Source organism: Stegostoma tigrinum, unplaced genomic scaffold, assembly GCF_030684315.1.
Source record: "Stegostoma tigrinum isolate sSteTig4 unplaced genomic scaffold, sSteTig4.hap1 scaffold_158, whole genome shotgun sequence".
Classification (NCBI taxonomy): Eukaryota; Metazoa; Chordata; class Chondrichthyes; order Orectolobiformes; family Stegostomatidae; genus Stegostoma; species Stegostoma tigrinum.
Window position 1 is genome coordinate 464,101 of NW_026728099.1, and position 72,089 is coordinate 536,189.

Here is a 72,089-nt window from a genome sequence, read left to right on the forward strand (position 1 = left end):
CTGAAAATGACAGGTTTACAATAGGCCCTTTAAACTTGAATTATAACGACCAGTTGCCTCCTATTCCACTCCCCTGGACACTGTATCTCAGGGATTACCCCCTTGTTCCCAGGTTCTCCCTGCAATTTGTTCCTTATCCCTGTGATTTGTTCCTTATCTCTTCCTGTTCCAGTATGAACCCAGTCACATTTCTGAGCGAACCCCCACATGACTGCCTGCTGAGGAACCAATTTCTAACCTTTTCAAACCTGACCCTTACTGATGTCCCACTCCCTTCTCCGAACCCAGTGTGGATTTTTAACGTCCTCAGGTACACCCATCCAGGATTCGCTCTCTGTTGAAAACCTCCAGGCAATCCTCCTCCGTAAACAGTTTCACACTTAAAACTAAACAATTGGCTATTATCAAATGCGCTGCCCATGCCTCTGTTTCTATAGATACTCGGGGCAGCGCTCGGGCTGATCCGGCTGCTAAACAGGCTGCTGCAGACCAAATTTTTTATTATACCCTCTACGAACATGCAGGCAGTAAATCGCATGCCTTCAGACAAGATGGGCATGCCAGATATGGTCACTGTTCGGCACTTACAGGGGGACGCCCCTGCTTCTGAAAAGAATATTTGGAAGGCGCATGGATGTTTGCATTCTGCGTCCTCAGGCCTTTGGGTTACACCAATCGGCCAAGTGTGTGTATCTGAAACTCTATTACCTATGCTTGTTGACTGACTGCATTCTGACACCCACCTTGGCAAAGAGGGAATGAGTGGTATTGTGCTCCGTACCTGGTGGCAGCCCAGTCTCATGTAGCATCTGGTCTCACATGCGAGCAAAACAATGTGGGTCAGGGGGTGAGATGCTCACCAGGAAAAACACCCTTGCCAGGTGGACCGTTTGAATGCATTCAGCTAGATTTTATTGAACTGCCACGCGTAAGCTGTTACGAATATTGTCTTGTCATTGTAGATGTTTTCAGTAGGTGGATAGAGGCTTTCCCAACGACAAACAACAAAGCCTCAACAGCAGTAAAACTGTCATTAACCGAAATAATACCAAGGTTTTGATTACCGCAACAAATTAGTTTCGACTACGGCTCTCACTTTGTAGGGAAAATTAACAAGGAACTGTGTGATACATTACACATCCAACAACAATTCCACTGTGCCTACCACCCTCGGGCAGCAGGGACAGGAGAGAGAGCTAATGGAACACTTAAAACCAAAAATACCAAGTTGACATCAGAAACTGGCCTGAATTGGTTAAAGGTTTTGCCACTAGCCTTGTATCACATGTGAATAACACCCCACTCTACTACTGGGCTCTCAGCAGTGGAAATAGTCTATGGCTGACGCAGCAGAACAACATGGGATGCCAATACCAGCCCACCCAAAAAAACTGACCTAAATGTGATGGGAGAAGAAATGTAAAGTTACTTCTGACAACTAACATAATCTTCAAGGTTTCTCCATTCGCAGGTGAAGTGCGCCTTCGGACCACCTCCGCAGACACTGGAACAAGACCTTGAGATTCAGGATCGATCCTCGTGCCCGCAGATTGGAGATTTTGTACTTGTCTGGGACTGGGATCGCCCCAAGCTTGGACCAAGGTGGAAAGGACTGTACCAAGTGTTTCTTCAGACTCCGACAGCTCTTAAGTTTAAAGGACGGAATTGCTGGATCCACTTAAGTGACTGTAAACGATGGATTTCCTCATCGGCGTGCAGTTAACCATTGGACTGAGTGTTATTCTGCCCACGCATGGCCAGCAGGACAATCTGTTTTATAAAACACACATATGGCTGCACGGGAATCGGACAGCATGTTACCCAGTAGCACGATCCGTAGAAGCATTATTTGCGGCAACACCTGCCTGGAACCCTAGTCAGCTTTATGAAATAGAGTATTCCGGTAAGCCTTGCTGAGGGGAGAGGGGAACTTGGACAGGGGTGTGCAGGATACATGCATGAAACTGGTAGTTAGTGATGTCTCTGGTTGTGTGGACACTAGACCTGGGCATGGGAAGGAAGGGGCTAGCTGTACAAATCCCAACATCTATCCGTTTTGCTTTAATGGAACTGGGACTTGTTGTGTGCCTGCTCTCGTCACTAATCACCCCCAAAATGTTTCCTGGCCCCATCGGTGCGTAAAGAGAAATTGCACCACTCTGGAGGGATGGTTGAACTACCCCTGCTTAGACTCTAAGCCCATAACTGTGACCCAGGGCATACAGTAGAGTTGTGGGGATTGCAACAGCACCCATGTACAAAACGGACGACGGGTCATGTCCATTTAACTCTGCAAACTTCCATATAAGAGTCAGTCCTCCTGGCATAGCTATCAAGAAATACGTGAGTCTGTTATCTGCTAATGGGCTAAAAAAGGGATTAGTTTTCTTCCTTAATGGGACCTTCACCACTGCCACTCCAACCCTGTCGGTGCTGTTTGCTGTTGGGACCAATGGCCCCCTCACATTCCCTTGTCCCCAAAAAGCACAAATTCAATGGCAAATTGTCACACGCTACCTGAGCCGGGAGTTTTGCGCTGCATCGCAGAACCCAGTTGCCCTGGGCTCTTCCTTGGGATACGGCTTCATGGGAACTGTCGGCTTGGGAGGCTCCCCTGGGTTGGTGGCCACGAAAGAAAATTCGAAATTACCTTATATGTGGACTCACCGCCCTGGGAAATAGCACAATGACGGCATTGGAGGCAGTCAACCAAGAATTGGCTGAACTTCGGCTCTATGCTCAGCAAACCCGGTATGCAGTGGACTATCAGCTGGCTCACTAAGGACGAGTATGCACTATTATCGGGGACAAGTGCATTACCCACGTCACCAACGAGTCCTATAACATTACCCAGGCTATCCAAGCCATACAGGGGCAGTGAGGGACCCCGGCCTGGTCAGGGTTTGTTGGGATGGCTTTTGGGCTGTTCTTGGGGCTCATATTTGCTGCTTGGGTTAGTTGTTCTAGTGGTTGCCATAGCTGCCTGCTGTACATTTATGGCATGCCTGAGCCCTTGCTGCAGATTTGTGTTTGACAGGCTGACAGCTCCCCTCTCGGCCCCGTTATCGGCCATCACGAAATGAGAAAAGAAGGGAATGAGCTGTTAATGTGATAACATCCTGTTGATTTCTATGCCTTTGTAAATTAAAGTCTTTCATCTGCATTTGATTCCTGTGCACAGACTTTAATTTATGGAATTAAACTCTTATCTACCTACGCCTCGGTATGCAGGCACTGCCCTGAAGCTTCCTGCCCAGCTAGGAATTCAGTGTAACGCTTTTGTACCTCCTTTTCTTCTCACACATAGGTATGCAGACACTGTCTTAAGCTTCCTGACTGAATTAAAATCCGAATCAAACTGTTTCAAATAGGGGTAGGTGGGGAATATTTGTAAAGGTGTGAAACCTCTGAAGCATGTAACTTCTGTCGCTGACAAAGGGGTCAGGGCAATGACTTTGTTCCAGCCCGACAAACTGACCAGTAGAAATCACAATCTGTCCCAGACAACAACTCGAATTCGCCTCCTACCATTAACAGCCAATTCACTAGCAATCGATACTATATCCTGGTCTTTTATGTTGTTGCTGTAATAATTGTTTGGTGTCCTGTTTTTGTCTGTTGTACTAATTGTTTTATGCATCATGTCATTGTAAGTTGTGAAATCGTTTTATGTATCATGTCTTTTGTAAAGTATCAAAAGCAGGGACTGTCCGCTGCTCGGGGAGAATTACTTGTGAGGCTGTGCACTCTGTGCTGGGTTGAGTACAGTGATTCTCCACAGCTTGTACTTGCTTGGTTATAAAAGGATTTGTGTTTTTCTAAACAGGTCAGGGTCTTGTTATTGCAGCAAGTCGGTGAGGGTCTCCGAAAACGAACTTGACAACGTCACGGCTCCGGAACTCAATCCCTCTACCAATAAAACCTAACACACCGTAAGCCTTCTGAACAGCACTATCAACCTGGGTGGCAACTTTCAGGGATCTATGCAGATGGACACCAAGATCCCTCTGCACATCCACGCTACCAATATTTTTTTTTCCATTGACTCAGTCTTCTGCCTTCCTATTATTCCTCCCAAAGTGAATCACCTCACATTTATCCGAATTAAACTCCATTTGCCACCTTTCAGCCCAATTCTGCAGTTTATCCAAAACTCCCTGCAACCTGCAACATTCTTCCACACTGTCCACTGTCCACCGCTCCACCGACTTTAGTGTCATCTGCAAACTTATTCACCCATCCACCTATGCTGGCGGCCAAGTCATTTATCAAAATGATAAACAGCAGTGGTCCCAAAACAGATCCTTGAGGCACACCACTCGTGACCTGACTCCAGGCTGAATATGGTTGGGGGGAGGTCTGTGCTATGATGGAAGGATAAAATAACAGTAAAGTACATGAACGGAAAGCGATTGCAGAACATGGTGATGCAGATGTATTTGTGAGTCCTGGCACATGAATCCTATAATTTTAGTCTGCGCATGTAGCCAGTGATTAAGAAAGTATATGGAATTGTGCTGTTTTATGCAAAAGCTATCTGTGTAATCATTGGATTGTTGTACTACATCTGTACTGGGCTTTACTGAGACCACTCCCGATATATTCCGTGCAGTTACAATTCCCTAAACTGAAAACAAAATGCAATTGCTTCAGACGCTTACCAAATTTATTTCACGTTACTCATCCCTGGAAGGAAAGCCTTGTCGAACCACAGAGTCATACAGTTCAGGAACAGACCCTTTGGTCCAACCCGTCCATGCTGACCAGAATTTCCAAACTGATGTATTTCCATTTGCTAGCATTAGGCCCATAACCCTCTAAACCCTTCCTATACATGTATCGATCGTGGTGCCTTTTAAATGTTGTGGCTGTACCAGTCTCAACCACTTCCTCTGGCAGCTTATTGCTTACACACAACACCCTCTGCATGCAACAGTTACCCTTCAGGTCTCTTTAAAATCTCCTCCATCTCTCAATAACTCTATGCGCTCATTTTTGCACACCCTCACCTGAGAAAAAATGACCTTGGCTGTTCACTGTATCACAAAATATTAAGAGAAAAATTGCCATCTCTCAGCCCACGAAGCAGTCTGTGTACATGTGTGGGATGACAACAGTCAAGCTTATGCTGTTGAAGTGTCGGTAATATTCATGTAACAGTACATAGCTATACGCTGCTCATGTCCACGGTAATAATGGAGCAGTTTATCCAGCTCTTCAAGCTGGTTTCAAAGGAAGTGGATGAAGCCATTCAGCTCATTAAAACTATTGGGAAATAAGAGGCACAGCCCATTCACACTCTCCTGCCTATTACACAGGAAGACAAGGAGTCTCGTCAGCACATCGAGCAGTTAAACAGGTACCAGGGATCGTCCAATCAGGTCCATGAACCTTTTCCCTGGGACCAGGAGGCGGCCATTCCGACGCACAAGCCACATAAACAGAAACAGAAGGATGTCATTGATGCTCCAACATGACAACCCAATGAAGCAGAGAATGCACAGACAGACTGCTCCGTGTGGTTTCTCCTGGTGCCATTGCTATTGGTACATACTTGTGACTTTAACATCAGAACAAAAACAAAGTCACTGGAAAAACTCAGCAGCTCTGGCAGCATCTGTGAAGGAGAAAACATAGTTATTGTTTCGGGTCTGGTGACCCTCCCTCCGAAAGGTTACTTTAATGTCACTTGCTGATGGTTAGGAGGGACAGTGGATGATAGGGGAATAGTGTAAGTTAGATGGGCTTCAGTTTGGTTTCACAGGTCGGTGCAACATCGAGGGCTGAAGGCTCTGTACTGCACTGTAATGTTCTATGAATCATATCAGATCACATGGATCAGTTACAGCAGTAGCTGGAGGCAAAGAGGAATTTACAGAAGCGAGGGAATGTGATAAATATCTGTTCCAGGGGGTAGAAATACTGCAGATACAGTGAGGTTGATGGGTTACTTGTAGGAAATGTAGGATGGGTAGGCAGGCAATGCAGGAGGCTCCTGTGGCCTACTCCATCTCAAACGATTATGCTGTTTTGGGGAATTCGGGCGTGACAGACTCTCGGAGAAATATAGCACTCAGAGCCAAGTTTCTGGTAGCCATACTGTCTCTACTGTAATGAGGGTTACGTCAGGTTCCAAGTGATTGATTTCAGGGAACTGTCAAGGCAGAAACACAGACAGACATTTCTGCAGCCAACTGCAAGACTGCAGGATAGTGTGTTGCCTACAGAGTGCGAGGGTTAAGGATGCCTTGGATAGGGTATATAATATTCTCAATTGCTCGACAGACGAACAGGAGATTGTTGTACACTTTGGAACTAACAACATAGGACGAGAAAATGGATGAGATTTTGACGGTAGTACATGGGAAATTCGGGAAGGACGTCTGAAAGTTGGTTGGTGATTACAGTAATACCTGGATTACTTCTGGTGCCACGAACTGGTGAGGTTTGGAATAGAGAGGATCGAGCAGATGGACGGGGGACTGAGGAGCTGATGTGGGGGAAAGGATACACATTTCTGGATATTTGGAATCTCTTCCGGGTTGAAGTGAACTTTACCAGGAGGATGGATTGCAGTTGAATGGGAAGTGGCCTAATATTCTAGCAGTGAGAATTGTTATAGCCATCCAGGAGGATTTAAACTGGTAAGATGATGAGGGTGGGATGCGGGGTTGGTGCAGATGGATATGCTGGAGGGACCAAGCGACATTGTGAGGAAAGGGAGCAGTCTGGTGCAGTAGTTCTTAAAAAAAAACAAGTCAAAGAGGCAAGGCAGGCAGGAGCAAAGCAGAGAATGAGGTAGGTCTGATAAGTTAAACTGCATTTATATCAATGCACGTGGTCTGACAGTATTGCAGATTAACTCAGGGCACGGTTAGTGACATGAGACTGGGATAACATAGCTATCAGAAATGTGGCTCCTGGATGGACAGTCATGGCAGCTTAACGTTCAAACAGATAGCTGCTATCAGACAGGTAGGAAAGGTTGCAAAGGAGGTGGGGAAGAAGGGCGATGGCATTTTTGATTTGGGATAACATTCTGGCTGTACTTAAGAGGATATTCCTATGAGTGTGATCAATGAAGTTATTTGGGTGCAATTGAGAAATAAGAAAGCGTTGACCACCTTGTTGGAATTGTACTCCCCACCACAAAAATAAACAGTCAGTGGTTCAACTGAGAAGCAAATTTGTAAGGATATGGAAGTTATCTGTAAAAATAATAAGGTGGCCATGATAGGGGATTTTAACTTTCCAAAAATAGACTGAGCCTGCCATAGTGTGAAAGAATCGGATAGAAAGAGGGTTTTTTGTGTATGTTCATGAATTTTTTTTTGTTCAGCATATGGATTTACCTCCAAGAGAAGGTTAAAGAAAAAAATAGATGTAGTCTTGGGGAAGAAGGCAGGGAAAGTGACTGAGTTGTCAGTGGGGTAGCATTCCGTGGCAAAAAAAAATCCATAATTTTAGTCATTTTAAAATAAGTAAGAAAAAGAATTGACCTGATCTAAAAGCTAAAGTTCCAAACGTCAGCAAGGTCATTTTGAATGATATTAGCCGTGAACTTTCAAAAGCTGATATGAGTGATATTCGCAAGTAAAGGGAAGGCTTGCAATGGGAAATCGTCACAAATTTATGACAAAATTCCAGAGACAGTACACTTGCTTAGGATGAAAGGCAAGGCTGATAGCTGTAGGGAATGCTGGATGACTCGAGAAATTGAGGTTCGGATCAAGAAAAAGAAGGAGGCATGTATCAGGTATCGACAGCGGGGATTGCATGAATCCCTACAGGAGGCGATGGACAGTTGGAGTACACTTAAGAAGGGAACCATGAGGGCAAAAAGTGGTCATGAGAGAGTTTCAGTAAATAGGGTTAAGTTGAAGTCAAAGGATTTATGCAAATACATTTTGGAGAAAAGAGTACATAAGGAGAGAATGGGGCCTCTTAAGGAAGGGGCCTCCTGCCTATGTGTGGAACCGCAAGAGAGGAGTGAGTTACTAAAATGAACAATTTGTATCTGTGCTTTCTGTTCAAAGTATATAAACCTGAGGGAACTCGGGGAAATAAACAGTACGAAGTGTCCACGTTACGGAAGTAGTGGGACTGCCCCCTTAAAATGCATAAAGATGAATAAATCATCAAGATCTGATCAAGTATATCCTCGGCATTTATGGGAACCTAGGGAACTGACTAATGGGCCCCTTGCTGAGATATTTGTATCATCGATAGCCACCGATGAGGTGATGGAAGGCTGAAGGTTGGCTGACATGTTCCCACTATTTAAGAAAGGTGATCAGGGAAAGCTAGGGAACTGTAGACTGGTGAGGATGACATCAGTGATGGGCACATTGTTGGAGGGGATTTTCAGGACAGGATTTACATGTATTTGGAAAGGGAAGGGCTGATTGAGGACAGTCAACATGGCTTTGCGCCTGGGAAATTGTGTCTCAATAACTTGATTAAATTTGAAGAAATGACGAGAAGGATTGATGGAGGCAGAGTGTTAGATGTTGTCTGTATAGATTTCAGTCAAGCATTCAACAAGGTTCCACATGGTGGACTGGTTAGCAATGTCACATCACATGGAATACAGAGAGAACGAACAATTTGAATAAAAATTGGCTCAAATGAAGAAGACTTAGCACACTGACAGAGTGCTTTTCGAAATGCAAACCTGTGACCAATGGTGTGCTACAAGGACCACTACTAGGCATTGTTTTTGTCATTTTATAATGATTTCACTTTTAAAACAGGAGGTATTTTTGGTAAATTTGCAGGTGACACTAAAATTGGTGATGTAATCAACAGTGAAGCAAGTTATCTCAGAGTAAAATTTGATTTGAATTTCCCACAGTTCCTCATTTTCACTATTCACCATGTTCCCTGCTATTTCTGGAAGAGTTTCTGTTCCTCCCTTCATGGAAACAGAACATCACATTCACTACACCAGGCAGGGCTGACGTGTGTCATGTCGTGAATATATTGGAGGTCGGCACTCTGGCACAAGATGGATAAGTCACCCACTGCTGCACAGAAAGTTCTGAAATGAGATAACAATGTGAAGAGCTGGATGAAGCGACCAGACCAGAAACATCAGCTTTCCTGCTTCTCTGATGCTGCCTGGCCTACTATGTTCATCCAGCTCTATTTCTAATCTCATATTCCAGCATCGGCAGTTCCTACTATCTATGAGTAAGTTCTAGAATGAAACCAGTTCATTTGATGCCCTTTGTCAGTACTGCCCTCTCCCTGATACATACATCGTGTACTCTCTCAGTGTTGGAAATGCCTTCCTCTCCTTAGTTTATTTTCCTGGCTGATAAACAGTCATATCTCTACACAGTCGCAGTGGTCTGAAATATTAATGAGTCTGCTCTTAATAGCAGCAGTTGACAATGTAATTGCGCAATTTTCTGTACCACAGTCGCGATAGCAGCAACACCACTATTGCTGCTGGAGGTGACTGGGGATGTTGGGGATGAGATGACCTTGTGGTATTATTTCTAGTCTATTATTCCAAGGATCCAGGTAATGACCACACCCTGATTCAAATCCCGCCACGGCAAATTGTGGAATTTGAATTCAATGAACTACATGGAATGATGAAACCATTAAGCCATCATTGATCAATGGGAAAAACCCACCTGGCTCACAAATGGCCTTCAAGGGAGGAAATCTGCCACCCTCACCTGGTCTGGCCTACATGTGACTCAAAAAACAGCAATGTGGTTACCTCTCAACCATCTTCTGGAATGGCCAAGCCAGCCACTCACTTGTATCAATCACCACAAACTCTCAAAGAAATGACACAGGACAGACCTATATACCAGCAATGTACAGCACGTGGTCTGTAGTGATTCAAGAAAGCAGCTCACAGATATCTTGTCAAGGGCAACGAGGAAAGGGAAATAAATGCTGGCCCAGCCAGTCACACCCACATCCCATTAATGAATAAGTGAAAATGACCACACTCAGGGAAGACAGACTGAGGGGACATTACTTATTTCAGACAGGGACTTAGAAGTATATCTACATGGGCACGACATTCAGGAATATGGGAAAAGGTGAAAAATAAATGTAATTAATTTCACATTTTATTTCCATCCGACCTGATCATGAACAATCCCTTTCTTTGTTTCTTTTTTTTCCTCTGGTTCTATCTTTCAGCATTTATTCAACTCATTCCTTCTCCCCTGCAAAACAAACATCCCTGTCACCAGAATAAATGACAATAGTTACCAGCTGATTTCAGTTCTGATGTCTGTTCAGTGAAATTGAAATGCTAACTGTTTAAATTTCATCAAAGCCTGTCAAACCTGTTCATTTCCCTCCGCACTTTGGTTCTTTTTGTTTCAGATCTCTGACATCTTTCTTTCTTTGATTTCAACGTTTTTTTCCATGGGATGTCAGAATCATTGGCAAGAGCAGCATTTCTTAACCATCGTTAATTACCTTTAACTGTGACCATTCCACAAGGCAGTTTGGAGCCAAACACATTGTTGTGGGTTTGAATTCACACTTAATCCAGACCAAAATTTCTTTATCAGAGGAGATCAGTGGAATGAGATCAGTTTTTTTAGTCAAAATGCTGCTGGTTTTATGGTTGTTATTACTGAAATTCACTTTCGTTACAATTCTTATCATTAGAATTTCAATCCTACCACCAACTGTGGTGTGATTTGAAACAGTATCTTTTGTGTAATAACTTGTGTCTCTGGAATTACCTGCTGAGTGACTTAATTGCTCTGACATGATGTTCCTATTGTTAATTACTTCAGAAACAAGAACAAGGTTGTGATCAAATTATTTAGAGCTTGGAAGACTGGTGAGAAAAGAGCTGGAAGTATAAAGTATGAATTTTACCACGTCAGAGATAATGGTTTATTCAGTAACAGGACAGAGGCAGAGGGGGAGAGTGGGGACCTTATGGAGCTGGTGTTGGACAGGATTGGCGATGGAGACAATAGCAAAACATAAATCAATAAAGGCCTTCAATGATGTGAACAAGTCTTGTTCTCAGATGCTTGTGAAGGATGAGTCTGAAATTCATGGACAATGAAGTGAGGTTGTAATTCAACTGAAGATAATAGATTCCATCTTTTCCAAATGTAGGCAACAGAAACAGCAATGAAGTTGAATATACTTTATGGAAGTAATGACTGGACAGAGATAGAGAGACGTACCAGGAATACCAACAATAGCGAGAATGGGATAGTAACCAACTTGAATAACCCACAGTACTCCTAGTATCCGATATGGTATTGCCAACCAATAGTTGGTAAGTAAGTAAAGAGCCGAGGATAAACCCCTGCACGTTGTTGTAACATCCCAGTCTATTGATCTCAGATTCTGATCCATTGTTGTAACATTCCAGTCTATTGTTCTCAGATTCTTATCCATTGTTGTAACATTCCAGTCTATTGTTCTCAGATTCTGATCCATTGTTGTAACATTCCAGTCTATTGTTCTCAGATTCTGATCCATTGTTGTAACATTCCTGTCTATTGTTCTCAGATTCTGATCCATTGTTGCAACATTCCAGTCTATTGTTCTCAGATTCTAATCTCTCCGCCCCCTTTCTCTGCAGCTGCTGATCCCTGTTAGTGCTGTCGCTGATGTCTCACTTATACTATCGGATAACACACTGAATGGAGCCCCTTAGTAATAGGAAAGGGAAAGCCTCCTGTGACACAGTTCGAATCCATGGAGACTGACATCAATCACAGTCACCGAACAAACAGGTCCAGTTAACCCCTTTCAATACACCTTCAGTGAACCTTCAGTTCACGATTAAAACTGGACTGGATTGCATGTTAACATCGTTGGCTATAGGTCTTATATACCATTAGCAATTGCTCTAAGGACGTCTGTCGAGAGGGAGAATGATAGATGTTTTCATTTTTCAGGATAAATGGCTCTGCCCTGTTGTCCATGTGCAATGCTGCAAGCACCTGCACCAACACCCTCCCCCTCCAAAAAAAACACAATCAAAATGTTATTCCTGTGCTGATTACTATGACACAACCAACAATAACAACAAAAAAAGTCGCTGACCTTGCGGTGTAAGTGTGGTTTTCTCGCGGCTGTAATGAAACAACAATGAATCTTCAACATGCAAAGTTCCTCATTGCAGGTTATGGGCTTTAAAGCAGTAACACTTACATTTCTTGATTCAATTGACCAAAACTAAAATCAAATGCAGCGTGTACAATGATGTTGTTCATTAAAGAGCATGGACTAAATAGTCAGGGACAGAATGAATGTGACATTGGTTCAGAGACAGACTGGAATGGCGGCAGTGGCTGTAGAGACTGGAGAGGAGGACAGTGATATCCCAATGTCACCAGTATTTAACTAGCGCTTATTCTGACAGACAGAATGAAATGCAAAGCAGAGCAAGTCAATACGTCATACGTGGGAGATGGAGTGCCAAACAACAATATGATCATAGTATGATAACTTTAAATGTGATGGAGGAAATTATGTATTATGTATACACTTTTTAATCATGGCAAATGCCCAGGATATTCAAAATTAAAAGCAGATCAAGATTTCAAAATGTCAGGTATTTCGCGAGATGACAGAATAATAATAGTAGGAATATAGTTCATCCCCAGCCGGTACAGAGATGATGGGCTGAGTGACCACAGCTTTGCTCTAAATATTCTGAGATTTGTATGAAAAGTTTTCAGAGCCTGAGGGGAGATGCTTTCAGTGAAGGGCACGGATTGTGACGTCATGAGTAATCTATTTCTGTTGTCTCATGAAGTGCAGCTGCCTCTAAAATTACTTTTAATCAAAACTGATTTCCAGATATTCATGCATTTAGGATGATATTCGCCTTTTTTTGGAACTTAAAAGAAGAAACAGACACTGGGGCATGATGAGTGTAATCGGCACAATAACACTAATGGACACAGGAATGGATGATATTGTCAAAATCTCACCAAGCTGGGCCAGTCCAGAAAAGCAAAACGCTGGAGATTATGGAGATTTGAAACAGAAACAGAAATTGGTGGAGAAACGCAACAGATGAGGCAACATCTGGAGACCGATTTTGAGTTAACATATCTAGTCTGTTATGAACCTGTTCTGAAAAAGTCATATTACAGATGCTGCTGGACTGGATAAGTTTCATTCTTGAATTTCTTTTCTTTCTTTTGGACTGTCACAATTTGTTTCATCTAGATCAGAACAACAAAGCTGCCATTTGAGTTGACCTTCAAGTATTTGTGAATGATCATGAAATGAGACATTTGCAAAGTTTCTGTATTAAAGATCCCTAATATTGATGCCATGTCACATTGAGATAGATTACCAAGAATGGTTTGAACTCAGTGGCACTGATTTCGCATGATCAGTCCTCTAATTGATAACGATGAGGATCCTGACCTCAATGTCATGCCATGCTCCTGATGTCGCTGGGCTTACACTCATTTGGCAAAGTCTTACCTTTCAAGATTTTAGACTCAACTTTGAAACCATAAAGTATCTTGATATTCTTAATAAGACACACTCATCCATGAATTTTAGCAGGCACCAGGAAAGGCTATGTTTATTTTTCATCATCAAGAGCTCGAGAGAATGTAACATGAAGCTGCCTTCCTGAAACGCTTCCAATCCAAGTGGTGCAGAAGTACACACAGAGCTGTTTATAAGGGGTGCCAAGATTGTGCAGGATTGTCTCCAATTTGCATTGATCACATTTTTGCTTCGGGTCCATGATGCCATAATGAGTGAAGTAGCATGGGCGGCATGGGAAGTTACTCTGATCTCACTTCAAATGATATTGGAACACCAGCTGAAACAATAAAGAGCGAAAGTACAGAACACTGTGCTCACTGTCCTCACAAAATTCCAAACAATTTTCAGTATGGACTTCCGATTCTGTCAGGAGATGTTTGTCCTGTTGTGATTTGGCTATTTGGTGTCTGAAATGCACTGCTTAGGAGGGTGGCTGAGGCAGGTAACATGCCAAACTATAAAAATCATTTGGATCAGCACCTGGTGGTGTAGTCTCAATGACCCTTTTCTCAATTGTCTGATTCTATGTGGTAGCAGCCATGAAAGGTCTGATATATTCCAAAGTACTAGCCAATGGCACTTGTTTGTTCCATCAACTGTGTTCAGGAAGATTTTCAAAACCGCATCTCTCATGAAGTATCAGCACTTACTCAACCTGGGAAAGCCCAGCTATCTCTGGAAACATCCAGCTTTTTTCAAATGGTCAGTACCAGATTATTCCAGCTGTTTATCACCATTATTTTAATGAAACCAGTAAAATGGACACAGCTTTCCCTTCATTAGAATAATGTATTTTAGCTGTTATGGTGTCATTCCTCAAAAGAACAATAAACTCCTTCTTCCCATGTGCATATTTTGATGATGTATGTGTTTTCCTGCCAGTTCTTAACCTCCACTCCCTTTCAGTGCTGTTTCCATGATCCGGTTCCATGTTTGTGTCACTCGAATATGCATTGCCAAAGAGAATGTTTCTGTTTGAGCCAGTTTTGTGAATGCTCACAAACTACCAGACCATATTGACAGGAGCTTAAAACATCAGCCACCCAACTGTACTGAAACCGTGTCCTCAGCACCGTTTCATGGTCCTCAGTTACTGCAGTCGTCTGTGTCGTTATTCCAAAATATGTGGGCACGATTCAGGTTTAGCTGATGAATGGCGAACAAGAACAGTTCTTCAATGTTGTCCGGCAGGAATTATCTTCAACAGGAGGCAAACCAAAAGCCCTCCCTTGATATTCAATGAGAGAATCAACTTCCAGCAACAAATATCCTGCATGTAACTATTCATCAGAAATTCACCAAATCATAGAGTCATAAAGTTGTGAAGAACGGAAACAGAGGCTTCAGTTTCACCTCGTCCGTGCCAACAACATATCCCAAATAAATCTTGTCCCATTTGCCAGCATTTGGCCCCTATCCCTCTCAACCCTTCCGAATCACATACCCATCCTTTCATATCTTGTAATTGTACCAAAATCGAGCACTTTCCATTGCAATTCATTCCACACACACACACACACACCACCCTCTGTGTGAAAAAGTTACCCCTGAGATCCCTTCTATATCTTTTCCAGCTCGCCTTAAACCCACACCGTCTAATTTTGGACTCCCCGACCCCAGTGAAAACACTTTGTCTGGGTGCCCTATCTATTCCCCTCCTGACTTTACAAACATCAGTAAGGTCACCCCTCAGCCTCCGAATCTCCAGGAAAAAGTTTATTCAGTTTCTCCCTACAGCCAAAACATTCCAACCCTGGCAACATCCTTATAAATCTTTAATGAACCCTTTCAAGTTTCACAACGTCCTTCCGATAGCAGGGAGAGAGAATAGCATGCAATATTCCAAAAGTGGCCGAACCAATGTTCAGCTGCAACAGGACGTCCCAACAACTACACACAATTTACTTACCAATAAAGGGAAGTTGTTCCAAATTCTTTATTTACTATCCTAGCTGCCTCTGAATCCACTTTCAAGGAGCTATGCGCCCACTAACAGGACACGTTTTCCAGCAATACTCCCCAAGGTCTTACCATTTAGAGTATAAGTCCTGCCCTAATTTGAATTCCAAAACACAGCACATCACATTTATTCAAATTAAACGCTATCTACCACTTCTTGGCCCAGTGACCCACCTGATCAAGATCCCATTGTACTCTGAAGTAACCTTTTTCAGTGTCCACTACATTTCAAATTTGGTGAAGTTCGGGCTGGAAGTTTTCAAGGTCAATTGGGGCTGATCTAGCTACATTAAAATTCCAAATGAATTCAAAAGAAAGTCTGATTTTCCCGAAGATTATAAAGCAATGTAGACATTTGTAATGATCTGTCGAGCTGATCACTGTCTTTGATGTTTTGGGATATATTTGCAAAACGCAGTTCATGCATAAAGTGAAAGAAAAAAGGTAAATCTCAGGTCACAGATAATTCAAGATAACTCAGCATTTGAGAAGCAGCTGGAGGAACATTCAAAATGCCAGAGCCTAGTGGCTGTTGACTTCAAGGTTAAGTGTGATTAATGTAGTTTTGTTTGTTTGACTGGAATAGGCATGTTGAGCTGAAGTTCCTGTTTGTCTACTGAATGACTCTCTGACGTTAATTTTGGAAAACAGGAAATACAGTTTTACAATTTCCATATTTTGTGAGCATCAAATGTTGAGGATTACACCGTCCAAGGCCACACAGCATCCTGGTTTGGATATATATCATTGTCCATTCACTGTCACTTGCTCAGAATCCTGTACTTCTCCATGGAACATATCTGTTGTGTCCCTGGGTTTCACCATCATATTCTGAATGGGAATTAGACAGAGGCAATAATTGCTGGTCTTGTCAATGAAACTCATCTCACCAGAACAAATAAAAGTAATCTGTCCTATTAAAGACATATATTCAGCCCAATCTGTTTACTAAAGCAGTTTTAATGAGAATTTAACTTTGTTCTATGTCTCTGATCTTTCTTAAAAACCATGAAACTTCCCTGAGTATTTTCATAGTGCTGTTTAAAAATCGGATTTGGAAGTTGTACCCATCAAACTGAAAGGGGGAGCCTTCGTGACCACATTAATTCTCTCCTTATTTTCCGGTTTCTACAGACAATAGACGTAGAAACTTGGATCAGGAGTAAGTGATCAGAAAAATCAAACCCAGTCTGCCGTGCCATGAGCTTTTGAAAGATCTGGATGTGGTCTCAAATAAACGTTCCTTCCCACCCCTTATAACATTAGTGTGCCATTCTTAGTCAAGAATCTTTCTGCCTCTCCCTTAAGAATATTCAATGATTTATCCTCCATCTCTCTCTGGAAAGACTTCCATAAGCACACAATCCTTTGAAAGGGTAAAAGAAATAAGTCACCATTGTCTAACTGAGATATTCTCCATTTTACAGTCCATCCACTGTTCACAAAAGGAAATATTGTTTCAGCATTCAACTTGAAAAGACTGCTTGGAATATTTTGGGTTTAAACAAGACCATGTGTCATTCGCCTCAAGTCCAATAAATCCAGGGCCAGCCTGGTTATGATTTCCTCCGAAGATAAATACTTCTCACAGGAATCCGTCAGCCAATCACCTCTGGATGGCTTCTAATTTCATCATGCCCACAGCACTCTCAATGCAGTCTCACCATTACCCTGGAAAAGCGTCCAAAAACTTCCCTATTCGGCCTTGAAACTGCTCGACCACAACCTGAAGCAAACCAGGTACTACAGCCACGTTACTTTTCTTACTCCCTGCCTATGGAACCAGATCATCCCCAATGGACTGCAGTCCACATTCAAGCCTTCCCAATTTGGTCCCAAACGTGGCAATGTCTACATTCAGCACATTAAGACCCTTCAGAAGTGTTTCTCCCTGCGACTCCTGAAACACACACTCGCAACAATGCGCTGGCATCTCCAGGCACTGCAATCCAGCCTACCCCAGCTCAGAGCCTCCCTCTTCCAGACCTGCAAAGGACCTCTCCTGTTTTTTTTTATTCTTTGTAGGATCCACAACCTGAACTCTCAATTCTACTCAGCTTTAGTGGGCACAAAAAAACGTAAGTACAGTAAACTTCCTGGTACCTACCACCCAAAACGGGCTTCCTCCACCTCCCAAATCCCCAACCCTACCCAGGAACTCGCCTTCAATGTGCCCACCACCATTGGCCATGTGGCCACTGCCAGAGCCACCAGGAAAGATGTCACATCCTCCTCCGCCGGATCCACCATTTCTGGGACAGCGAATGCCACTGCCTCCATTTCTGAGTCCAACACCATAGACACATAGGACACTCCTCCTGTCACCGCTGCTGCCGCCTCCTACCCTGCTCCGCCCACCACCGACACCTATGGAACTCCGCCCACACCGATGCTGCTCCATCCACTGCTGCCGTACGCAACTCTGCCCACTGCTGATGCTGACGCAACTCCACCCGCCATTGCCGAAGCAACTCTGCCCTCTGCCTCCACAGCCAGCAGCTCCAGAGGAGACAGAAACACTGAGCTCTGCCGAGTCTAAACAATCCCTTCCTTACTATTCCACTTAATGAGGACGAACGGTCAGTCCTCAGTAAAGGGCTCACCTTTGTCCCCCTCCATCCACACATCAACAAGAACCGCTCACGCTTAGATGCTGAGTAGTTTTTCTGCCGCATCCGCCTCCACGCTTACTTCTTTAACCGTGAGCCTAACCGTCCCTCTACTGGCCCCTTCTCCCTCCTCCAACGCACCCACCCCTCCTCCACACCATCCCAAGACCCCCTACCCTCCCTCGACCGCTTCATCATTAACTGCCGTCATGACATCTGTCGCCTCAACCTCTCCATCCGTCTCACCCACTCCAACCTCTTCCCTGCAGAACGTGCAGCCCTCTGCTCCAATCCCAACCTCACCATAAAACCCATGGATAAGGGAGGCCCAGTTGTAGTATGGTGCACTGACCTCTACCTCGCCAAGGCTATATGCCAACTCTCCTGCACCACCTCCTGCTGTCCCTTTGATCATGACCCCACGCCCGATCACCAAACCATCATCCCGCAAACCGTCCACAACGTCATCGCCTCAGGTGACTTCCCACCCACAGCCTCCAACCTCATCATTCCGCAACCCGAAACCGCCCGCTTCTATCTCCTTCTCAAAGTCCACAAACCTGCCTGCCCTGCTCGACCCATTGTCTCCGCCTGCTCCTGCCCCACCAAACTCATCTCCACCTATCTGGACTTCATTACCCCGTCCCCCTCTTGGTCCAGGAACTCCCTACCTATGTCCGTGACACCACCCACCCTCTCCACCTCCTCCAGAACTTACAATTCCCCGGTCCCCAAAACCTCATCTTGACCATGCACGTCCAGTCCCTATGCACCTGCATTCCCCATACAGATGCCCTAAAGGACCTCTGCTTTTTCCTGTCCCGCAGGCCCGCCCAGTCCCCCTCCACTGACACCCTCATCCACTTTGCCGAACTCGTCCTCACCCTCAACAACTTCTCTCTCAATTCCTCCCACTTCCTACAGAAAAAGGGGGTGACCACGGGTGCCAGCAGGGGCCCAAGCTATACTTGCCTCTTTGTAGGTTACGTGGAACAATCCCTCTTCCGTACCTACACTGACCTTAAGCCCCACATCTTCCTCTGTTACATTGACGACTGCATCAACACCGCCTCATGCATCCACAAGGAGCTCAAACAATTCATCCACTTCACCAACACCTTCCACCCCAAACTTAAGATCACCTGGACCATCTCTAATACCTCTCTCTCCTTCCTCGACCTCTCTATCTCCATCTCCGGCAACCACCTAGAAACCGAAATCCATTTCAAGCCCACCGACTCCCACAGCTATCTAGAATACACCTCCTCCACCCACCTTCCAGCAAAATGCCATCCACTATTCCCAATTCCGCCACATCTGCTCCCAGGATGAGGCATTCCACCCCCGTGCACCTCAGATGTCCTCATTTTCCAAGGAACGCAGCCTCCCCCCTCAGTGATTGAGAATGCCCTTAACTGTGTTTCCCGCATTTCCTGCAACTCATCCCTCACACCCCCTCCCCACAAGAACAACCAAAACAGAATTCCCATCGTCCTTACGTACCACCCCTCCAACCTGCGATCCAACGCATCATCCTTCGACACTTCTGCCATCTGCAATCCAACCCCACCAGGAAAGACATTTTTCCCTCCCCACCTTATCTGTTTTCCGGAGGGACCACTCTCTCCGTGATTCTCTTGTCCGCTCCACACTCCCCTCCAGCCCCACCACACCCGGCACTTTTCCCTGCAACTGCAGGAAGAGCTACACATGCACCGATACCTCCCCTGTCACCCCCATCCCAGACCGCACATCTGCTAACGTGGTGTACTGCATCTGCTGTTCCCGTTGTGGCCCCCTCTACATCGGGGTAATGAAACGGAGGCTTGGGGACAACTGTGCTGCACACCTATGCTCGCTTCACACTGAACAACTGCACCTCCCAGTCACGAATCATTTCAAATCCCTCTCCCGTTCCTTAGACGTCATGTCCATCCTGGGCCTCCTGCAGTGCCACAACGATGCTACCCAAAGGTTGCAGGAACAGCAACTCATATTCCACTTGGGAAACCTGCAGCCCAATGTTATCAATGTGGACTTCACGAGCTTCAATATCTCCCCTCCCCCTACGACATCCCAAAACTGGCCCAGATTGTCCCCACCTCACTAGCTCGTTCTTCCACCCACCTATCCCCTCCACCAACGTCAAGTCCCAACCTATCTCCCACCTCCTAACCTCATCCCACCCCTTGACCTGTCTGTCCCCTATGGACTGACCTATCACGTCCCTAACTCCCTACCTACACTCAGCTTTACTGGCTCCATCCCCGCCTCTTTAACTTGTCTGTCTCCCCTCCATCTATATTCTCCTCTGTCCATTTTCTATCCACCTCCCCATCTCTCCCTATTTATTTCAGCCCCCTTCCCCTCCCCCATTTCTGATGAAGGGTCTAGGCCCCAAACGTTGGCCTTCCTTCTCCTCTGATGCTGCTTGTCCTGCTGTGTCCATCCAGCTCCCCACCTTGTTATCTCAGATCCTCCAACATCTGCAGTTCCTACTATCTCTGTTGGAAAAGCTCAGAGATCATGGGAACTGCATTAAAACTGCCCGAAATACCAGCTTTTGTGTCCCTGAGATGCTGCTTGTCCTGCTGTGTCCATCCAGCCCCACACTTTGTTTTACTGGAAAAGCTCAGCCTGTCTGCAGCATCTGCGAAGGATCAGGCAGAGTTTAACGTTTCGGGTCCGGTGACCCGCCCTCAGAATTGTGGCCTCGTCCTCTGATTGGTTGGAGAACAAGCACATCCGGTGCCTTCTTCCTGTTCCGCCTCTTGCTTACTATTGGTCGTTAGATGTTGTGGTCAGCTATGGAGCATGCGTACTGGGAGCGATATCCGGAATGAAATGATCCTCCATGAAGATCCTCCATGAGAGCCACAAGTGGTGAGTACAGGTTAAAGGGGAGGGCAGCTTCGGTGCTGTATTCCAGCAAGTGGGCTGCATGATTGCTCAGTTTAGGTCTCAAGTCTCAAACAGGGGTCTTCTGGTGCTGCGTGTAGGTTGCAGAGAGCCTCAGGCTTCCTCCCTGAAACAGGCCTAGACTGTCCTGTGAGAGGGAAAGTCCTGTCAGCTTTTACCCTGTCAAGCCACTTCAGAATGTGACTCGAGCAATGAGGGGCGTTCTCGTTGAAACAAAACTCCAATGGGTAGTGTCCCACTCACTGGTTAAGGGTCTTTGCACTGTGTTCAGTGTTAGCACCCTCGCTGAGTTTTTGAAAATCATTTTTGGCTTGAATCTGAGAGTTGAACGGTGACGTCTGGACTGTGAGCAGCTGTTGTGCTAAAAAAAATGCAAAATCAATTATTGGTTTCTGAGGCCAGGCCTGGAAGTTAATTGCAGGATGTTTCTTATTCCAAAACTGTGTAGACTCTTTTGGCCATTAATAAGGTCAGCATCTGGGAACTGGTGCCAGCAAGTCTGGGAGGGAACATGGTCCAAACAGAAAGACTTTACAACTGGGGCTTTCTGAGAAAAGGTATTTAGCTTCTGATGTGACAGGATAAAGGTTTGACAATCCTGTATCTGTGTGAAACAGTGCATCATTGAAACTGCTGATGTAATGTGGTCAGTTTTGTTTTGACATTTTTTTTACATTTATCCTGTGACTGTCTTTGGTGTGAATGGGCCTGGAGTCACAAGTTAATGGTTGAAATCATTGGTGTGCACACTGAGGACTGTTTGCAATATGCTTGTCCTAGTGTCTGAGACTGATGCAAAAGTGTCCACATGCACATCTTTGATGCTGAGCTGGCTGCTGGTGTGACAGAGGCTCAGAGAAAGACCACAGAGTGGAGGGACTGAGTTGAACAGGGTGGGGCCGTGTGGTTTGGATATTGGGGTTATTCTTCGCCCATCACCCCACCACAAAATCCAGCCAGTTGTTTCTCTTATTGTCCCTCTTCCCCAATTTTACCCACTTCTGTACCTCCAGCCCCTATTCCACCCCTCACTTCCCCCAGTATCAGCAAACTTCCAAAGATATTTCTCACATACTATGTTACTTTTCTCAGAACATTCAACAACTTGAAAACTGGATTGAAAATGAGAGACAGAGCAGCCACTGCAGAAGCTTCCAAAATCACTCTGCAGCTCCTTGTACTGCTGCAATCCACGTGGTGAAGTAGCTCCCATGTTGCAATTTGGTAAGGAGATATAGGATTTTCATCCAGTGGTGATAAGGTCCTGCTGCTTTTTGTGTCAGTTGTCATCATTTTGTTTTTTTTTATATTCCATCTTCAACAGAATAGAAACATAGAAAATAGGAACACGTGCAGGCCCATGTAGATTTCACTCCTTCTCCGCTAATCACTTTGATCATGGCTGATCATTCTACTCAGCCTCTTCCTGTTCAAGAGCCATCCCCTTTGATCCCTTAAGCCCTCACAACTAAACATATCATCATCATCTTGGAAACATTCAGTGTTTGGCCTTAACTGCTTTCATTTCACAGGGTCACCAGTCTCTGTATTTTTTAATTTTAAAAAATCCTCATTTCAATCCTTAACAGCCTAGCCCATGCCTCAAAGCTCTGACTCCCTTATATTTGACAACATCCTTCCTGTATTTACTGAGAATTTTATTGGTTTCTGTGAAATTCTTCCTCATTCTTCTAAACTCCAGTAAATTTCATCCTAACCAATCCATCCTATCCTGAAATGTAAGTCTTGCCATTCCAGGAATCAGTCTCATCAATTGTTGTGAATTGACTCCGTAGCCAGAACATCCTTCCTCAGATAAGAATTCCAAATTTACACATACCATCCCAGGTGTGGTCTCACTGAGATCCTGTACAATTTCAGCAAGACATCCCTGCTCCTGTACTCAAATTCTGTCACTCTGCAGGTCAAAATACCATTTGCCTTCTTCTCCCCCTGCTACACCTGCATGCTTCCTGTCAGTGACTTGTGTTTTCCTAGTTTTGTAATCCAACTGGATAATCTCGAACTGAGACACATTTCTCATTTAAATAACTAATTGATTGTATGAATACCTGGGATCCACCATGGACCACAGTACCACACTGGTCACTGGCTGACACACAAGAAATGACTGTTTATTCTGACTGTTTCTGTGTACCAAACAGTTCTGTATCCCTGTGAATACCCAATCTCTCATGCTTTAACATTACATGCTAATCGCTTCTGTGGGACATTTTGAATGCCTTCTCAAAGCCTACGTAAGCCATGCGCACTGCCTTTTCAACTCTAAATGTTGCATTCTTGAAACATTCCAGCAGTTTTGTCCAGTATGATTTTCCTTTTGTAAATCCATACTGACTCTGACTCTGTCACTGTTTTCAGTGTTAGGCTAAGGTCGATAGTTCTCAGGCTTCTCCCTACATCCCTTCTAAAACAAAGGCATCATATCATCCACTCTCCAGTCACCTCACACCCACCCATATTTATAGATGATACAAATATTTCTGCAATTCCCTCCCTTACTTGTCCTGGAGTACACTAGATCAGGTGCTGGAGATTTATCCACCTTTATATTTTCTAAGACATTTAGCACTTCCTCTCCTGTAATGTTAACTGCTTTCAAAATATCAAAACTTATTTGAGTTCTGTAGCCTCCTCTTTCCAGGTTGTCCATGCCGATCATGTTTCCCAAACTGAACGAGTCCAACTTGCTTGAGTTGGGTCCATATCCCTCTAAACCTTTCCTATTCATGTACCTGTACAAATGTCTTTTAAATATTGGAAGTGTACCTGCATATTTCACTTCCTTTGGCAGCTCATTCCACATAGAAACAACCTTCTGCTTGAAAGAGCTCCCCGTTGTTTCACTTTAAATCTTTCTCCTCTCCCGTTAAAAATATACCCTCCAGTTTTGGACTCCCATATCTAAGGGAGAAGTCCCTTGCTGTTCACATTATACCCCTCATGATTTTATAAACCTCTCGAAAGTCACTGCTCAACCTCCTATTTTCCAGTGAAGTCCCAGTCTCTCCTCATAACTCATACCCTCCAGTACCGGTAACCTGTAGACTGTAAGTGTAGCATGAAGCCACCCAGAGTAGAATGTTAATCCAACTACGAGAAGCATCACCTAGTCTCCATCTCTTTGGCCCTTCGTCAAGTAGATTGGCAATAAGAACAGTCCAGCTTCAGACATGGAGAGTGAACATTTCAGCTAGCTTTCTCCAGCCCCCTCATCTTGAAATACCTCACCCAAATGAAAGGCACCTTCCATTCACCTTATCTGTATTCTTCATGATCCTATAAACATATAAGGCCACCCCTCCATTCTTAGACTGTCGTGGAAAAATGTCTCAACCAATGAAGCCTCTCCTTATGACTCAAAGCCTCCATTCCTGGCAAAATTCTGATAAATCTTTTCTGAACCCTCCTCAGGTTGATGACATCCTTCGAAGAACAGGAGATCTGAAGTGGACACATTATTCCAGAAGAGGCCCCACTGATGTTCTGCACAATTTCAACATAACGTCCCACCTCCGATACTCAAAAGGTCTGAGCAGTGAAGGCAAGCAGGCCAAACACCGACTTAACCACCCTTTCGACATGTGACGCCAACCTCAAAGAATTATGGGCCTCAACCCTGAGGTCTCTCTGTTCGACAACACTAATCCCAAGGCCCTACATTTAATTGTACAAATACTGATCTTGTTTGTTTTACCAAAATGAAATACCTCGTCTCTATCCAAATTAAACACCACCTGCCATTCCACAGCCTCTTAACCCTATAAATCAAGATCTCTTTGTAATCTTGGACAGCCTACTTCGCTGTCCACTATCCTGCCTATTTTGGTGTCATCTGCAAACTTCCTAACCAAGTCTCAACGATTCTCATTTAATTCACTTTTATTTTATATCAAGCCAAACAAAATTGGACTAAGCACTGACCCCTATGGAACACCTTTGGGGACAGACCTTCGGTCTGATATACAATCCTCCACCAAGAGTTCCTGTGTCCTGTCATTTAGCCAAATTTGTATCCAGTTGGCAAACTCCCCCTGAATCCCGTATGATCTAACTTTTCTAATTAGTCCACCTTGTGGAACCTTGTCAAAGGCTTTACTCTTGTCAAAATAAATTACGTCCACCACTCTGCCCTCAATAATCTTCTTTGTTACTTCTCCAAAAAACTCAATCAACTAATCATTCCTTGACTCTCCAAATACATAAATCCTACCTTTCACAATTACCTTCAACTGCATACCCAAAACCAAAGTCAGACTCACAGGTTTATAGTTCCCCAGCTTCTCCTTATGTCCCTTAAACGAAGGCACAATTTTAGGCACTCTCCAGTCATCTGGCACCTCACCCGTAATTATAGATGATACAAATATTTCTGCAAAGGGGCCCCCATGTTTTCTCTTCAACTTCCCACAACATGGTTTGATGCACTAGAGCAGGACCTGGAGGTTTAAAGTCAGAGTGTAACACAGCATGGAAACAGGCCCTTCGGCCTAAACTGGTCAGTGCTGACTATTGGTGCCCACTCAGCAAGTTATAATTTCCTGCATTTGGTCCATGTCCCCCTCCAAACACTTTCCATCCATGTACCTACCCAAATGTGTTTAAACGTTGCTATTGTACCTGTCTCAAACACTTTCTCTGGCAGCCCATTCCAAATATGCACCACTGTCTGTGTGAAGAAGTTGCTCCTCACATCCTCCTTCAATCTGCCCCCTCTCACCTTAAATCTATACACTCTAGTTTTCTATTCCCCATCCCTGGGAAAAAGACTATGTGCATTCATCCTATCTATGCCCCTCATGATTTTATTCACCTCAGTAAGGTCAGCCCTCATTCTCCTCCATTCCAAGGAATAAAGTCCAATCCTGGCCAACCTCCCCTGAGAACTTGCATACTATTCCTGGCAACATCCTCGTAACTCTTCTTTGCACATTTTCCAGTTTAACTATGCCTTTCCTGTAACAGGGTGACCAAAACTGTATGCCATACTGCAAGTGTGGCCTCTCCAACAACTTGTACATCTTTAACATAACATATCATCCCAAATCTTACATGCAATGCCTCGACCGAAGAAGGCCAGCATGCTAAATGTTTTCTTCACCACCCTGTCTATCTGTGATGCTGCTTTCAACAACTATGTTATTGTACTCCTCGGTCTCTCTGTTCCACAATACTCCTGAAAACATTACCATTCACTGTATAACTCCTACCTTGGTTTAACTTTCCAAAGGCCAACACCTCATGCTTAACTGTATTGAATTTCATTTGGCCATCCTCACACCACTTCCCCATCTGATCACCATCCCCTGTAGTTTTTGATAACTTTCACTGTTATCAGCGATACCTCTTAATTTTGTATCATCCGCAAAATTACTAATCATGCCGTGTACGTTCACATCCAGATCATTTATGTAAGTGACAAATAACAAAGGTCCCAGTCCTGACCCCTGTGGCACACCATGAGCCACAGGCCTCCAGTCTGAGAACCAACTTTCAGCCATCATGCTGTGTTTCCTACCATCGATCCAATTTCGAATCCCATGAGCTATCTCTCCCTGGATCCCACACAAGAGAACCTTCATGACCAGCCTGGCGTATGGAACCTTGTTAAAGGCCTTACTAAAGTCCATATAGACAGCATTCGCTGCCCTATCCTCATCAATCCTCTTGCTTACCTCTTCGAAAAAACATGAATGGATTTGTCAGACATGATTCCTGTGCACAAATCCGTGCTGACTATCCCTAATCAGACCTTGAATACCCTACCTTTGGTTGATCGACTCCCTGAATATCATCTTCAATACCTTGCCTACCACTGGTTCACTGGCCTGTATTTCCCTGGCTGGTCTTTGCTACTTTTCTTAACCAGTGGGACAACATTAGCCACCCTCCAGTCTTCTGGAATTTCAGTCGTGAGAAAAGATGAAGGGAAAAATCTCTGCAAGGGTTTCTGCAATTTCTTCCCCAGCCTCCCACAGTGTCCAAAGATGGACTTCATCAGATCCAGTGGAATTATCAACCGTAATGTGCTTTAAGGCTGCAAACGCCACCTTGATGGTCCGAAACATCCCCACTTGCTTCCCTTGTTTCCTTAGCATCCATGATTCTCTGCTTAGTAAACACTGAGGAGAAATATTCATTAAAAATCTCCCCCACCTCTGTGAGCTGTTTTCAAACCAAAATATTTCTACCCCTGACTTGTCCCCCCTCCATTTCTTTCTCAACAGTAAAACCTGATGCAATATATTCCTTTCAAATCTCTCTCTTCTCCTGATGCTCAACACAGAGTTGACTTCTTTCATCTTTATGGAGCTCTGCTTGCTCTCTCGGTGCTCTCTTGCTCTTAATGCACTTGTAGAAGAAACCTTTTGAATTATTCTTAACCTTATCAACCAAGGCAGTTTCATGTTGCCTTTTTGCCATCCTGATCTCCTGTTTAAGAATGCCCCCAACAGTGTTTACACTGTTCAAGAGATTCATTTCAGCCAATTTGTTTATATCTAATAATTTATTTTTTTTTATTCTTGACTAAAACCTGCATATCTTTTTCACCCATTGTTCTCTAATCCTACCAGCCGTACCTTTCACTCTTACAGGGACATAATGACTCTGAATTATCACACTTTTGAAAGCCTCCCACTTCAATGTCCTTATAACTTCAGTCTGCTCCAATCAGCTTTTGCAAGTTACAGAACAGAAGTTGCTGGAAAAACTTAGCAGGTCTAGCAGCATCTGTGAAGGAAAAGTCAGTTAATATTTCGGGTCCATTGATCCTTCCAAAAACTTTTGAAAATTCTTATCTTTTACCATGAATTGAAGTAAGGTAAATTTTAAAAACAGTTACTTTTTCTGGAAGCCATATCCTTTTCCATAACTCTCTTAAAACTGATAGAGTGATTATCACAAGGTACAAAGTTTCCCTTTACTGCCACTTCAGTCACTTGCTATGCTTTATTAGCCAAAAAAAATCTTTTTATTTTCATCAGAACATTGATTTATTGGTAAAGAAAATTTTCTTGAACACATTTCACAAATTACTCACCATCCAAACCTTTCACACTATGGCGGTCCCAGTAAATGTTTGGAAACTGAAGATCACTAACTATTATAATCATATTATTCTTACACATATCTGAGATATCTCTGCATATTTGTTCCTCAATTACCCTCTGACTATTAGGAAGCCTATGGTACAATCCCATTAGATGATCATTCCTTTTTATTTCTATTTTCAACATGTTTTCATTGGATGATTTTTCAGAAATATCTCTTTTGGTGATAGCAGCAATGTTTTCCTTATTTAAAAAAGCTACTCCCTCACCTCTTTTGCCCCACTTTCGATTTTTCCTCTGAAATCTGAAACCTTTGAAGAGCAGGTGTGCATGCTGGAATGGATAGAGATAGTGGAAGCTGATGTGCTGAAAATTTTGTCAAACATTAAGATTGACAAGTCGCCAGGCCCGGACCAGATTTGTCCTCGGCTGCTTTGGGAAGCGAGAAATGCAATTGCTTTGCCACTTGTGAGGATCTTTGCATCCTCGCTCTCCACTGGAGTCGTACCTGAGGACTGGAGAGAGGCAAATGTAATTCCTCTCTTCAAGAAAGGAAATAGGGAAATCCCCGGCAATTACAGACCAGTAAGTCTCACGTCTGTCGTCTGCAAGGTGTTCGAAAGGATTCTGAGGGATAGGATTTATGACCATTTGGAAGAGCATGGCTTGATCAAATGCAGTCAACACAGCTTTGTGAGGGGCAGGTCATGCCTCACAAACCTTATCGAGTTTTTTGAGGATGTGACTGGAAAAGTTGATGAGGGTCGAGCTGTGGATGTGGTGTATATGGACTTCAGTAAGGCATTTGATAAAGTTCCCCATGGTAGGCTCATTCAGAAGGTCAGGAGGAATGGGATACAGGAGAACCTAGCTGTCTGGATACAGAATTGGCTGGCCAACTGAAGGCAGCGAGTGGTAGTAGAAGGAAAATATTCTGCCTGAAAGTCAGTGGTGTTCCACAGGGCTCTGTCCTTGGGCCTCTACTGTTTGTAATTTTTATTAATGACTTGGATGAGGGGATTGAAGGATGGGTCAGCAAGTTTGCAGATGACACAATGGTTGGAGGTGTCGTTGACAGTATAGAGTGCTGTTGTAGGCTGCAGCGGGACATTGACAGGATGCAGAGATGGGCTGAGAGGTGGCAGATGGAGTTCAACCTGGATAAATGCGAGGTGATGCATTTTGGAAGGTCGAATTTGAAAGCTGAGTACAGGATTAAGGATAGGATTCTTGGCAGTGTGGAGGAACAGAGGGATCTTGGTGTGCAGGTACGTAGAACCCTTAAAATGGCCACCCAGGTGGACAGGGTTGTTAAGAAAGCATATGGTGTTTTGGCTTTCATTAACAGGGGCATTGAGTTTAAGAGTCGTGAGATCTTGTTGCAGCTCTATAAAACTTTGGTTAGACTGCACTTGGAATACTGCGTCCAGTTCTGGTCGCCCTATTACAGGAAAGATGTGGATGCTTTGGAAAGGGTTCAGAGGAGGTTTCCCAGGATGCTGCCTGGACTGGAGGGCTTATCTTATGAAGAGAGGTTGACTGAGCTCGGACTTTTTTCATTGGAGAAGAGGAGGAGGAGAGGGGACCTAATTGAGGTATACAAGATAATGAGAGGCATAGATAGAGTTGATAGCCAGAGACTATTTCCCAGGGCAGAAATGGCTAACATGAGGGGTCATAGTTTTAAGCTGGTTGGAGGAAAGTAGAGAGGTGATGTCAGAGGTGGGTTCTTTACACAGAGAGTTGTGAGAGCACGGAATGCATTGCCAGCAGCAGTTGTGGAAGCAAGGTCATTGGGGTCATTTAAGAGACTGCTGGACATGCATGTGGTCACAGAAATTTGAGCGTGCATACATGAGGATCAATGTTCGGCACAACATTGTGGGCTGAAGGGCCTGTTCGGTGCTGTACTGTTCTATGTTCTATGTTCTATTATTACAGGCAAAATATCTTGCAGGAGGTGGATGATGTGGAAAAATTCCTCCCAAAATGAATGGAGCAGAATATTCCTTACATGGAATTCTGAAGTGCAGAACAATTTAAATTATGAAATTGAGTTTCAGAGTTAGTGTGCAGATATAGAATGTTGTCAGAGGGTCGTACAGCTTGGAAACAGACCCATCGGTACAACTAGATCATGCCGACCATGTTCCCAAACTAAACTAGTCCCATCTTCCTGCGTTTGGCCCACATTCGCTCTAAACCTTTCAAATTCATGTACTTATCTGAATGTTTTTTAAACACTGTAATTGTACCCACATCCACCACTTCCTCTGGCAGTTCATCCCACACACCGAGCACTCTGTGTCAAACAAAAAGTTGTCCCCCATGTCCTTTTTAAATCTTTTTCGTCCCATCTTAAAAAAATGCCCCTGGTTTAAAAATCCCCCACCTGAGGGAAAAGACCTTTGTTATCTGTGTCTCTCATTATTTTATTAACCTACATAACGTCATCTCTCTACCTCTTACCTTCCAGTGAAAGAAGTCCCAGCCTATCCAGCGCATTTTTATAACTCAAACCCTCCATTCCCAGCAATAGCCTGGTAATTTTGTCCGAACCCAGTCCAGTTTAATAATAATCTTCCCATAACAGGGCAACCAGAACAGCGCACAGTCCGACAGAAGAGGACTCTCCACCATCACTTCCCAACTCCTGTACTCAAAGGCCTGAGCAATGAAGACAAGTGTGCTCAATGCCTCCCTAACTACCCTGTCTACCTGTGATGCAAATTTCAAAGAATGACGTACCTGAAACCCGAGGTTTTTATGTTCTGCAACACTACCCAGAGCCCAACCATTAATTGTGCAAGTCCTGCCCTTGTGAAGTATTGTGTTTTGGTAAAACAAACATTTATCCAAATAAAATTCAATCTCCCATTCCTCAGCCCATTGCCCCAATTGATTAAGATCTCTCTGAAATGCAGAAAGCTACGAGGCCATCTCCCTTGTTATGACAACAAATAATCATCACTGAAAAGATGTTCTGCTTCATTTGTACAAGGAAGGGGTCAGACCAAATCTCGAATACTGTCTGCAGGTTTTGGTCTTCCGTTCTTTTATTCAAAGTGGCTCAGAGGAGGTTTACAAGATTGAAACCTGAAATCAGTGGGTTGTCTGAGGAAGATGGATTGGGCGGAAAAGAGGGAAAAGGATTTATCAGGAGCTGCTGATTAAAACAGGGAACTGACGTGAGCCAGGATATAGGGTGTATTGAAGTAGAGTCTGTTTGGGTTGAGCTGAGAAACACCAATGGACAGAAAATGACCTTAGTGCTGCATATGGACCCCAAGCTGCAGTAATATTGGGGAAGGCATGAGGGTGGAATTGAGAGATATAAGGCATAAAGTTATGGCTTTAATTACAGGTGACTGCAACCTATTTATAAATTGCCCAAATCACAACTGGAGCAGTACAGTGCAGGAGGAATCCTCAGTGTCTATATGGTACAATTTTATGAATTAACATGTTGAAGATGCAGATGGTTGTTGTATCATGAGGATGGAATAATTAACAATCCAGTTGAGTATGGGCCCTAAAGGATGAGTGACCACAATAGGATAGAATTCTTCACCAAAGCTGGAGAGTGATCATGTTGTTTCTGAGACTTGGTCCTGTAATTAAATGAAAGAAGTTAAAATGGTATGAGGCATGAACCAGTTGTGATCAATGGTGAGTCAGTGTTTAAATGGATGATGGGAAATGGGTAATGTCAAACATTGAAAGAGGGTGTGGGCAAGCTGTGGAAGTTATTTATCGCAGCCTGGCATAAGAACAAAATGGGAAACATGAACAAACCACAGCACAGAAAGGGAAATGAACAGGTATTAAATTTAAGGAAGCAGCATACACAATTAGGCCAATGAAACAACTGACAAAGGGATTGGGAGCAGTTTAGATTTCTGCAAAGGGAAACAACGGGATTTAATCAGAGTGAGAAAACAGAACATGAGTGCATGCTGCAGGGACCATACAAACCAATAGAATCTTGTTTTATATTCATTCACAGGACATGGACTTTGCTGGCTTGGCCAGAATTTATTGCCCATCTGTGATTGCCCAGAGGGCTATCAAGTGTCAACTGCATTGCTGTATGGCTGGAGTCACGCACAGGCCCAACCAGGTAAGGATACAGTTCCTTTCCCTGAAGGATATTAGTGAGCCAGATGGGTTTTTCCTGACGATCAACAATTCTTGATCAACATTAAACTCTTAGTTGAAGATTGGTAATTAAAGACAAGTCAAGAAGAATATAGGGTCTCCTTACAAGCAGAAACAATGAATTTATAATGGGGTACAAAGTGATGACAGACCAATTAAATATGACTGAGGTTTTCAGTAAGGAGGATACAAATAATGTCCCAAAATTAAGGGGATCACAGGGTCTAATGGCAAGGTGGAATCAGTATTAGTAGGGAAATGATATTGGGACAACTAATGGGATACCAGGCAGATAAATCCCCAGACACTGATAACCTTCATCTCAAAATACCTCAGGAAGTGGCTGTAGAAATAGCAGATTCACAAGTGGTTTTCCTCCAAATTTTATAGACTCAGTTTTTATGGTTTGGGGGATCGCTACTGTAACCCTAATATGTAAGAAGGGAGTGAGAAAGAAAACAGCGAATTTGCATAAAATTCATAGTTCAAAAAATAAGTTCAGTTCAGCTATAAAAGATGGAAAAACTGAGTACTTGGAAGGTAGTGTCAAGATCAGCCAGAGCCAGCAGAGCCTTTTTCCGTGCTGTAGACTCTGTTGGGCGTGAATTCCCTCGACACCACCCAAAATCCTGACTTGGAAATGTATTGCTGGGTCAAAATCCTGAATTCTCTCCCTCACAGCATTATGCGCCCACCTACCGTTCATGGACTACAGTGGTTCATGAAGGCAGATCATGGCCACTTTCTTAATGACAATTAAACACAGCCAGCAATGCCCACAGGATGTGTTTTTTTTAAAAGACTTTCAAGGCCAAGTGGGAACGTGGAATTGAAGCCTAAATAGATCAAGTTTGACCTTTTTGAGGCTCACGAGGCAGAATGGATAACTGATTCCTAATTTGTGTGTTCTCTACTCCTATTAAAATGCATTATCTCACCAGGAATGATGTATTCCCTGTAATTTAGAAGGATGACAGCTGATGTGATTAAAACTTTTCAAATGTTAATTGAAGCTGGTCGTGGTGTAGAGAGGAACTAATCCACTGGGTGAGTGAAGTTGGAGCTCGAACATGCTCCTCACCCACAGTAATCAGACAAGACTCGAATTTCTTTGTCCTGCAGTTTACTCAAACGTAGGAATGAGGAACAAGTGTAGGCCACTGGGCCCCTCGAGCCTGCTCTGCGACTCAATAAAATCACTGCTGATCTAATTTCATCCTCGGCTCTATGTACCTGCAATATGTCAGAATATCTTTCATTGTCTTGGTCAGCAAGAATCTGCCTTTTTTTAAATATAAAGACTATGCATCCACTGCCTTTTGACAAAGGGAGTCAAAAAGATTCTCAGCCCTCCTGAGAGAAATGTTCCTGACTATTTCAAATGGACTCACCCTTACCTTTAAATAATTACCCTCAGTTCTAGATCCTCCCACAAGAGGGACCACGTTTTCACCATGCATCTGGTCAGGTCCCCTCAGGATCTTTCATGTTTCAATTTAGACTCCTCTTTCTTTTCTAAACTTCAGAGAATACAGACCTAGCCTGTATTTTCCTCTAGATGTTCCTTTCAGGCAATCCACTCATTCCAGGTATTAGTCCATTGAATCTGCCCTGAAATGTTTCATAACAATCTTCTTTAAGTCGGGTGACCAGAACTGAACACAGTACTCCAAAAACAAATCTCACCAGTGCACAAGGAGGAATTCATTATTTAAAAGAGGATCATGAATTCCCACCTGCTTGCAGGAATGCATTTTCAGCTAGCTGAGGTCATTTACACATATCTAATTACAGACTGACACAGGTTATGGTCAGATCATTGTACGGTTTGTATTGTTACACCGACAGCATTGTTGTGGTCTCACTCAAACCTCCCACTCTCATGGCTCTGCACAAATAATGATGGGCTCTGCAGCCAGTTCCCACAGCCTGATTTGTCCTATATTTTTCATCTTCTGTCCATTCAAAGATATCAAATGATCCAAGTGGAATAGCTCAGCAGGACTAACAACATCTGTGAAGGAAAAAGGTGTTCATGGTTCGGGTTCAGTGACCCTTCCTCTGAACTTGAGAAAGGGTCACCAGACCAGAAACATTCACTCTGATTTTTATTTTCCAGATGTTGCCAGCCCTGCAGAGCTCTTCCAGAAACTTTTATTTTCATTCCTGATTTACTGCACCCGCAGTTTTTAATGATCCAGGTGACAATCCGGCAGCCTTCAATCTACTTTTAACTGTTTTAAATTTAATTTCCAGGGAATTGGAAAGGGGGCATTTATTGACAGGGAGCTCAACACATACACTGGATCAAGAACTGCCAGGAATACTTAATTCTCAGGAGCTTTGAACATGGAAGGAACAAGCATCGTTTACAGTGAAGAGAAACCATACATGTGGTCTGTGTGGACAAGCCTTCAGTCAGTTGTCTGGCCTGTCGATACGTAAATGCAGTCAAAACAGGGTGACAACAATGACATCAAGCAGCTCTTGCTTTGTAATATCACAGTGATGGATCTCAGTTTGAGTTAAGCAAGGGCCACTCATCTCCTCTCCTCCCTACATTCTTGGTGAAAACATGGACCAACCAGCTGAATTCTGAATGTGAGAGGGACTATCCACTATCTTAAGGCTCCATTTGACAGAACATTGTATTAAGGCATCATGACAAAGCTAAATTCAATAGAAGCCAGAGAATATTATTCTTCCTTGGATAGCTGGGTTTTGAAAACATTGTGTCTTGAGACCTCAGTAGATTGAAACAAGGTGAATTTATTCCAACTTGCACCACATACACGCGGAAGAGGTCTTTCAGCCAAGCTCGGAGACACTGTCCTATTTACAGCTACTCAGAAACAGCATATTAAGGCATTTTCATGCCAGAATGGCTGCATGTAACATTGATTTAAAATAAATTTTATGTCAGTAAATTACTACAAAAACAGGATGCAGTTCAGTTTCTGCCAAAGTTCTGAGTCCTCTAATTTCAACAGGACTGCCACTTCCACATTATCTTCAGAGCTTCTCTATCCCACCATCAGCTCACAGCTGGGTGAGCAATACTTACGTGACTATCTTAAGCTATACAGATAGTTTCTGAGCCCTAAGTAACTGTTGATGGTTCACTGTTATGGACCTGCAGTTAAACTGTCTGAGCAACAATAATTCTGACCTGATATGGTTGTATTTGACAGTTACCTTGTGCTGCACTGCTGGGACAAGTTTATTTTCTACTTGTTCTGTGTTTTAAAGTTCTGCTCCTTTTCCTTCTCCGTTTCCAATGTACATTCTCTTACCCTCCTTAACCTACTTCACTCTGGTTTAATAATACTGAAATACAGAAGAGGAGGCTTGTGATTGTAGGAGGGCAATTGTCTCAGCTGCAGGAGTTCCTCAGGATCAGGTCCTAGTCCCAACCACCTTCAGCTGTTTCATCAATGACCTTCCCTGCGCCGTAACGTCAGAAGTGGGAATGTTTGCTGATGCTTGCACAATACTTTAGCACCATTTGTGGCTCCTTGGATACTGAAGCAGTAGATATCTAAATGCAGTATGCCTGGACAACATTGACGTGAGCCTGCCATGTGACAAAGAACATTTGCACCAACAAGTACCAACAAATAATGATCAAATCTGAGAAATGAGAATCGAACCACAGCCAAGTGACATTCACTGGGTGTATCTTTATGGAATTCCCCATTATCATCATCCTGGGGACGAATATTGATGAGAAACTGAATTGGAAATATCAGCTGAATAATGTGCATCCAAAATATATCAAACCCTCTCAACCACCTGACTTCCTGTTCAACCACGTTCAGGGATTTGTGAATGTTCATTCCAAGGTCTGTTTGTCCCTCTACACCATTTGCTATTCCTCGCTTTCATAGTTCAGTCTCCCTAAATTCATTATCACTCACTCCTGTGGATTCATTTCCTTTCACCATTTTATCTTTCCACTTGATTGACAACTCCCTGCAGTCCACGGTTTTCTTCGTCATGGTCAACTACATGATTATTTATTCTAAATTATGGCTTCTACAACTAGGTTTTAATGATGGTTATACATCAGAAAACAATGGAACTCCACTGGATTAAAAACTGAAAGGACTGCAATTGCTGTAAATCAGAAACAAATAAAAAACAGAAATTACTGGAAAAGGTCAGTAGAACTGGCAGCATCTGTGGAGAGAAAACAGAGATAACCTTTCAGGTCGAGTAACCCTCAGATTTCCACTGGAAACAGGTGTCCAGATATGGTTCCTTCTTCGGTGGGAATTCGCAGCACCTATAACAGCAGAGTATAACTATATGTGAATTTGTGGGTGGCTCCGGAGTTTATTTTTCTGAATGATCCCTTCCCACACTTGGGACTGGTGAACAACGTCTCCCCAGTACACCTGAGTAAATGAGTTTCCACCTCAGTGGGTAATTGAATCCTTCCCTCGGTCCGCACAGTTCCCTGGTTTCTCTGTGCTGTGGGTGTCCTTGTCTCCGTCCAGATTGGGCGATCAGGTGAATTCGAGTCAATGCAGAGAGAAGGCCTATTTTTTTTTCTTGTTGTGAATGTGTTTTTGTTCTTCCTTATTCTCCTGTGGGATGTGGGTATCACTGGTCAGGACAGCATTTGTTGTTCATCCCTAATTTACCTTGAACTGATGTCAGACAGCAGATAGGGATCAACCATGTTGTTGTGGGCGTCGTCACTTGTATGCCAGGCCAGGTAATGTCTTCCCTTCCAAAGGGACATGAATGAATGGGATTTCAGGACATTAAAGTCACGGCCTCTGTTCCTGAAAGTCAGGTTTACATTCCAGATTTTATTCATTGAATTTAAACTCCAGCACCTGCTGTGTCTCAGTCCCCAGGGATTATCACCACTGCACTGCTATCTCTCCGCTGTATCGCCTTACTGTAGAGAATAACTTTCACTGTTCAGATCATCCCAGAGTGACAGAGACAGGAGAAGGCCATTTGGACAATCACACCGGTGTTGGTTCCTGTTGAGAAAGGGATTGCGTGAAAGGAAAAAGTACCAGCTGATGCATGTTTGTAACATTTACAGACTGTCCATGTCAGGATAAATGTGTTTTAAATGTAGGTTGAAGTGGTTACTGAGAGCAAGAAGCTGATGCAGGGACAATGAGCAAAATTAACTTAGCTGCGAACAAACATCAATTTGTTGGTGTAAACAGCAGAGAATGGTTTCAATCCAGTGACCTTCTGGGTAATGGGCCCAGCATGCTCCGTCTACACTACACCCTGCCTGGTAACTCAACTGGAACATATTTTACTTCCTTCTTGCTTTCGAATGGAAGTGCACGCACACGCGCACACACACACACAGCAATGTATGATTAACATACGCACAATGTCAAAGGGCCAAACAGCCCAGCAACCCACACAGGTGGGCAGACTCATGATTTGACCGAACTTTTGGTAAATGCTAAACCAACAGTTACATGCCTCATTCCAAAGAAGGAGGACTGAACTGGGAACATTAACCCGGCTTTCCGTCTGCAGATGCTGACAGACTTACAGAGATCCACCAGCAATTTCCGTCATTGTTTATTTCTGATTGTTATTTATCTGTGGGTGATAACTTTCCCCGGATTGTGAACAATGACATTCAAATTCATCTGAAGGATATCATCGTTCCCCACTCTCTTTGTCATCCTTTTCTCACCCTTCTGCCTTCCATTATCACACCCCACAGCTGGTAGGTTTTTTCACTTCCTCTCCATAATGGTGTCAAACACATGAAAATTCAACTGGTTCCACTGAAAAGGTCCTGGATATGAAATAAAAATCAAGTTTTAAAAGACAGAGATAGACATACAAAAAGTGAATTTAACAGGCAGGGGGAGTCTCTCAGGGGATGGGAAAGCAATCTCAAATATGGTTGATAATTGAGACATTTCCCTGGGAAAGTTCAAGATCCAACAAAATAATCTAGTCATTTTACAAGTTCTGTTTTGACCAACATTGCTCTGTGATATTTCCCACAGCCCGATGACCCAATAATCCCTGCTCCATGTCAATAAAAGCATCTCTGGGTGAGGTTCAAGCTCACAGCCTCAGCATTTTATGCACCTCTGTACTGTCACATAAGGACCGCACGCTCACCGATTGTTTGACAGGAACTACAGAGTAGCCCTGTGCGCTCAATGCCATTCCCATTTCCAGTTGTATCTTTGCAGCTGGTTCACTGCGTTTCTCTGATTCCAGGCCTGGGAACTGGGATTATCTGGTCTTGTGCAGCAGTACCTTGTGTGAGGGAATTTTGGTGAGGTTGCCGATGTTAAATAGACAACAATAGAAGGACACAGCACGCCCTCACACGCTGGCCACACTGTCATACATCAAGAATATATTGGAAGTGACAACAAGACCCCTCAGACCACTCAGAGTCATGGTGATGGACACACCCACAGCCGCTCAATGACAAAGACTTACAAGAATTAAAGACCCCATTCCCACAACATGCAGAACCAATGCAGTTTACAAAATACCATGCAATTTTGACTGTAAACATTACATCGGACAGACAGGAATGAAACTAGACATCGGAAATCAAAAACTTCAACTGGCAGCAAAACGGAATGACAAACTCTGCTTAATATCGAGACACTCAGACAATGAAGGCCATCAGTTCAACTGGGACAAGGTAACCATAGTAGCCCAAACCAAACATAGACATCCACGGGAATTCCTAGAGGCATCGTTCTCCACCCGTCATGCAATCATCAAACGTAAAGAATTGGACCCCTATACAAACCCATGCACATCAAAACCAGAAATGACACTACTCACCATAACAGAGCAAACAGTATAAATTCCAAGCAGAGGAGAAAAACATTGCTTCAACGGAGGCTGTACTGATTATGTCCCCTAGCATGGTGATGAAACATCTGAACAAGAACAAGCCAGCTCGGCGAACAAGTCAACAACTCACCCACAAACTGAGCTATAGATCTTTGCCAAAACTTTGAGCTGAGTTCAGTGTGAGAGCTGAAGACCAGTTTTCCTGTTTACCCTGGTAAACAGATCACTCCGGATCAATCACTCACATTGACTATCATTTGTGTGTTGCCCTTTCCATGTCTCACCTTGGTTCAGCTTTCTGAAGGGTTCCATGCATTTATCATTTTGCACATTTTACTGTGGAGAGTTTTGCAGCCTCATTTCAAGACCATTGAGTTTACAAACAGAAAGAGACCATTCAGACCATCACCTCTGCTCTGCCATTCAATGAGATCCTGTCTGATCTGCACTTTGTTGCCTTTCCCCATAATCCTTGATACCTTTATTGCTTAAAGATCTGTCGATCTCAGCCTTAAATATACTTATTGGCCCAGCCACAACAAACCTCTGCTGCAAAGAATTCCACTGATTCACAACTGTCTGAGAGAATAATTTCTTCCTCATCTCTGGTTTAAATATGAAACCCCACTCTGATATGAGGTATTCTGGTCCTAGACTGTCCTAGAAGGGAACCAAACTTTCTGCAACCAAACCGTTAATTCTCCAAAAAACCTGCATGTTTCAATAAGGAGCAAGGTTTTTGTTTTGCAGTACAGTGTTTGAGCAGATGAAGGAAATGAATCTCAGAGCTTCAGAGTGTTAGAAAAGGATTTACAGATCAGAAACTTGCTTAGATACAGCAAGAACTAAGCACGCCACTTGATTCTTTAATCATTCAGCACTGGATATTATTGGTCTTTGAATGTCAGTATTGAGTCAAATAAAAGTAACGTTAAATTCCTTCCTTTCATCTCCCAGTAACTATTGCCCAATATCTTAAATCTGTGTTTCTAATAATTTTACGATCAGTGAAGAGGAACAGCTGCTATTTAGCTACCTTATCTAAATCTATCATAAACCAAGATACCTTTGTCAAAGATCACCTCAGTCTCCTTTGTGTTGCGCAGAACAACCTCAGTTTCTCCAACCTGACCTTAAAACTAATATCCCTCAGTTCTTGAATCATTCTCATCAATCTCCTTTCAATCATTCCACAGACCCTCACATCCTTCGTGTACATCAGCTGTTTGTGCAGACCCAAATGCTCTGTGTTCAAGTGGGTGATGTTATCACACACGGGCAATTGCGAAGTGACATCACCCTAATTCATGGGCATTTCATGAACTGTGGGTTTCCTCTGACCCCGGTCGTTCTGATATCTTTTGATCTGCAGACTCCAGCATTTGATTTTAAAGTTGAAGACAATGAAATTATTTCAGTATTTTTAACCAGTAACGTACACATGTTGTATCAGAGACAATGGGAACTGCGGATGCTGGAGAATCCGAGATAACAAATGGTGGAGCTGGGTGAACACAGCAGGCCAAGCAGCAGCTTAGGAGCACAAACCCTGATGTTTCGGGCCTAGTCCCTTCATCAGAAAAGGGGAATGGGGAGAGGGTTCGGAAATAAACAGGGAGAGGCGGATCAAAGACGGATAGAGGAGAAGATAGGTGGAGCGGTGAAGGCAGCCGAAAAACTGCTCGATGTCCAAACGTGAGTGGTATTCATTGATGTATGTGTGGAGGGGGATAAAGGTGAGCCCCTTACTGAGGACTGACCATTTGACCTCAGTCAGGGGAAGGTCTAGGGGTGATGGTGAAAACTGGGCAGGGCTCAGCGTGGCTGTCTCCTCTGGGGCTCCTGGCTGTGGAGGCTGTGGGCTGTTTGGCCTGCTGTGTTCATCCAGCTCCACGCTTTGTTATCTCATGTACATATTTTGCTTCACGTGCTGTTCTCAGTTATCTGACTCTGGTATTGTTGTGATGTAAATCAAATCCCACTGACTTGAGTATTTTGCAGAGGTGACAAAGAAGGTTGGTGAAGGCAGAGAGGGTAAACATTGTTTGGATGCACTTCGGAAAGGTGTTTGAAAAGGTTCCTCATGGTAGACTGGTTAGATCACATGGAATCCAGTGGAAGCTAGTGGTTTGCATCCAAGATTGGCTTGAAGGCAGGAGGCACAGAGTGATGGTAGCGTGTTGTATATCGGACTGGAGACCTGTGACCTGTAGTGTGTCACAAGAATCAGTGCTGGGACACTGCTTATCCATAACTTTATATAAATCATTTAGATGGAAGCACAGGAGGGATGGTTAGTAAGTTTGCAGATGGCCCCAAAATTCATGTTGTTGTGGACAGTGAGGAATGTTATCTCAGAGTACAATGGGACCTTGATCAGATGGGCCAATGGGCCAAGGAGTGGCAGATAGAGTTCAGATAAATGTGAGGTGTTGCGAATTCGTAAGGCAAACTAGGGCAGGACTTATAAGTTAATGGTAGGGCCTTGGGGAGTGTCACCAAACAGAGACATTGGGGTGCAGATGCATAGTTCCTTGAAATCGGAGCCACAGTTAGACAGGGTGGTGAAGAAGGCATTTGGCATGCTTGCTTTTATTGTTCAACATATTGTGTGTCGGAGTTTGGACGTTACGATGCAGATGTACAGAGCATTGCCACTTTTCGAATACTGCATTCAGTTATAATCTTCCTGCTGCAGGAAAGTTGTTGAACAGAAGGATTTCAGAAAAAGACTTACAAGGATGGTGCATGGATCGAATGGTTTGAGCTACTGGGAGAGGAGCCTGAATAGATTGGGGCTGATTCCCTGGAACGTCATAGGCTGAGGCGTGACCTTACAGAGGTTTATAAAATCATGAGGGGCTTGGATGGGATGAATTGCCAATATCTTTTCCTCAGGGAAAGGAATCCAAACCTGAGAGCATGGGTTTAAGTTGAGAGGCAAAAGATTTAAAAGGGACCTGAGTGACAGTTTTACATGTAGAGAATGCTGCATGTATGGAGGAGGTGGTATAATCACAGCTCTTAAACAGCATCAGGATTGGGAAATGAATAGGAAGGGGACAGAGGGATACGGGTCAAATGCTGGCAAATGCGACTAAAATAATTGAGGATATCTGGTTCGAATAGACAAGTTGCAGCAATCAGTCTGTTTCCATCCCTTATATCTCTACAGCTCTTGGATCTTAATTTGCAATTCTAAATTAGCAGGTTGTAATTGGAATGTATGGAGTCGAAGCCAAACCATTTGTGACTTATTCAATGTACTGGCTTAATATCCACCATCCATGAAGGAACAGGAGTGATGTTAAGGATGTTGGAGTGATATGGGGACCCCGTTAATATATTCCAGGACATCTGGATTAGTCCAAGAAATTGTATTCATAATTGTGACCCAGTACTTCCTGGCAGGGATATTACTCGATCAGAATTAGAATTTGTTTCTAGTATTTGCTTCGATTTGATTTGGAAAGAGGCAGGCATGTTTTGCATTGCTAACAGTTCATTTTATTTAGTGCACAGAATAGAACAGCGCAAAATCAATCCCTTTTACAACTACAGGCCCATTGACACTGCAGACAGTTACACATTCCAAAGAAACAGACAGGATGGGATGGGTTTGGGAGGCAGCGGTGATGATTCACCTTCTTTGCAACGATGAGTCACGTTTATCGAGGGAGGTAGACCCACCGTCTTCAGCGAGTGGTTCCTGCTGGATGTGCACTGCCTGAGAGGGCGCTGGAAGCAGAATCATTCATTGCCCTCAAGAGAGTTGAATGATGTGTGGTTTACAGGGCATCAGGAAGAGCGTGGCATGTGGGACTGGTGAAGTTGCCTGTACAGAAGCTGAGGCAGACAATAAAGTGTGGAGCTGGATGAACACAGCAAGCCTAGCAGCATCTCAGGAGGACAAAAGCAGACGTTTAGGGCCTAGACCCTTCAGCAGAGCTCTCTGATGAAGGGTCTCGGCCTGCAACGTCAACTTTTGCGCTCCTGGGATGCTGCTTGGCGTACTGTGTTCATCCAGCTTCACGCTTTGTTATCTTGGATTCTCTAGCATCTGCAGTTCACATTATCTCTGATGCAGACAATGACAGTCTGAAGCACCTTCCTCTGTGTTGGGACATTCTCTGAGTGTGCGGTTCTGTACCAATTGTGGCTGCAATCTCACTAGCCCTCCAGCAGTCGCGGAAATGGTTGATGAGGCTTGTTAGTGATGTCAGCTCTGCCCTACCTCATTCGATTGGTACATTTCCGATGATCTACATTCGCTACGAAGTGAGTTTTACAGAAAAGGTGATGAAAAAGTGCTGGTATAAACTTATTGTTTTTCCCAGTTAGGAAGCCCAGGAGTTTGTGAACAGTAAAAACTGACAGCAGAAGGTAACTGGGACTTAAGGTAGTCCAGCACTATAACGGCATTGCTTTTTGGCCTACTTGGTTGACGTCAGTTTTAATATCTGATATGTCTTTTTTTTTAAAGACCCTATGTTAAACTGATTTTTGGATTAAGGAGTAGGTCCTTGCTCCATCCACTCTGTGCATCATCCAGGTATTGCTGTGTTTCCAGGACTGGTGTAGTCTCATTAAACCAATTCTAAAAACAGCCTGTGCAAAACTTGAGGAAGGGTCCAGGCCTGAGATGTCAGCCTTCCTGCTGTGTTCATCCAGTTCTACACCTTGTTATCTCAGATTCTCCAGCATCTGCTCAACAGGCCCTTCGGCCCCACAAGTCCACACCAAACCTCAGAGCATCCCAGCCAGACCTAATCTACCCCTCCCTAAACATTACAGGCAATTTAACATGGCCAATCAACCTAGTCTGCACATCTTTGGACTGTGGGAGCACTCTGAGGAAACCCACACAGACACATGGAGAATGTGCAAACTCCACACAGGCAGTCGCCCAAGGCTGGAATCGAACACAGGTCCTGGTGCTGTGAGGCAGCAGTGCTAAATACTGAGCCACTATGCTGCCAAAGTGCTTTCCTCTCAGTACTCTCACCCAACTTTCTCCAAATATGCTTGTTCCAAGGTAATTGTTAATCTGTCCTTTTCTGCATGTTCAGCACTTGTTTTGAATGTCAGTGCCTCATCCCTGGTAATACCGCACCTTCCCACCAACACCATCCCCAAATATCCACACATGGCATCAGAAGTAAAAGAAAATCACCTGCCAACACTGCCTCAATATAAATAGCATTTCAGAAAAAAAAAGATGAAGCTATCAAAGTATTCACTAGTTTTGACTCTGATGATGACAACTTGGGATGTATTGAACTAGAGATTTTGGAAACACTGAGCCAGGAAAGGATATGGCATATACAATGCACGTTTTTCATTTGAGTGCAGAGCAACTAATCAAACAAGTGTGCATGTGTCTGCTTTATTTTTCTCAAGCCAAGGCCTGAGCGCTTAATCAGATTACCAATTCACTGATGTGGGATACAACTGTGAATGACAGTCGGTGGCACATTACTCCGAAAGCCAATTCTCACATTAGCCAGACCAAGAGATATTTGCAAATCTAGCGAAATGAGCCAGAGTTAAATAAAAATGCTACATCAAGATGCAGAATTGCCTGTCCACATAGTACATTCTTGCTCTAAGAACTCTACAAGCTTTTCAGCACCTGACACAAGTTATGCCGCAATATCTCTGCCCTTCCTTGGCATTTTTGCACTTTGACGTCTCAACTAGAACTTAATGTCTCAGTGCTCCTGTCTTGCCTGGTTGTTTATTGCAGGCATAAGCCAGGCAGCTTAGCACTGTTATTACCAGCAGTCAGCCAAGGGCTGGTCAGCAGCTGTGGCAACAAACACATGTGTTTCGACCAAATGGTCACATCGCAAAGTCTCAGGGAAACAGTTCTCAGTCAAGGCAAGGGAGATAGTATTCAGTCAGGAGATCCTGACACAAAATGGCCAAGGAATCATTCAATATCAGCCCAGGGACTTTGACACTGTCAGTCAGCCATTTGGGGATAATCAGGATCTGGGAATCTGTATCACTACAGTACAGAGAGGTGGCCACACTCACCACTAATTACATTCTCAAAATGTTCCAGTAGACTTGTTGAGCCTGAATTATGATCATCAATCCAAGCTGACCCTGTCCATTCCTGCCACTGGGGGTCAGTTTGATGAAATTCTTAAGAGGTGTTCAGGAGTTTGCGAGGTTCAAGTCCATCGCTCCCTGAAATAGCAACACAAGTAGATAAGATGGTGAAGAATTTCACTTTCATGGTACACTGCATCAGGATCTGGTCAGCTTTGATATCTGGCTCATAAGTGAGATGAGGTATTTTTTTCCCAAACATGTCAGAGCATGCATTGTTCCTACGAGTACAACTGTGGTTCCATTCATGCATTTTTTTTTGTTTCAACCATGAAACGGTCACAACTTGATTAGAAGTGAAAGTGACCATCAGCCAGTTTGAACTGTCGGTTGCTAAATAAATTAAGACAGAGATAAATGTATTTGCAGGAGGTTTTTTTTAAATTAACTTTTAAAAAATATCATTCATGGAATCTTGATATCACTGGATAAGAATGGAAGTTTCCTTCCCTAAAGAACATAGGTGAACAGATGGGTTTTTCCAACTGACAATAGATTCACGGTCATCATTAGATTCTTATTTCCAGATTTTTAAAAAACTCAAATTCCACCATCTGGAATGGTGTGATTCCAATCTAGGTCACTAGACCATATCTCAGTCTCTGTGTGAGATGTTAATGTGATGACATCCCATTGATTTATATACTTCTATAAATTAAAGTCTCTGTATAGGAATCAAATGTAGATAAAAGACTTTAATTTATACAAGTAAACTCTTATCTACCTTCACATAGATATGCAGGCACTACCCTGAAGCTTACGGTCCAGCTAGGAATTCAGTGTAACACTTTTTTAACTCCTTTTCTTCTCACACATCAGTATGCAGACACTGTCTTAAACTTCCTGACTGAATTTAAATTAGAATCACACTGTTTCAAACAGGGGAAGGTGGGGAATATTTGTAAAGGTGTGAAACCTCTAAAGCATGTAACTCCTGTCGCTGACAAAGGGGTCAGGGCACTGACTTTGTTCTAGTCAGACACACTGGCAACTTAAAATCACAATCTGTCCTGGACAACAACTCAAAATCGCCTCCTGCCATTAGCAGCTACTTCACTAGCAATCGATACTATAAGCTGGTCTTTTATGTTCTTGATGTAATAATTGCTTGGTATCCTATTTTTGTCTGTTGCAGTAATTGTTTCATGTATCATGCCACTGTAAGTTGTGAAATCGTTTTATGCGTCATGTCTTTTGTAAACTATAAAAAGCGGGCACTGTCTGCTGCTCGGGGAGAATTACTGGCGAGACTCTGCTCTCTGTGCCGGATTCAGTACAGTGATTCTCCACAGCTTGTACTTGTTTGGTAATAAAAGGATTTGTGTTTTTTCCAAACAGGTCAGTGTCTTGTGATTGCAGCAAGTCCGTGAGGGTCTCTGAAAACAAACTTGACATGTGGAGTAATGGACAGCAGACTAAATAGAAAGTATACACTAGATATCACACAATGTCTTGGTTTTTGTATTCATCACGAGATCCGTCACTGCTCTGGACACCTGGTAAAGATCTGAAGAGACTGCATTCCCCATGGACAGGTCACCAGGTTTCATTGCATTTTTGCAATCGGCTATCAGGGATACAGAACATGACTCATCCCAATCTTTTGTTTGGATTTAAAACTTTCCTTTGATTGTTTCCAATAAGCAAATATCTATTAGTAGTTGAAACATGTCTGTGGAGAGCAATAGAATCCATAATGGTAAAAGGTGTGCAAACATATTGACCAGGCACAACAAATAAAGGGCCTTTAAGATCAACATAGAATCCCTACAGTGTGGAAGATGGCCATTCAGTCCATTACCAACCCTCCAAACAGCATCTCACCCAGTCTCACACCCTACCCTGCATTTCGCACACCAGACACTATGGGCAATTTAGCATTGTCATTCTACCTAATTTGCACATTTTTGGACTGTGGGAAGAAACTAGAGCACCTGGAGGAAACCCACGCAGGCAGGGTCTGGGTAGGACACTCTTTGTAAGTTCAGTGTGAACTTGACGGGCTAAATGGTCTGCCTCCAGACTGGAGGGATTCTATGATCTACAGAAGCAAGCCCAAAAAGTATGGTTTGGATATAGCTAACAGCAGAATCAAAAGTCAACTTCACAGTTACTCTAAAATTTGCTGCTCGTTAACCAGTCCTGATGAACCAGGAAATCCCTTTTCACATACTGTGTGGGCGGGTCGTCTTTAGTCAGTGAGAATGTGTCAATGTGTCGTGATAACATGACTATTTCCAAACTCTACCTGACAGATACAGAACTGATATTAACATTTTATCCACAATACCTGTACCTTTAATTGAGCAGGGATCAGTAACATCAGTACAAACAGCCCAAAGCCATGGTTCACTTGATAGTGAGAGTGACAGCAAAATCATTCAACTGTGCTTCTTTGTGAACTCACTGGTGTGTTAACAGTTTGGATAACTGAGTGAATGCTTTCCCCCACTCAGAGCTCATGAATGGGTTCTCCCAGTGTGAACCTGCTGGAACACAAGCAGGTAGGATGACCAAGTGAATGCTTTCTCACATTTAGAGCAGATGAATGGTTTCTCCCCAGTGTGAACGCTCTGTATGTTAGGTGAGCAAGTGATTCCCTTCCCACACTGGGAGCAGATGAATGGTCACTCACCAGAGTGAAGTAGCTGTTGGATCAGCGGGCAATTTGAGTCAGCAAAGCCTTTCCCTCACGCAGAACAGGCCAACAGTCTCTCTCCAGTGTGAATTTGCTCGTGCATCAGCGGTTGATATGTCCGAGTGAACGCTTTCCCACATTTCAAGCATGTAAATGGTTTCTCGACAGTGCGAACTCACTGGTGTTTAAGCAGGTTAGAGGACTGAGTGAATCCCATTACACAATCAGAGTAGGTGAATGGTTTCTCTCCAGTGTGACTCTGGTGGTCAGTTTCTAGCTGGGATGGATTAAAAAATTCGTTCCTGCAATCTGCACATTTCCACAGTCTCTCCCCAGTGTTACTGCGCTGGTGTTCGGACATTTCAGATGAATCTTCACAGACTCTTTACAGACCATATGCATTTCTCCCCAGTGTGAATGCTGCTTTTTCCTTCAATGTTCAAAATCCTGAGGTCACTGGGTTGTGATAAACAAAGTGACTGTCAGACCTGGATGTGGACCTGTTTGAATTCTCCAATTGCAGACTAAGCTTTCAAACAGAAAGCAAGTGCAGCGAGTGAGGAACCAGAAGAACAACCACAGATTGTGAAATCGAGAAATCCTCTGGACATTTATGGAGCGACACTTGGGAAATATGCTGGATCATCATTAGAACAAATTCAAATAAATATCCTCCAGGTAAGGGATCCAGTCAGTATTTGCACACAACTGCTGAAAGAGAGGTGGGAGAGCCAGGGAGCAAGGGCAGGCATTGTAACTCAGTCTTTCAGAGGGATCAAAAGGTTAAGAACAGTGCAGAAGTAAAATTGTGGAAATCTGAAATGAAAACAATTAAAAATGCTTAGTCAGAGTTGTACAGCATAAACCAATCCCTTTCATCCCAGTTGTCCATGCTGACCATATGTCCCAAATTAATCTAATCCCATTTGCAAGCAATTGACCCATATTCCTCTAAACCCTTCCTATTCACATACCCATCCAGATGCCTTTTAAATGTCATAATTGTACCAGCTTCCACCAGTTCCTCTGGCAGGTCATTCTACACAGGCACCACCCACTTTCCCTTAAAAAGTTTCCCTCTCAGCTTAAACCAATGTGTTTAGTTCCAGTCTCACCTACCCCAGGTAAACAACCTTGACTACTCACTCCATGCCCACCATAATTTTATTAACCTCTAAGGTAACCTCTCAGCCTTCAATGGTCCAGGGAAAATAGCCCCAGCATATTCGGCCTCTCCCTGCAGCTCAAAACTTCCAACATCCTTGTAAATCTTTTCTGCACCCTTGCTAAGTTTAACAGCATCATTCCTATTGCAGGGAGGCCCGAACTGAACACAGTATTCCAAAAGCAGCATCATCAATGCCTTGTTCAGCCTATAACATGACCTCCCAACTCCTACACTCAATGCACTGACCAATAAATGCAAGCATAGCAAATATCATCTTCACTACCTTCTGTACCTGCAATCCCCCTTCAAGGAACTGTGCACCTGCACCTCAAGGAGTGTCTGTCGTGTAACAGTCCCCATGGCCTCACCATTAACTGTTTAAGCACTTCCCTGATTTTCATTACCATAATGCAATAGCTCGCATTTATTCAAACTGAACTGATTGCTGTCACACCTCGGCCCATCGACCCATCTGACTAAGATCCCATTCTTCTTGGAGATAAACTTCTTTGCTGTTTACTACACCAACAATTTGTGTCATCTGCACACTGACTAACAATTCCTCCAATATGCATGCCACATGATTTGTATCAATGGCAAAAAGCAGTGGAACCAGCACCGATCCTTGCAGCACACTGCTGTTCATAGTCATCTAGACTGAGAAAAAAAACAGCACCCCCACCACGATCTTGTTTCCTACCTTCAAGCCAATTTTGTTTCAAATAGCTAGCTCTCCCTGGATTCCATTTGATCTAATCTTGCTAACCTGTCTGTCATGTGTAGTTTTGGTGAATGCCTTGCTGAAGCCCATTTAGACAATGTCCACTGCTTTGTCTTCTTCAATCTTCTTTGTCACTTCCTCAAAAAACTCAATCAAGTTAGTTTCTCAAGATTTCCCACTCACAAAGCCATGTTGGCTATCCCTAATCAGTCTTTGCTTCTCTCAACACATGCAAACCCTGTCCCTCAGATTCCCCTCCAGCAATTAACCCCCCACTGACATCAGGCTCAATGGTCAATGGTCCTCTAGCTTTTCCTTAAAGAATGGCACCAGATTAGCCACTCAGCCTTCTGGCACTTCACCAGTGTCTCAGTGATGCAGATATCTCAGCAAGGCTACTGCAATTACTTCCCCAGCTTCACACACTTTGTGGATAACACCTGATCATGTGCCAGGGACCTATTCACCTTTATGCAGTTTTAGACGTCCAGCACCTAGACCTCTGTAATATGGACACTTGTCAACTTATTATTTATGTCTCCAAGTTCTCTAGCTTCCATATCCTTCTCTGCTGTAACTACTAATGTGAAATACTCATTCACATCTCAGCCTGCAGTTCCACACAGACAGCCTTGTTGATCTTGAAAGGGGCCCTGTTTGGTCCCAAGTTGCTTTTTTGTCCCAAATGAAGTGTCAGAATCTCTTGGATAAGGATAGCTCATGTCTCCTTTTTGACATCTTCATTTCCCTTGAGTATACTCCTACTGCCCTGATACTTCGAGGGATTGACCCAGTTCCTGCTGTCATTACCTGACATGCGCTGCCTTCTTTTTCTTGACCACAGCCTCAATTTTTTCAGTCGTCCAATAGCCCCGACAATTACCAGCCTTGCCCTTCACATGAACAGGAACATACTGTCTTTGGACTCTCCCTATTTTATTTTTGAAGGCCTTCCACTTTCCAAGTATACCGTTAACTGCATATTACCTCTCCCGATCATAGTTTGGAAGTTCTTGCCCAATACTGTCAAAGTTGGACTTCCTCCAATTTAGAAATGTATATGAAATATACAACTTTTATATTTGAACTGATCACATCTGTTTGCATCTGGCACATATTCCTCTAAACCTTTCTTATATATGTCCTAATTCAAATGCCTTTTAAACAATGTGACTGTACCTGCATCCACCCCCTCCTCTGAAAGTTCGTTTCACACATGAACCACACTGTAAAAGAAAAATTGTCCCTCATATCTTTTTCAAATATGTCTTTCTCCTCTCACCTTACATGTCCCCTTGTCGTAATCACCCAACCTAGGGGAAAAAACCATTAATATTCACATAATCTGTGCCCCTCATGTTTTTATGAGGATTTGTAAGGTCACCCCGTAACCTCCTATGCTCCAGTGAGAAAAGTTTAAGCTTTGGCAGTCTCTTTTGATAATTGAGCCCTCCATTCCTGGCAATATCCCAGCAAGTCTTTTCTGACCTGTCTCCAGTTTAATAATAATGTCCTTCCTGTAACAGGGCGACCAGAACTGCACGCAATACCTCAAATGAAGCCTCAACGATGTCCTGTACAACCTCAACATAACACCCCAACTCCTATACTCAAAGGAGTGAGCAATGAAGGCAAGTGTGCACAACAATTTACTAACCACCCTGTCGGCCTGTCTCCATAAACTTCGAAGAATTATGCAGTGAATCTCAGCATTTCTCTGTTCCACAACACTACCCTGGGTGTGACCATCAATTGTGTAATTCCTACCCTTGTTCATTTTACCAAAATACAATAATTCACATTTATTCAAATTGAGCTTCATCTTCTACTCCTCAACCCATTGACCCAATTGATTAACATGTCACCCTCATCTGAGATAACCTTCACTAACCACTATACCAACAATTCAGTATCATCTGCAAACTTAGTAATCTTGTCCCTTAAATTCTCATCCAAATCGTTAGTGTAAATGAGAAACACAAGTGGGCTGTACCGATTGCTGTGGAACACGCTGGTCACAGAACTCCGCTCTGAAAAATCCTCCAGCACCACGTTCTCTCCTGTAACTAAACCAATTTTGTTTCCAATTAGCAAGGTCTTCCTGAATCACATGTGATCTAACTTTACAGATTAGTCTACCATGTGCAACCCTGACAAAAGCTTCACTCTCATTCTAGAGGTGTTGCAAATCTGACCCAAGTCCCCTGCCATTTGTCCATGGCCCTCTTGATCATTCCTTGAAAAGTTAAATCCCAAATCTTTGGGAATAACTACTGAATCTGCATCCAGCTGCCATTTGGACTGTTCCAGATCCTGGGATCTTGCTGAGTCAAGTAATCTTCAAGTTTTCACCCTGCATTATTTGCCAATTACCTGAATGTTGTATTCTGCAGTTACCAAACATTGCCACAATGTTAATCTTTTTTCTCTCTCTGCAAACTAATATCCTGGAAACAAACCTACGACTCAACTAAATCATTGCTAATCAGCCCCAAGGAGAATCATCCGAGCTTCTGTTAGCTCTCTCCAAACCAGAAACCCATCATAATTTTAGATAACAAAGTGTGGCGCTGAATGAACAGAGCAGGCCAAGCAGCATATGCTGTGTTCATTCAGCTCCACGCTTTGTTATCTCAGATTCTCCATCATCTGCAGTTCCCATCATCACCCATCATAATTGTAACTTACTTATGGGATGTGGTCTTTGCTGCCCAGACTAATATTGACTGTCCATTTTTATTTGATTTGGAGAAAGTGGCGGTGAACCACTTTCTCTCACTAATGCACTCCGTGTACTGTAAGTGCACCACTGTGTCGTTTAGATGATAATCCACCCTGGAGCCTCACCTCACTCCCTATCGCAGGAATCATACCTCAATCCTCACTACCCTCCCTATCATGAAAATGACCCTGGAGCCTGCACTATTGCAGGCTCCACCGTCGAGCCTTACCACCTTTCCTATCACTGGAATCTCTCCCCAGCCTCACAACCTGCCTACTGTTGGAATCCCCCTCTAGCCTCAGAACTCTCACGGTCTCTGTAGATTCCTCCAGTCTCTCAAGCCTCCTTATCTCGAATCTCCTCCAGCCTCAACACCCTCCTATCTCTGTAAATTCCTCCAGCCCGTATAAACTTCCTTAGATGTGTAATTGCCTTAACCCTCACAAACCTCCTTCTATTTGAGGTCTCCTCCAGCCTCTCAATCCTCACCATTTCTGCAACTTCCTCCAATCTCACACTTTTCCCTATTTTCGTAATCTTCTCCAGTCTCAGAACCCTTCCAGTCTCTAATATCCTCCATCCTCACAAATCTCAACATGTCCCTTCCTCTAATACAGTCCTAATGATGATGCCCCATTTTTATTCCTCCACTTGATGGCAGCACTTGCAATTTCCTGGGCTTCAAGCTCCAGAATTTCTTGGTGAACTGCTTCATCTCGAGACCTCACTTGTCTCCCCAAAACATTAACCATCTATTCAATTATCATCTATTCTAATATCTCCTTTCCGAGAGGGAAAACAAAAACATTGCTTGAACTATTGCTTGGCATCTTCTCTGTGAAGTGTCTCGGATGGTGGCCCATCCAGCCTCTGCCAGTTAAAAACCACCACCTAACTATTCTAATCTAATTTTCCAGCAGTTGGCCCATAGACCTGTCTGCGTTGGCATCACAAGTGTGCATCTAAATATGTCTTAAACGCTATGAGGATCTCTGTGCCTACCACCCTCACAGACAGTGAGGTTCAGTGCCAGTGTCACAGCATGATGAAATCACAGACAGGAACAGAGACGAGCTGAGTCTGTGCAAACCAAAGATCCCCCACACACTGTGAAGGACGGGAGGGTCCCTGATAGGGGGCGGAGGAGATTTAACAGAATGGTTTGTAAAGAAGAGTTGCATGGTTCGGCCTGTTTTTTTTAACATTCTTCTTTCATGTGACTTGGGCGTTGCTGGTACAGCGCGAATATCCATCTATAATAGATGGACTCTCCTTCTCAAACTCTCCACTCGCCTGGGGTGTGGTAATCTTCAGGTTAAACCAGCCCAATGATCAGGTCGGAAAAAGGAGACTTTACTTTTGGCACAGAGATGCCACTGTGCCTCGGTGGTGTAGAGGGGAATGTTGAATGTGGTGGCTGGGACACAACTCTGACAGTGCGCTTCATCTGGAGGATGTTCACTTTTTCTAACAGTGTTGGGGCTGTACTCATGCAGGGAAGTGAAAAATGTTCCAACACAATCCAGACGAGTGCCTTATAGACAGCAAACAGTCATTGGGGAATCAGATGTTTGAAGAAACTGAGATTGTTCTCCTTGTAACAAAGGATTTTGAGGGACCTTTGATAGAGGTGTTGACAAAAGAAACAGTTCAGGATGATAAAATGTACACTCATGACTGATCATGAAAAAGATTACAGGACATATACTGAAAATTTTAGGAATGATCTATTGAGAGAATGGGGTGATTTAAGAGAAAAAAATTACACGGCAAATGAGAAGTGAGCAGGAACACAATACTCACACAATACGAATATCCAGATGTTGATGAATTGAGTAATTCTGTCAGAGTTTGGTGTTACAATTATTGAGTTTCCCCACCTGAAAGTCCACTTGTAATATCCTGTAACACAAATTCATAAAATCCATCACTGTCAGTCCGGGTAGAAATTCACAACATCTCCTCATCCTGGCCGAAGATAACTGTGAATTGTCCCTATTGCACGTTATCCCATGTGGAGGCCAGTAATCGATTCAGGGAGAAATCTATTTGGGTTTCTAGGAATTTCCACCTTGGAACTTCATGTCACTGACCAGAACTGCAGATCTTTGACACATGGCAAAGAATGGCCAAGATTTAGTGACAGGAAAGAGAGAATAGAGATGGAGTGGGATTTTCTAACGACAGTGAAGTCAAATATTAAAACCAATATTTGACTTCACTGTCATTAGAAAATCCCACTCCACCAAAATGTTCCAACACAATCCAGACGAGTGCCAGGACAATATCTGAACTGGAATGGGGGAAGAGGCAAAGAGGAGGAGAAATAAGAGAGACGCAGAATGTTTGTGATTTAGCAGGAATAGGGCAAAGGATTAAGACGAGCTCTGATAAGGCTTGACACAAGACTGGAGAAAGATGCATGTTCAGGTCTAAAACGACGAGCAACGTGCAAGGCAATTTGGTTTGATGGGCTAGTGGCAGAGAGGGAAGCAACAGAGTCATCTGATTTGGATTGCCTCAATCTTAATGATATGGAGTTTCTATGTGTCTCCCTCACTTGTTGTTGGAGGGGAGGATGGAGGAGACAGGATGATGGACAACGACCTCCGAGACACTTCACAGAGAAGATGCCAAGCAATAGTTCAAGCAATGTTTTTTTTCCCTCTCGGGAAATGAGATATTAGAATAGATGACTCGCCAGTGTTAGAGTGAACAAACCTAATGATTTAACTTTTATCTCGTAAATTAAAATGTACAACAGAAGTCCGCGCTTGAATGCCATCTCAGCAGATGGTGGAATTTGAATTAAATTAAAAAAAACGGAATTAAGAATCAACTGGTTGCCATGGAACCATTGCTAATGGCAGAAAAAGAAAAAAAATTAATGTCCTTCAGGGAAAGAAATTTGCCAACCTCAGCAAGCCACTCAGTTGCAAATCACTGCAAAGCCTCAACAAAGGAATGATGCTGGGTGGAACACTTGGCATCTGCCAAGGCACGAGGAAAGACAACTGCAGAATCAGCCCTATCGACTCCATAAACTCCTCCTTACTAATATCTGGGGGCAAGTGGCAAAATTTGGAGAGAGGGCTCAAAGACGAGTCAAGAAACAGCGTCGTATGCATAGAATTTACCTTATAGAAAAGTGACACACGCCACCATCACTGTCCTTAGTGAAGGCCTGTCCCAGGAGCAGGACAGACGTGACAGCACAGTGCTATCCTGATCGCAGTAATTGAACTGGGAGTCAAACATTGACTCTGCCACCTGGAAGACTCATGGCTCCTGCTGAATTCCATGAACCATCCTCCCTCAGTTGATAAATTGGCAACAGTGTTATCCCTAGATTATTACTCCAGAGACACTGACATCATTCCGGGGTCCTGGGTTCAAATCCTGCCATGGCAAATGGTGGAATTTGAATTAAATAATGATCTGGAATTAATAGTCAAATGACGACCATGAAACCATTGCTGATTATTTGGGTTCACTTATGTCCTTTCAGGAAGGAAATCTGCCATACTTACCTGATCTGCATGACATGCAACTCCAAACCCACAGCAATGTGGTTGACTCTTAACTGCCTTCAGGGAAATCAGGGACAGGCAATAAATGCTGGTCCAGCCAGCGATTTCCACATCCCAAGAGTGAATTTTGATTAAAAACTCCATGTTAAACAGCACTTGGAGTAAGCACAGAGTGTAAATGGCAGTAAGTGTACTCAATGCCCTCCATCAGGAGTAGTTCACAGCAGGATTACCAATCAAGCTGGTCAGGTCCTAAAGGACAAAGCTGACTTTCTGGGACTGCAGCAGGTGCTGACACAACCAACAGAAGGGAAAAACATAGATCTCATTCTCACAAATTTCCCAGCTGCAGATGCAAATGTCCGTGACAGTAATGGTAACAGCAACCACCGCACAGTCCTGTGGAGACAAAGCATCATCTTAAACTTGAGAATACCCTCCATGGCGTTGAGTGGCACTAACTTCGGCTAAATGGGACAGACTTGGAACAGATATAGGGGCTCAAAACCAGATATCTTTGAAGCTTTGTCGGACATCAACAGCAGCAGAACTTTCCAGCACAATCTGAAACCTCATGGGCCAGCATATTGTGCACTCAACCATTACCATTGATCCAGGGGAACCACACTGATTGAATGGATAGTATAGGAGGGCATGCCAAGAGCAGCACCAGGCATAGCTAAAATTAAGGTGCCAGAGTCCTTCTCCAGAGGTCCCCAATATCACAGATGTGAGTTTTCAACCAATTTGATTCATTTCAAATGATATTAATAAATGGAGGAATAGTGCAGCAAAGATTATGGGCACTGGCAACAGTACCGATGACTTGTGCTCTAGAGCTTGCTACATGCCAAGACAAACTGTTTCAGTCCTGCTACAGCACTGGCATCTGCTGACAATTTGGGAAATTGCCCAGGTCTGTTCAGCACAAAAACACAGCAAATCCAACCCGACCAATTTCCCCTCAAGCAGTCTACTCTCTATCTTCAGTAAAGTGATGGAAGGTGTTGTCAACAGTGGAGCTAAGCAGCACTTAGCAGTAACATGCTCAGTGACAGTCAGTTTGGGTCAAGCCAGGCACTCAGTTCCTCATCGTATTACAGACAAATTCACACACAGATGAATTCCTGAGGTGAGGTGAAGGCAACAGCAGAGTCCTGCACAAAAACCATTTCGTTCCACTTCAGTGACAATGACACCTTAGTTTCAGCTCATCTGCTGAACCTCTCATCTATTCCTGCGTTACCTCTAGACTTCACTATCCAAACACACTCCCAGTTGACCTCCCACATTCAACGCCCCTGTAATCTCAAGAATACATAAAATTCTGCTGCGCTTATGTTCATTTGTAACAAAACCTGTTCACACATCACTGCTGTACTCCCTGTCGCACAAAGTCTCCTATTTATAAGCAACAATTTAAAATTCTCACCCATGATTTAATTCCTGGCCGTGATGACCCATGTTTCCCTGCACCACGCAACCTTCAAGACTCTGTTGGAGTCTGAAAGTAAATGATAGTCAATGTATTCAATCATTTCTTCACTATTGGAGGCTGTTTCTACAGTTGCCAGGCAACATGGTCTGGAATTCCTATGATAAACCTCTCAGATTTGCTTTCCTGCTTTAAGATAGTCATGAAAATCTGTGAATTTGGTCATGTTTTTGTTCAACTAATCTAATATGGCCTTACATCAAAAGTTTCTTGATAATATTTTTGTGGAATTTTAAATATGATAAAAATACATCCAGTTTGCTGATTTGGACACACACCATCAGCTCTTCAGTATCGCTAGATGAATGATCTGTGACTTCTCAAATGACCGCATTGTGGGAGTACCTTCATCATATGAACTGCAGCAGCACATGAAAGTTGAACATCACATTTTCCACAGGCAACAGGGCTTTGGCAACGATCGCTGGTATCTGTGGAAGGAAAAAACAGAGTAAATATTGCAGAAGTGCAAAAATGAACGACAGAATAAAAAAAAACTGTCAAATTTGGTGGTCTGAAATGGAAGAAAAATGCACTCTCTGCCAAAATATTGCCTGACTTTGAAAGACGCCATTCAAAAATTAATCTGGTAAGACAGCAGCGCACAGTTAGGAGGTGGACAGCAATGGAAAATTCAGTTACAACAGGTATAAGAAACTAACAGTAAAATACTAAACAGAGATCAAATATATCCATCATTAGAGACTGGAGAGATCAGTCGCCGACAAAGCTGCGATCAGGAAGCACAGAATTAAGTTAGCAGTGCTAGCTGCTATGATCCCACACTCTGGGAAAGAAATCCAGAAGAAACAAACATTTAACTTGGTTTGAATTTGCTCTGTGTAATTTCATTTCATTTCTGAAGAAGGTTCCAGACTCAAAACGCAGGCAGTGCCGATGCAGTCATCCATGAACTGGAGGAAGAGGTGGGATTCGGGGCCAGTGTCGGTATGGAAGAGAGATTGTTCCACATAACCAACAAAGAGGCAGGCACAGCTTGGGCCCATGCAGGTACCCATGGCCACCCCCTTTGTCTGGAGGAAGTGGGAGGAGTTGAAAGAGAAGTTGTTGAGCGTGAGGACGAGTTCACTTAGGCACACAAGGGGGTCAGTGGAGGGGAACTGGTCAGACCTGCAGGACAAGAAAAGGCATCGGGCTTTTAGGCCACGTGCATTGGGAATGCAGGTGCTAATGTGGTATACTGCCTCTGCTGCACCTGTTGTGGCCTCCTCTACATCAGGGAAATTTGGGGACTGCTTTGCAGAATATTTACACTCAGTTCACAATAAACAACTGCACCTTCCAGTCCCATTCCACCGACATGTCCATCATGGGCCTCCTACAACACAATAAAGATGCCACCCAAAGGTTGCAGGATCAGCAACTCATATTCTGCTTTGGAACCCCGCAGCCCAATGGTATCAATGTGGATTTCACAAGCTTCAAAATCTCCCCATCCCCCAAAGGCAGTCCAACACCAGCCCAGCTCATTCCCCCCCTCACTAACCCATTGTTCCTCTCACCTACCCGCTTCTCTCATATCAAGCTACACCCCCATTTACTACCTGCTAACCTCATCCCACCCCCTTGACCTATTCATCCTCCTTAGACTGACCTATCCCCTACCTCCCTCCCCACCTACACTCACCTTTACCGGCTCCAACCCCGTCTCTTTAACTTGTCTGTCTCCTCTCCACCTGCCTCCCCCTCTCTCCCTATTTATTTCAGAATCCCCTTCCCCTCCCCCATTTCTGAAGGGTGTAGGCCCGAAAACGCCAGCTTTCCTGCTCCTCTGATGCTGCCTGTCCTGTTGTATTCCTCCAGCCCCACACCTTGTTCTCTCACTTTCAGCCAGAGACGGCTGCGCATGCGCCCAGCTTCACCTCCGCCCTCAAAGTTTCAATGCTACCGCGCATGCGCCCCGCTGATCATTGCCCCCAATAAAGATGATGGCGGTCACACGGGCCTATCGCCATCTGAGGCATTGATTTGTTTTCTGCAAACGTGAGCCTGGGAGTTTCAAATGTGGGTTTTCCGACGTGCACTCCCAAGACCATACGGATATCACTTCCCACCTGCTTTCTGCCGTTTTGCCTTCTTCACCGTGTCCTGCTCTTACATCAATTGCACAAACCTTAGTCTCAGCGAAGGGGCCAGGCACAAAATGTGAGCATTCCTGCTCCTCTGATACTTCTTGGCCTGTTATATTCATCCAGCCCTACACCTAAGTATCTCGGAGTCTCCAGTTCCGACTGTGCTCAGCGAACCTGCACGGATCACGTGGTTTGCACTGATCCAGCCCCCTCTTCATTCCGATTGGTTAGAAGGGCAGAGACGTCCGCCCGGTCATCACGTCAAACCTGTATTCCTATTGGTCCCACACTGACATCAATCAACCTGACGCAATTGTGACCTGTAGCATGCGCAGTGCTTTCTGTTGTCATTGTCATCAGACTCTGACACTTTGAGACAAATGAGGCTGAGAACTGGATGAGAAAGATTGTTACATTAGCGATCCTGGGGCTTTAATAAGTCGCTCTGAGGATGGGGCACTGCACCCAAAACGTTAACTCCGTCTTTTTACCTTCACAGATGCTGCCAGACCTGCTGAGCTTTTCCAGCAACTTTGTTTTTGTTCCTGATTTAAAACATCCCAGTTCCTTTTTTTTAATAAGTCGCGATTGAAAAGGCTTCCTGCAGCTCAAAGCTAAAGGTACTCTTGATACCGCTCTGGCAGCGAATAGAGAAATGGCGGTGAAATAAGGCTAATAAATACAGGTGTAAAAGTCCTCGGGTGAGATGTAAAGGGAGTAATCATGAACATGAAGAACATCACGTGGTGAAGTGAGGTGAGTGTTGTACATATGAACTGTGATTGGGCAGAGAGGGAGGTTAATCAAAAAAGAACAAGCATAAAGGAGATTCGCAAGAAAGGTCTGTGCATTGGAAAGCAACGAGAATCAGAAGATAAAAGCCCAAGACGGAGGATACAGTTTGAAGACCAAGGCTGCAAAAACTCCAATAAGTTGTTTCACTGTTAGTTATTGACTTAGGCAGTACACCCCACATTCAACTGGAAACAGCTGTCTGAGTTTCTCACTGTAGTTTACTTCTTAACAGATAAACTCCACAATTTGTCTCAATAATGCTGATAGTTGGTTCACAAATTAGTTCTGCTGCCAAATCCATTCCTTTTTGAAAAGGGGTATAGATCCCATTTAAATAGACAATGCTAAATGTCAATCCAGGCTGGCAGCCAAACTCCATTGCCTCACCACTGACTCCATCCCTGCCCCTGGTAACTGGCAGGTAACACATTGCTTACAGTCATGGTGCAATATTTCACCCCAAGATGAGCTTCCAACCACATTACTCACCCCCACACTCATTATCACGAAGTCCACATACAATTTCAACCTCAACAGCATCTCAGTTCATCTGCTGCTGAAACTCTCATCCATTCCTTTGTCACCTCTCGACTTAACTCCCCAAACACACTCCTGGCCGGCTTCTTAATTCTACTTTCCTGAAATCTTGAAATGACCCAAAAATCTACTGTCCGTGTGTTTACTATCACCTATTTCAACATCTTCAAGTTTTGTCATCCTGTGCTCATTAATATACACATTTTCTGGGTGGCAAAGCACCAAGGTCTTGAAATCATATCCTGATTTTGAAATTTTGTCATCAAACCTCCTTCTGCAGCTACAAACCCCTCTGAGATATATCTGAAGAAGGGTCACTGGACACAAAACATAAATGCTGCTTTCTCTCCATAAGCACTGCCAGATATGCTGAGTTTTCCATCAATTTATGTTTGTGTTACTACTTGCCAGCATCTACAGTTCTTTTGGTTTTTCCTTCAAGACATTTGTTCTCCCTGACTTCCAACTTCCTGTGGATTTCTGGCTTTAACTCTCCCACCTTTTTCATGGCCTCAGTTTCCAAGGCCATAAGCTCTTGAATTTACTCTCTAAACATACCTGGGTTTCAAAGTCCCTTTGTTTGTTCAGGATATTCCTTGAAACCTACATCTTTGGCCTGTTTTGGGTCACTTGTCCTAATATGATCATCAGTTCCTGGTAGCAGATATTGTTTTGTGACAACCCTGTGTAATATGTCAGATCATTGGATTGAGTCAAAAATCTGAAAACATTTACATTGTTCTTTTGGAAAACATCACTAATCCTTAATGATCATTTGGTAACTCCTTACCTAATATCATTGCAAGTGTGACTTCACCACACAGCCTGCAATGGTTCAGAAAGGTCAAACATCATATTCTCCAGAGGTAACTGAGGATTGGCAATAGTTACTGATACCTGTGGAGAGTGATCCAAAGTTCATGTATCAGGGTATGGTGAAGGAATGACATGGTTCAGAACTTCCTCGGTAATATAAGCTCAGAAACAGTACAGAAGAGGACTGCATTACGAATAATTTCTGAGTATGAATCGAACTGTGGGAAGACAAAGCTTCTAAACCCATAGGGTTCGATCAAAGAAATGTGGTGGAACGCTCATCTGGACGTAATCTGATAGAGTAACAGAAGCATTAAACAGACAGTTACTCACACATTATTAGAGACAGAAGGAAGGCAGAAGTGAAACAGAGCAATGTACTGAAATGGATTCAGATCCATACTAAAAGAGACACACCAGCCCGAGAGCTACAGACCATCTCACAGGTAACAGGCACAGCAATAAAACTCAACATTGTTGACGAATGGTCAAAAATACTCCACCACGTCACTGTTGACAATTTGAGATTCTCCTGTTGCACCTGCAGCTGGAAAGATATCAGAAATATTGGAGTTAGAGAAAAATCTCTCAGTTGAGGAAATCCCTACGGAACAGGTGGCGTCACTGTGCTACTGTTGCTGCATGATGACATCACACACGGGAACACAGAGCATCTGGGTTTGTGCAAACCAGAGATCACCCACATATTGGGAAGGACGGAGGGTCGCTTAGATGGAGCAGACCTATTCCTTTGCCAGGAAGGTTAAACATTGAAAGATTTAGGATGTCAGGGATTAATGGAAGCTGAAGGGAGATTTGGCAGAGCTGTACTGTTGACTGTTGGTTGAGGCAATGTGGGCAAAACAAGCGGTTCACATTAACTGAAAAGAAATGGATCATGGGATACAAATGTCAGATTTATATCAACATGAAGGTTATAATGGAAAAATTACATGCAGTGAGTGGGAATGACAGGGAACTGAATACTTACAATCAAAAGGCCAATACTGTCCAGTTTCTGATTAATCGATTGATCATGCCAAATTTTGATTTGATGTTTGTTTAAAGTTTCCTGTCTGTGTTTTTTTTATATATTATGTAAAAGAAGTTTAGTAAGGACAGTGTCAGTCTCCGTTGGAAATCAGACACACAAATCATTCCCTTTGTTTGATTTAATATTTTATATGTATGTCCTCATATGAGCCTCAGTGAAAGAAACTTCAAAAATCAATCACTATCAGTGCAGAAATAAAAGTAGAATAACCGTAACTAAACATTAACACTATTTCTTTCTCCCTAGAGGTTTTCAGTCCTACTGGGTGCTCCAACACCTCTCTTTTATTTCAGGAATTCACAACATCCCTCCTCCTGGCAGAGGATGACCAGGTATACTCGAACAGAGATTATCATACATTGTGCAGGAGGGGAGGATCCTCAGAGGAGATAGATTCATTCATTAACCAGAAAGTTTCAGCACTGAGGGAGTTGTGAAACGATGGACCAACTGGAATGGGAGGGAGATTTGACTGGATTTATAGGTTCATAATTGGTTTAGGTAAGGGAAATAAAAGCAATAAGTTCACAGGAGTCAAGGGGAAATGGGCCATGAAATGCAATTTTAAGATCTTGGATAAAATCGAGAAGGAGGATCTGATGAAGAAGCTATCTGAAAGGGCTTCTATAGCCTGGCTGCAGTAATTGTTTGTAGATAGTTTTACTGAGCGGTCAAAGTCACTGCATTTAAGCTCTAGTCTCTATCGAGTCATGGGTATGAATCTTACCGGTAACCAAAATCATGAGTGATCTACCTCAGGCAGAAACATCGAAGGATCCGGGTAACTTCAAGTTTACAATGTTTACATTTCTTCTGGGTAACTGTGGCTGCTTGGGCCTTTGATACTCTCGGTGCTGCAAGTGGGAAAATGGGCAACAGACTCTGAAAATAACAAGAGCTCTGGCTTCACAACGGCCCTTCAGAACTCCGCTAACACCCTGCTTTAGCGGATTTTGCATAGCTTGTTGATGCCAGTTTTTATGGCTCAACCGGTCAGCATTAGGTGGTAAACTGAAAAGTCGGGTGTTTGAGACCATCCAGGCACACAACTTCAGTTATATTGGATCAAGCAATTTGAGTGACCACCGACCTGCATTTAACCCATGAAAAAGTTACAACAAGATTGGATTCAAAACACATCCATCAATGATTCTGTCTTCCCCAGCTCCACACAGAGTGAGACTGGGACAAGCAGCAGGGTTTGACCTGGCTCTCCAATCCCCATTGCCAGATTTTATGGGCAGAGAGATCAAGGACAGAGAGGTCAAAAGATAGTACAAATGGATTGAGTGCAGTCTCCAATAAACAATCTCTGCAGGTGATCTAAAGTGTTAAACGGTGTGAGTAAAGTGTCAACAGCTGAATAAATGGTGAAGGGATGAACTTTAATCCGATTAAATGAGACAGAGAGATAATTACAAAAACAAACTTAAAATAAGGCCGTGCTTGGCACAAACCAAATGGCTGGAATTACGTCAGATATAAAAGGAACTGCAGTTGCTGGAGAATCCGAGACAACAAGATGTGGACCTGTATGAGTACAGCAGGCCAAGGAGCATCTTAGGAGCAGGAAAGCTGACGTTTCGAGCCTCGACCCTTCATCAGAAATTTCTGATGAAGGGTCTAGGCCTGAAACGTCAGCTTTCCTGCTCCTAAGATGCTGCTTGGCCTGTTGTGTTCTTCCAGCTCCACACCTTGTTATGGCTGGAATTATGTGTTAGATATAAAAATCGCCTGCTGATAGTCTAAAAAACGTAATAAATAATCCAAAACAGTACTAACTAATTAAGGTAGAGAGGTCATAACAATTTATCAAGGTGACGGTGTCGAAATAGGACAATAAGAAAGATTTTACAGAAACAGAACAGTACAGTAGGAACACGTAGCACAACATGAACTTAAGATCATGGTTGAGGCCATCTTCATGGACATGGAATTTGGCTATCAGTTTCTGCTCGGTGATTCTGCTTTGTCGTGTATCTCAAAGGTCACGTTGCATGCTTACCCGAAGTTCGGAATCTTAACGTACTTTACTGCTGAAGTGTTCCCCAACTGGGAGGGAACATTCTTGTCTGGCCATTGTTGCACAGAGTCCATTCACCTATTGTCTTAGCGCCTGCACGGTCTCACTAAAATACCATGCCCGGGGCATTCTTGCCTGCAGTGTATGAGATCGATAATGTTGGCCGAGCCACATAAGTATTTCCCTTACATGGTGGGTGGTGGCCCCATATCTGATGGAAATATCCATGTCAATGATCTGACACATTTCAGAGGTGCCAGTGACAGGGCTGTGTGGTGTTGTGGTCGATGTTGTCCTGAAGGTTGGGTAGCTTGCTGCGAACGACAGCCTGATTAAGGTTTGGCACTTGTTTGAAGGTGAGAAGTGGAGGTGTATGGATGATCTTGGCAAGGTGCTGGTCATCATCATTGACATGTTGAAGGCTCCGGAGAACACGGTGCCATCACTCCGCTCTGGGGAAGTACTTTATGATGAAGGGCACTCTATAGGTTGCATCCTGTGTCTGTCTTCTGAGGACGCCGTTGCGGTTTTTCGCCGTGGCACGTCGGAAATGGTGAGCCTCTGTCTAAAAATAAGTCTCTGTCAGTTATCAAAAAGTGTTCGATGGTGTGAGTAAAATGTTAACAGCTGAATAGCAAGGGAAGGTATGATTGATAATCCGAGCAGAGGAGGAAGGGAGATAATTACAAGAAAATAAAAAAAAATTAAGATGGTGCTGGAGAAAAACCAAATGGCTTTGTCTCTCCTGCAGAACATTAAAACCCATTTTCAGCACTTATTCCGGGATTTTAAATGAATATTTTTTAAAGTTATTGCCCTCATCTTTGAGCAGTCCACCTGACTGCTAACTACTCTGTCAGGCGCTGAATAAATCTGGGAAATTGCTTCAATAAACCCAGTCGTTTCTGTTACAGATCGTAAGGAATTCTCATTTGGCTGACGAGACACAGTCAACACTTTGTCTGTTCTGCGTGCAGGGTGTCAGCGAAGATCTGAAGAGACTTTATACAACTGTAGGTTTCACTGTTTTAAGAAACTGTTGCCAATTTTGCTGCTCACATCGGTCAGTGCATTGGAAGCATGCCGACCCGGCAACTGAACGAATTGTGGGGAGTTAGTTACATTACAACTACATTTAAACTCTCTCCCAACTGAGAAAGGCCTCAAATATTCATCACAGTTTCAAGGAAACTACAAATGACATATGGAGTAATGAATTGAATTATTGGTAATGTTTAATCCGTGTGTTAGGATTACAGAACAAAAGAAAATTGCTGATGGTTCAAATCTGAAAGACGAAAAGTGAATGTGAGAGACACCCAGCAGGGCAGAGTCTAATCTATCGGCACAGAATCTCTCCGCCCTCAGAGACTGGGGCTAGAATCTTTAGAGCAGAATAGACTGAGGAATGGTCACCTCACCTGAAAAGTTAACACAGGCTTTTTCTTCACAGATGCTGCCAGACCTGCTGAGCTTTTTCAGCAACTTCTGATTTTGTTATACACTGAGGGCTGGGGGAGAGGGGAGGGTGGGAGGACATGATTGTGATTAATACATTTATGAGGGAAATAGACAGAGTAAACAAGAATGAAACTTTCTGCTTGGTGGTGGAATCAGTGTCAGGTTGAGGGTGGCAAGGATTAATGATTAGAGGCAGGCAGTTGAGATGAGATGTGAGGACTTTTTTTCACTCAGATAGTGGGAATCTGAAACTCACTGCCTGGAAATATGGGAGAGGTGAAAACCATCATAGCATTCCAATCTCGTTAGATGTGTAAAATAAACACTGAAAGAACTGCAAATGTCAAAGTTCTGCAGGTCTGGCAGCATCTATGAAGAGAAATCAGTGTTAACTTTTCATGTCAAGTTTCCCTTCCTTAGATCAATTCTCTCCGCAGATGGTGAGAGACGTGCACAGCTTTGTCGGCAATTTCCATTTACGTGTAATGCCATTTCGGACACGTCTCTGGGCAAAGTGCTGGTAATGACACTTGTATAGTTATTTGACTAGCACTGATTCGATGGGCCAAAGCATCTTTTTCTCTGCAGTGTACTCTGAAACTGGGTGAATGGTTCAGGTTGGTGAGCAAGGGCACGGGGAGAGGTGGGGAGGGGAAGTGAACAAAGGAATGAGCAGGTGAAGGTTGGGAGAATTTCACTGACAAAAGTTTTCATGTTGTGAAATCAAGGGGAGTGGTGATGGAGAAGTAGAGACGAAAGAAATGTCTGATATAACAAGGTGCGGAGCTGGGTGAACACAGCACGCCAGGCGACATCAGAGGAGCAGGAAAATTGACGTTTCAGGTCTGAACACTTCTTAAGAAATGGGGGAGGGAGACGGGTCTCTGAAAGAGAGTGGGCAGTGATAGAAGGTAGGTAGTGGAATGGACCGGGTGGGAGAGAAGATGGACAGGTTAAGGAGGCAGGTATGAAGCTCGTCGAGGTGAGTGTCAGAAGGAAGTGGGGATGTGGGTTGGTCAGTGAGGAGGGAGGAGCGAATAGGTGGGAGAGAGCATGGACAGACCAAGGAAGCAGGGTTGAGGGGGTGCTGTTCTTGGGGTGTGGTCAGGGCTGGGGAGATTTTGAAGCTTGTGAAGTCCACATTGAGACCACTGGGCTACAGTGTTCCCAAGCAGAATATGAAGTGTTGTTCCTTCAACCTTCGGGTGGCATCGTTGTGACACTGGAGGAGGCCCGGGATGGTCATGTCGCCAAGGGAGTGGGAGGGGGCGTTGAAGTGGATCGCGACTGGGAGGTTTTTTTGCCATGAACACAGTGTAGGTGCTCCACAAAGTGGTTGCTGAGTTTCTGCTTGGTCTCCCTGATGCAGAGGAGGCCACATCGGGAACAGCGGACACAATATACCACATTAGCAGATGTGCAGGTGAACATCTGTTTAGCGTGGAAGGTTTTCTTGTGGCCTGGGATGGATGTGAGGAGGGAGGTGTATGGTAAAGTGTAGCACCTCCTGCGGTTGCAGGGGCGGGTATCGGGTGAGGTGGGGCTAGTGGTAGTGTGGAGTGGCCGAGGAAGTCGTGGAGACAGTGGTCCCTCTGGAAGGCACATGACGATGGGGAGGGAAATATATCCTTGGTAGTGAGGTCAGATTGCGGATGGAGGAGAATGATGCGTTGAATTCAGAGGCTAATGGGCTGATACGTGAGGACAAAGGGAATTATGTCTTTGCTTTTATTGTGGGCAAGCGGTGTGAGGCCTGAGGTGTGGGAAACACTAGAGACGCCATTCAACCACCGTTTGGGGGGGATGTGGTAATTGCGGGCCTTGAAAAACAAGGACATCTGAGATGTCCGGGAGGAGAAAATCTCATCTTGGGAGCGGTAGAGGAATTGGGAATAGGGGATCACATTCTTGCAGGAAAATGGGTGAGAGGAGGTGTAGTCTCGGCAGCTGTGGGAGTCGGTGGGCTTGAAATAGATATTAGTTTCCAGGTGGCTCCCAGAGATGGAGACAGAGTGGTCCAGGAAGGAGAGAAAGGTATCAGAGATGGTCCAGGTGAACTTAAGTTTGGGTGTGGAAGGTGTCAGTAAAGTGGATGAACTGCTCGAGCTCCTCGTGGGAGCACGAGGCGGCGCTGATACAGGCATCGAAGTAACAGAGGAAGAGGTGAGGGATGAGGCCGGTGCAGCTGTGGGATAGGGACTGTTCCACATTTCCTACAAAGAGGCAGGTATAGCTTGTGTCACTATGGCCACTCCTTTCATCCATAGGAAGTGGGAGGAGTTGAAGGAGAAGCTGTTAAGATTAAGGATGAGTTTGGTTACATGGATATAGGAGTCACTAAAGGAGGATTGGTCTGGCCTGCGGGATAGGAAGAAGCAGAGGACGTTTAGACCATCTGCATGGAGAATGCAAATACACAGGGATTGGACGTCTATGGCAAAGATGAGGTGTAGAAGGCCAAGGAATCGGACGTTTTGGAGGATGTGGAGGGCGTGGGTGGTGTCCCGGACGTAGGTGGGGAGCACCTGGACTGGGGGGAGGAAATAGAGTTGAGATAAGTGGAGATAAGTTTGATGGGGCAGGAGCAGGGACGATGGGTCAACCAGGGCAGTAAGGTTTGTGGATCTTGGGAAGGAGATAGAAACGGGCGGTGTGGGGTTGGAGAACGATGAGGTTGGAGGCTGTTGGTGGGAGGTCACCTGAGGTGATGATGTTTTGGATGGTCTGCGAGATAATGATTTGGTGGTCAGAGTGGGGTTATGATCAAGGGGACGGTAGGGGGAGGTGGTAGAGAGCTGACACATGGCTTATATTTAAGTTATTCTTATAGGAGAAATATACATAGAATACTTGCACACAGAGCAACAAATGTCCCCGAGAATATCAGAGTCAATGTGTGAGCCTCTGCAAGAAGGGCAAGGTGCCTGACTGTCTTTGTTCAGTTGGACAGATTCACGCTTCATTCTCCCCTCCCTTCTAAAGGTTCATAATGCTGAGACTAGGTTTTTTTTTCATTCCCAGCAACTGCAGTGATTCGGTCGGTGGGGTTGGTCAATTGACACATGCCATGAGCAGCTTGTCGACTATTTTACCTTCCCATCCTGTTTGTTGTTCTCAGTGAGACCGTGAAAGGATTTTCATTGCTGCAAATCAAGAATTCAACGCTCATTTCGCTTTCAACGCCACGAGAAAGTTTGGTTTGGAGCTCCAGCACATGGCTCACAGCCTCACCGCCTCACTATGGTTGCCCCTGCAAATGTATATCCTAAAACATGTCAGCTTTTGTGAAGGTTTGTGCTTGTTCTATCATGACAGGTAGTGAGTTGCCTTTTCCCTTCTTTGCAATCTCAGTGAAAGGTTCTGCTGTCCTTGCTTTGACTCCTGACATAAACAGCCTTTGAATTTGTTCTCCGTTTTCACCCGTAGTCAGGAGGATTTGAACCTGCGCAGGAATAACCCAATGGATTTCGAGTCCATCACCTTAACCACTCGGCCATGACTACTGCACGACAAGCTATGCTATTTATCTTTTCAGGTGGCTTTCCGAGGCCAGTCGCGCTGTGGATGAATTATTTCTGGGTTTGCTTGAATCCAATCACTTCACAGATTTTCAAAGTGTTAAATGTGGTACATGGTGATGCAGGTTGTTTCATCCCAATGCATAAAATAAATATTCATTTACCGGCAAACATATAAATTGCAGGGAAACATAAAAGCTCAGCAGATCTGGGAACATCTGTGGGCAGAGAATTTGAATCAAAGGTTCAGAATTTCTTCAGAACTCTGTTTTCTCCTTTCAGTCATGCAGTTTCTGTTTTTGTTTCAGATCCCAAACATTTCGCAGGTCTTTATCGCAGCTGTTAAAGCAACATCGAAATACCTTTGTGGTCACTCACCGGACAAGATTTCCATTTGGGAAACATTTTCCTGACTACATTAAAACCCATAGCCGTACAGCCAATAGGCAACTGGTAGAGGTAGAACAGCACTTGTTCCCTCCGCAGTGGCTTCATAGCGACAATTTCACATTTCACCCTCAAACGCAACAGCCAATTGCACCACAGAAAATGGCGAGCTCTTGCAGCAGCACTTAAACTGAGCTTGTGGTGAATTCAAACTTCCTCGCTTGGCATGATAATTATCTTGTATCGACTGTACTTTTCCAAAATAAAACCTGGGACATGTATTGAGGAGACGTGAGAACAGTCCGATCCTACCCTCTCCAGGCCCATCCATATCAGTGGGAACCCGCTCCCCTACAACTGGCCCGTCTCCCTTCGACCCTTTCAGTGCCTTGTCTATTTCTGAGTTTTCTCATTGTCCTGGAGCCGAGATGAGATTTGAATTCCTGATGTGCAGGAACGAGAATTCATTCAATGTCTCAGATCAGTTCATGTCTCGAGAACATCCAAGTCAATGTCCCGGGCTCAAAGAAGTGGCAGGTGTCTGGACTGTTTGAGATCAGTCGGAAAGTTCACTCTTCATTCTCCTGTGTTTCCAGTTCCCAAAACGTTTCTAAAGGTTCGCAAAGCAGGAGGCTGGGTTTTCTGTTTTACCTCCTTAATAATTTTTTTTCCCCACCGACTGTCAATGTTTTCCCAAAATCTCTTGCAGCATGTCCAGAGGTGAGGAAGTCCCATTTGGTGGACAGAATCCTGGGGCTGGGAATGTTCTCTTTGGAGCAAAACCAGAGATTTCCTGGGGCTGTATCTAATGATGGGGTTGGGTAGGAGTGAGGATGCGCAGGTTGATCGTCAGGAGAAACAGTGCCAATGACAAAGGTCAGTTGCCAGAGGACTGGGATTGAAGATCTTTCATGAAAAACAGCAGTTATTCCGGATAATAACACAGCATAATGCAGAAACTCAACAGGTCCAGCTGTATCAGTGGAAAGAGAAACAGAGCTCAGGTTTCGAGTACAGTTAGATTCTTGTTCAGAAGTTGTCTTTCCTGAATGCCAGCAAACTACCAGACCTGAGAAAACGGGTTTTCTTTACAGGATTCAAACCTGTGTGGGGAAACTCCCAATAGATTTTGAAACCATCGCCTTAACCACTCGGCTATGAGCTACCTTCTAATATTCCTCACGAAACAGTTCGAACAGGAAAGGTGAGTATTCGATTTGTGATGTCTGTGCCACCACCCTAATATTTACTGCCACCCTGTACTTGATCAGAATGGAGTAGGCTGTTGTGGGATTGAATTGATCTAAACACAGAGAGGAGAGAGAGTCAGTGGAAAAGATCAGCTTCCATGAGGGGAGAGATTAATTATCAGCGCAATGGATTGAGAAAGAATTATGTCCTTGAATTTTTATTGCACCTTTCACCACCACCTAAATCACAGCCAATGAAGGACATTTGGATCACATTGCTCTTTGGCAAATCTAATGTGCAAATTAGGGCTGTTGGTTTAATTAGGGGTCTAAAAACAAAATTTTTTAAACACTGACAGCTGGAACCTGAGACACCAGTGAGTTCACGCCGAACTTTGGAGGCTTCCGGTGCTCTGATTTAACCCCGGGTGCGTGATCTCACGGAAACGAGTGGCCCATTTAAATCAGAGATAAAGTGGATGTTCTCACACCTAGGGAAAAGCAAATCTGTGGAATTCTTGACAACAGAGGCTGCCAAGGCGAGGCATATTCAAGGCTGAGATGGACATTTAGTCATTTCGGGTTCACTAATATATTTTTAGGGAAGGAAACTGCCATGCTGGTATGGTCGACATGTGACTCCAGACCCACAGCAATGTGGTTGACTCTTTACTGCCCTCTCTGGCAATTAGTAATGGGTGATAAATATTGGCATCACCAAACATCTCCCTCATCCTGTCTACGGATAAAGGATCTGCAG

At 43.8% G+C, this 72,089-nt stretch overlaps 2 long non-coding RNA genes, 1 other non-coding gene and 1 pseudogene across 7 annotated transcripts; 2 read left to right on the forward strand and 2 right to left on the reverse strand.

Moving 5' to 3' along the window:
* Nucleotides 1-20,922: 20,922 nt before the first annotated feature.
* On the forward strand, nucleotides 20,923-46,921 carry LOC132207787 (uncharacterized). Of its 2 annotated transcripts, none has more exons than XR_009443819.1 (5): nucleotides 20,923-20,975; nucleotides 22,104-22,235; nucleotides 24,447-24,561; nucleotides 32,091-32,204; nucleotides 46,520-46,921. It is a non-coding gene; the product is annotated as an uncharacterized LOC132207787 (long non-coding RNA). The 2 variants fall into 2 exon arrangements; XR_009443820.1 differs by lacking the exon at nucleotides 46,520-46,921 and adding an exon at nucleotides 34,499-36,805.
* LOC132207788 (uncharacterized) lies at nucleotides 36,959-59,587 on the reverse strand. 4 transcript variants are annotated; one of them, XR_009443823.1, is made up of 5 exons: nucleotides 59,531-59,587; nucleotides 57,732-57,886; nucleotides 54,234-54,332; nucleotides 45,104-48,635; nucleotides 36,959-37,239 (listed from the first exon to the last, which is right to left on the reverse strand). It is a non-coding gene; the product is annotated as an uncharacterized LOC132207788 (long non-coding RNA). The 4 variants fall into 4 exon arrangements; XR_009443824.1 differs by lacking the exon at nucleotides 36,959-37,239 and having other exon boundaries at nucleotides 43,038-45,259; nucleotides 47,817-48,635; XR_009443822.1 differs by lacking the exon at nucleotides 36,959-37,239 and having other exon boundaries at nucleotides 43,039-45,259; nucleotides 47,478-48,635.
* Nucleotides 43,485-43,650, forward strand: LOC125450196 (U2 spliceosomal RNA; annotated as a pseudogene).
* Nucleotides 59,588-69,655: 10,068 nt separating the features above from the next.
* Nucleotides 69,656-69,737, reverse strand: trnas-cga (transfer RNA serine (anticodon CGA)). The gene has a single exon. It is a non-coding gene; the product is annotated as a tRNA-Ser (tRNA).
* Between the last annotated feature and the right edge of the window lie 2,352 nt (nucleotides 69,738-72,089).